Genomic DNA, 72,089 nt, shown 5'->3' with positions numbered 1-72,089 from the left:
CGCGAAGGCCCCCACCCCAGAGGCAGAGCCCCCCCCCTTCCGGCCCCCCATCCCCCCCGCCACCAGCATCATGTCATCGGCGCCAGATGACCCAGGAGCAGAGGCTTCTAATGACCCCTCAGCCGCAATCCTCCTCAGCCCCGTTCGACAGCGGGAGGAGAGTGGTGCGCAGGCATGGCATAACAGCCCGAGAGCCCTGACACGCGGCAGCCGCCGTGGGATGTCACCTGCCCCGCTAGCCGAACCGCGTAGAGCACCACGAACGGCCGCAAAGCCAGTGACTGGGAACGACCGCCGCAGAACCCCGGTGAGTGAACCAAAGGGGAGAGGGGGGGGGATGTAGCAGCCGACGGGTCAACCAAGAGCTAATCCCCAGCAACAACAACCACGTCGCCCGCCGCAGCTAAAGTGCGCGGGCGGCAGTGACGAACGCCGAGGCGGCCGGGAGGGGAGGAAGAGGGAAGCCCGCAGGGGAGCAATCCCAGGGCACCCTAAAATGGCAATAAACCATTCCCTACCTAGTGACAGATCAAGGAAGCCAGGTCCACTCCTGTCAAAACCTTCAGGAAAGAGAGGAAGACTCCTCCCTTTCCTGCCCTAATACCACAGCTAACACTGCCCTTCCCTAAGCCCTTATTGGACCCGAGTCACATGCTCCCCTAGGTCACACAACAGACTTGGATGTTTAACCCACTCCATGCCTATTGCTGACATTACGTTATTCTAAAGGCATTACGTTATTCTAAGTTAAAAGTATTAACAACTGTTTGGTAAATAGAAATATTTTTTTGAGAAATATAACCTACCCACAAATTGCTTCTACCAATTTTTACAATTACGGAGTTTCCATGGCTCTATAACAGGGGGATACATACAGGAGAATAAGACGGTAGTGGAAACATTATGCTATAAAAGGTCCCCCTCGAAAGGTTTGATCTCAACAGTATATAAATTGTTACTCAATTATGACAAACCAAGACGAACAGCACATGAAATGGCATGGGAACATGAGCTGGGAATACAGCTGGAGAATAAAGGGTGGGATAAAATTAAACAAAATATAGTATTGGTTTCTCCTTCGATTAGATATAGAGAAAATGCATACAAAATGTATACACGATGGTATATGACACCTATTAAATTGGCCCAAATGTACCCGACTATGTCGGATGAATGTTGGAGGGAGTGTGGGTTGAGAGGCTCCATGACCCATATCTTCTGGGAATGTCCTAAAATAAGGGAGATATGGTCATTTACACAAGAATTGATCAAAAAGGTATTAGGAATCCAAGTACCAGAGGAACCCAGCTATTTTTTGTTACCACAAAATATCCCGGAGATTTCAAAACAACAGCAAAAACTAATATGGTTTATATGTGGGGCGGTAAAGATAAAGATTGCTTTTCATTGGAAATCGATAAATACTCCATCTAAGCATGCGATTTTAGCATCAATATGGGACATATATCACTTAGAATATCTAGCAAGTATTGTGGAGGATACACCTGTAATATTTGGCAAAATCTGGGGACCATGGCTTGAGTATAACGGCCTCCCTCCACCATATACATATGGGCATTGAGGGGCGCAGTTACACTCTGGTTAGGATAAAAGGGAGAAAACAATGCGGAAAGGCTCTATTTTTGGGAGGCCATTGGGGTAGTATAGTTAAGGGAAAGTGGGGGGAGATATTGCTGACAATGATGATCCTGTTATAGGAAAGAGGGGGGGATAACATATCGACGCAATCCAATATTGGTTTTTTTTTTTTGTATGGTGTTAGCTGTTAGTTGGTCTGTTTTCTTTGGGATGTGAGGGCTGTCATAAATGTAATGAAATATGTATAAGAAATTACCGGGAAGGTAAAAGATGACGGCATGTAAATGTATTGTATGTATTGTGAAAAATCCTGTAATAGAAATATTTTTTGCATTTTGCACAAATTTTGTGCAAAATGCTAAAAATATTTCTATTGATGTAATGTTCCTAGTGATGTGATACGAACATTTTCATTAAACATTAAACAGAAAAGTGTAGATGGGGGACAGAAATGTGTGGATAGGGCGAAGACTCAGCAACACTGATGGGTGGAAAACAGTGGCGCAGACAGGGGTAGGTAAGAGAGAGTGATGCAGTTTTGGGGAGGGGAGACAGAGTGCAACAGGTAGGGTAAAGAGAATGGTGCATATAGAGAAAAGACAATAGCACAGATGGTGGGGAGATTTAGCGGTGTGGATGGTTGGACAGTGCTGTGTGGATGAGGGGAACAGAGCAGCACAGATGGAAAGAAACATTGGCATGGATGGGGGCAGAGCAGCATGGAGGGGTTAAGTATTTCTACCTACCCTCGGGAGTGGCAGCTAGGCCTAATCCTTGGGGGGGGGGTTGGCTAGGGCTACCCCCCCAACACCACTCCCCAGGCCATAGCCCTTACAGTGACCTCAATACTTACCTTTGTGATACTGGCAATGTCAACTAAATAAATGGGGTAAAAGTGGTGAGGATACTGGGAGAATTATGCAGAATGAAGACAGAGTGGTGCAGATGAGGGGCAAAGATGCAGATTCGTTGAAAACACTTTCATGGATGGGTAGAAAACTTGTGAATATTGGAGAGAAGACAGTCTGGCATGTATGGGAGAAGGCAGAGTGATGTTGAAGAGGGAAACACTGAGCAGCACAGAGAGAAGAAAATGGTGGTACAGACAAGGCACAGATGGGGAAAGACAGATGGTACAGATAAATTAGTACAGACTAGCACAGATGGGAGAACACAGCAGTAGGGTTTGGGGAAGACAAAGCAGCATGGAAGCGTATAGTGGAAGTAAGTGTAGATGCATAGACTGAAGATGGGGTATTATACAGTAGTTTTAGCAATTAACCAAAATGTTTGCGGGAGCTAAATGTGTATACTAAATTAGATGGATGTTTGGAGTGAGAATGATGTTGGAACAAGGTGGGAATGTTGTGGTGCCCAAAAGGGATGGGTGTGGGCACTGAGTTGGATGGGTGCACCACAAACCTGCTTAGACCATCAGTTGTATAGACTGCATGTGTGTATTCCATTGAGCACACAAATCTGTGAATTAGCAGCTCCAGCACTGTGAGAGTGCTGAATCTGCACTTACCCACAGGCTGTGATGGCGTACCATATCTGTATTGCGCAAAAAACACGTCCGTTAAGGCGTCAGCCTTAATGATCGTAATTTCATTGCTTTTTGGAGTTTAAGTGGAAAAGTTACAGCAAGTTTCTAAAATGCCAGATCATGTCCAAGAAGCTTTAATGGGACATGTGAAACCGTAAGGTTTTTTGTCTATGGAATATATATATGTATATAGATCAGGAAATATATTAATGTAATAAAAGTTATACAAGTTACAGTATAGGAAAGAGAAATTATTTTAATTCAAACAAAATGCAATCCTTATATTTGAGGATTAATCTTGCCCACAAATACAGATAAACAGGTTACTAACTGATTAGTTTCAGATTTATAATAATGAGCGTAATGTGCTTTGTGGCAGAGGATAATTATACTCCTGGGTAATTGAATGTATTATAAATAAGGAACAGGAATCACATAGCGGAGATGCTTAATAAATCCTGTATCTCCACAAGACAGACAAGAGGCTCCAAAGAATAGGACACATTTTATTATTATCATATACTGTATATATATATATATATATATATATATATATATATATATGTCTAGTGTCCGTGAGTCTCCAAAACACTGCCATCTGCTGGCAGAAAGTGAAACTTTCTCTTTCTTTTCTTTCTCACACATGCTCAAACATAGAAGGTAGCAGACCAGTTTTCAAAACTATTGCTTCGAGCGGCTTACTAGTCATTTATAATGATTATTTGATTTCATTTTATCTTTAAATTTAAGAAAAGAACAAGGTGATTTATGTAAACTGTTACCCACTTATACCAATAGCTTCAACAAGATACAGTATCCCATTTTTAATTTTTTTTTTTTTTACATCTGGATAGTGAAGGAAACGTTGTTTTTTCCTGTTTTATGAATATTGCTCCTGTGTTACAGAGGGGGTTAATGACATATCTTGGGAATTTTTGCATGAAAGTTATATTAGTATTTCTATACAAAAAATTTTTTAACCATAAAAAAAACATTTATTTCTAATTACAGGTATTTGGTTCTGGTTTGTTATTTTAGCTTAGGAAATATATTTTTGGATAAAAGTAATGCTCAAACCAGATGGTTTTTAAATTATTATTTCATTAATTATTATTAAGTCTTTATACTGTATTGCCGTTGTCTTTGTAGACCATTTAAACTAAAAGATTTAAAAAATAAATCATTAAAGAAGAATTATGTACGTGATAAATGTTCCATAGTTGAATCTTTTTTCAAAGAAAAGTTTAGCTAATTAAATAGAATTAAAGTAAAATATTAATGGATATTTGGATATATTTTAGTTCCATTAGATGTTTCATAATATATTGTATTAATACTACTGACTCTAGACTTTCCCTTCAAAGATATATGGATTAGGCATCATGCACACAATCTTTTTGTCCATTCAGTCATCCAGCTTGAGTTTGTCATATTTATATTGGTGTCATAACAATAATGGGGTTATTCTTTTTATCACTTCTCTTTCTTAATGTTTAATTTTTTTGAATTTTCAAAAAGAAATTGTAATTACATTGTGAATCATGTATTTGTTTTTATGCTGCCTTTCAGAAAATAACTTTTTCTTGAATGATGTGTCCATTAATACTCATAATATACACATATAATATAAGTCCACCTCTATCGCTCTGTAAATACAATTACCAATTACAGTACCAAGACCAGGGCAATAGTAAAAATAAAATACAATTATAAATGTAACTTTGTCAAATAAATTACTCAAAAAAACATTTGTCAGTATGTATCTATATATTTTTTCATATCAGTACATGATTCGCCATTGTTTATAAGACTTATTTTATTTCTTTGACATTGTATACACAGTTGTCAACTCTACATGGTCTATGTATGAATTTCAATATTTTATCCAATTTAACTTACAGTATTATGATTTTATTCAGATATGAGCTATAGTAAACATGTTAAAATCATGACTAAAGTTTTTTAAGACAGACTTTAAAGGTACATTTTGTGGTCCTGTCTTTACCTCTGTACACAATTCTCTTTGACACAATTTTTATAATGGTTTCATGTTGCATTTCATTTTGAGATGATCTTGGGAAGTGTCCTATATACTCTAAACTTTTTGCTTTTTCTCCAATCTAGAGAGAGACATTTATATGGACGTCACAAACAAGACCCAGGTGAAGATCTTTGTTTTCACTGGACTAACTGACAATGATAAACTTGCACCATTCCTCTTCATACTCTTCTTATACATTTATATGGTGACCATACTGGCAAATGCTGGCATGATGGTAATTATTTATAGCAGCGCATCCCTCCATACCCCGATGTACTATTTCCTGAGCTACCTCTCTCTGGTAGACATATTCTACTCCTCAGTTATAACTCCTAAGATGATGCAGGACCTAATTTCTGCATGTAAAACCATCTCATTCAGTAGCTGCGCCCTACAGTTTTATTTCCATTCTGCCTTAGGATCTACTGAGGCGCTTCTTCTCTCCAACATGACCTATGACCGGTACGCTGCTATCTGCCACCCGCTCCACTATGTATCCATAATGACTAAGAACAAATGTCTATCTCTTGTCCTCTTTGTCACCTCCAGTGGCTTCCTGCAGTCATCAGTGCAGACCAGCTGTGTGTTCAGTCTCAGGTTCTGCGGCTCAAACCTTATAGACCATTTATATTGTCACACGCCTTCACTACTCAGACTGTCCTGCTCTGACACTTTCTCCTGTGACATGGTAACTTTGTATTTTGTTGGTGCTTTTGGCACAGGTTGTTTGATGATTATCCTGGTCTCTTACATGTTTATTGTTTCTTCCATTTTACATATTAAATCTGCTGAGGGCCGCCAGAAAGCTTTCAGCACCTGCTCCTCACATCTCATGTGCATCAGCATCTTCTTTGGGGCAGTTATGTTATCTTACCTACACTCTCCTTCCAGTGACTTTGAGAAATTAGATAAAGTTGCAACTGTCCTTTATACAGTGGTGACACCAATGCTGAACCCACTAATATACAGCCTGAGGAACCAACAGGTTAAACAGATCATTAGGCAAGCAATGCACTATAACCACTGTTGATATCGCTTTTTCAAAAACTCGGGTTCATGTTGAGGCTCTCCAACTCATACTTAGCCAATAAAATACAAATATGTTAAGCCAAAAATCCTTCCAGCATTTGAGGTAAAAGGTTTTATGGTTAAGCCAGTTCCAACTTATGCCAGTTGAATTTAATGCTAAAGGTATTTCATTACACACAAATAGTGAATGTAAATGCTATGTAGAATAAGTATTGCAATGTCAAAGATGAATCAGTACTGCTAGTCACAGATAGCCAAAGAAAAGATTGTTGGTATATCAACTCAGGGGCTATCAGTCATATCCACTGCAATAAAGAGTTGTTCACCACATTAGCTGCAGGTAGCAAGCAAATTAATTAGGAATTTATTTATTTATTAACAGTTTGTTATGTAATGCAACAAAATAAATGGGGATATAGAGAGTGCACTGTGTTGATTCAACACTTTATTTAATATAAAAATTATATATAATAAAAACGATTTAATAAGTACAAAAACAAAAACAACCATACGCAGATATACAATTAAAAACAATTTTACACTAAGATATCCAGCATTGAATGGTGGGATGACAGTATAATACTATAGAGTCCCATCCGAATAATAGCAGCTCTTTGTTAATGTCTAAATTTTGACTCCAATGTCCAAGCTCATTTGGATTCAATAGCCTTTTGAACAGTGTAATAGATTTCAAACGGATATAATTACTAGTCCCGCTGAGCTCCGTGAATTGAGGAGATGGAATGGGGGAGAATAGAAGAATCCACCGATTCCCGCTGACAACCGGCGGGGCTCTGTTGTAGTGGAAGCCACCGTCGGGAGCAGGTTTCCAAGGTCAGAAATGGCTTGCGGGAGGATTCCTCTGACATCCGCTTCTACCGGCGGGGCTCAGATGTTTTGTAAGCCACCGTCGGGAGCAGATAGTCCGTCTCCCTCTACCTGAATTCTCCAGATGTCGATAGAAGAAGGGAAGGGGAGCTCACGTTATGTAATGCATACATATTTAGCAGCGGTTTACAGAGTATACAGTTGAACATTTTCATCAGTCTCTGCCCCAGTGGAGCTTACAATCTATATTCCCTACCACATGTACATGCACACACAGACATTCTAGGGATAATTTTGTTGGAAGCCAACTCACCTACCAGTATATTTTTGGATTGTTGGAGGAAACCGGAGTACCCCACGCAAACATGAGAATATACAATCTCCACACAGTTAGGGCCATAGTGGGAATCAAACTCATGACCTCAGCGATGTGAGGAAGTAATGCTCATCATTACACCATCCATGATGCCCACCGTCTGGAATGAATTGCCTACAATTACAAAAGTTGGAGCAGATGTGTTTTCATACAAATAGCCCCAATTCACCACACAGTGCACGTCTACTAGCATTTGGTGTTTTTTGTGCTGAAAATGTGTCTGTTGTAATGCAGTGCTTCTAGGATGCACCAACAAATTGTGCTGATTATTCAGATATGGAACAGTTGTACAGCATATTCTGAGTGACTGAATCTGAGGATGGGATGTAATGCAGTCTTAGATTGACGGACATGTGGATGCCGGTCAATTATGGACATTTTTATTTAATGGGGTAATCATTTACAAAGCATGGTTTGGCTTGTTAATGATTGCCTCTAAAAAAATGTCAGAGATCAGACAAAAATAGATCTAATGCTGTATTAGGCCCATTGTGTGGACATTATGACTGGATACATTTCAACACTTCCATGTTTTGCACATACAATAGACTTGGTGGAATAGAGTTTCCTAAAAAAAAGACAATTCTGGACATTTTTGGCATTTAGCAACCACATGAAAAAGATTGCTGTGACTGTAAGAAAAAATCCAATTGCCATGCCATCAACTGAAGCATGAGCTAGTGACCAGGAAGGAATTCCAATCTTCCTATACTACAAAAAGCCATCCAAGCATACATAGATGATCATGAGATAGGTTAAGTAGGGAAATGTTACTTTTATCTAGCACGTAAGAAGATATATCCCAGTTTTATGTAAGATACTGAAGAACCCATTAAAAGATTTTCACCAATGTAGTAAGTGTACTGTATACTATTAAACTAAACTACTAGAAAAGCAGCAAGAGAAGCTGAAGGAAGACATGCAATCAAGTGATTTCACAAAATATGCAAAATCTTGACATTATTGTGCCCTTTTTGCAACAATGCTAGATACTGCGTACAATTGCAACATCTTTTTCTAAGATCTAAAAAGATGCAATGAGCTCATCACATAGTATGGAACTATGACATCCCTGCTTCAGCTTCTGTTGCTACATCTACTGCTAATAGAGACCTTATAGTGATGATGATCAGTTAACTCAGCACACCAAAACAAAAAAAAGGTACTTGTGTATTATAGCGGCGCCCCCGATGTTGGTTGTACAATGTTTTTATCGAATCGCATCGCATGCCATACACCCGATGACATGCGATGCGATTTGACACGATTTTGCCCCCTATACGATGGAAAATTGTATAAGCACCGTAAAGGGTGCTTTTAAGCACCCAAATGGGTGCTTACAATGTTAAATGCACCCCCACGCCACCCCCCACACTATAAACGTGAACCCGAAGCGTAGCGAGTGCAGCGAGCCCACGAGGGGTGGCGGTACACATCCTACGACCTTTTCATACCCCCACTATCCACGTCGGCGTGGAGTTGAGAATATAAATTGTGGCGAGCACAGCGAGCCACTGAGCCCGAAGCGTGGCAAGCGAAGCGAGCCCCGCGAGGGGACGCGAATACCTTCACAGGTATCCGTGTCCCTTCGCCGGCTTCACAGGTATCCGCGTCCCCTCGCGGGGCGCGCTGCGCTCGCCTTGCTTCGGGCTCGGTAGCTCGCTGCGCTCAGCACACTTTATATTCTCTACTCCACGCCGACGCCATATACAATGTCATACAATTTTAAAATTGTATGACATTGTACAACATCGCGCGATATCGCATCACATACCATCGTATGCCTTTTGGTATGCAATGCGATGGGCGCCGCTATAATACACAAGTACCAAAAAAAATATTATATCTGTTCAGGCTTAAAATAATTGCCTATAAATATTGATCCCTCTACCATGATTCAATATAATACAGCAAGCTTCAGTGTGATGGTGACGGATTATTTTTAAGACAATGTGCAAATTAGCTGTTACAGAACTAGAGCTGGTGGGAGAGGCCCATAACAATCACCCACTGCTTCCTTAGTGTTAGTTTACACACCGGTACTTAGGTGGCTGCCAGGACTTATACAGATGGAGCCTTCTTCAATTAGCCTTTTCTGGTGAGCCATGGCTCATTATCATCTATTGTTTTCAGCTGCAGTGCAATACATAGGACAATAAAGTAGAGGATTAGCAGGGGATTAAGTCCAACGGCCCTGGCTCATTTAATCCTATTAAAGGGACAGATGAGCATGGCTCTATCTGTATCTCCAGCAATAGGGGCTCACAAAATGGGCTAAAGACCACTGGACGGGTAAACTGGAGAGACAATTGTAGTTGTATTGACTGAACACCAAGACTAAGGGGCAGATTTATTAAGCTTGGAGAAGAGATAAACTGGAGATAATGCGGAGAAAAGGTAAAAGGAGATAAAAGCACCAGCCAATCAACTCCCAACTGTCTTTTTCAAACACAGCTGATTGGCTGGTGCTTTATCTCCTTTTACCTTTTCTCCATTTTATCTCCAGTTTATCTCTTCTCCAAGCTTAATAAATCTGCCCCTCAGGATGAAATTAGTGCTGAACACTTTGAAGACTAGGAAGCAATGTTACTATGTAGGCCACAGGGTATTCTGAGAGCTCTATGTTGGTATTCAACTTGCCGTCAGGGAATGGTGGACAAAGCAGGAAAGCTCTCAGCTGCCGCTGTCTATACGCTTTGTGCAGTAGCTCTGTTGCTCAGTGGAAATAGCCTGCCACTGTTACCTACATCCTTTAGAGACCTACAGCTCCTACTGGTATCCCTGCTCACTTGCTGCCCCTCCCCTCCCAACAGCTCCAATGTTTACAGCTCGGCTGGCCAGTTCACAGGGGGAAAGCATGCACTGGAAGGAACACAGGGCCAGACCGGACACAGGGCTAGTTGCACTAAGCTTAAAAAGTGATAAAACGGAGATTGATAAACAACCAGCCAATCAGCTCCTACCTGCCAGTCACAGACTGTATTTGAAAAATGTCAGGCAGGAGCTGATTGGTTAGTTGTTTATCACTCTCCAATTTTATCACTTTTCTTAGTGCATCTGGCCAATAAGCTGTTACTGATAGCTCTTTTATATCCCCAGACACTGGCAGCGTGACCCCTCTGAGGTCAATCATGTGTCCACCAAACTCAGCACGAGGGGGTCAGTTTCCCACTGGGTGCACGAAACACTAGCCTCACGGACCATTGATTGTCAGCTCAGAGTGGCACGTGGGGCTTCTAGAGTGCTCGGTCAGCCCTGAGCACTAATGTTGATGGGTACATTTCAATTGAGTGTAACACCGTATATAGTTTATTGGATAATCTCAGTATAGCTTTACCAAATTATTACACAAATTCTACCTCACATGTAGCACTGTCAGCCTTAATCAGGGTTACATGTATATCAAGAAACAATTGCATCACAGTCATAAATATTACATTTGATTAGATACACTTTATTGTCATTGCCCATGCACAAGTAGAGGGCAACAACATTTAGTTTTGCTTCCAATAAAGACACATCATTTGACAATCTAATATTGTTATATGGGAACAATTAAAACTAAAAAAAAATTAAAATTTGCAAAATTTGTAAAATTCAACATTGAGAAAGAAACTATTCCTCATTCTACTAGTTCTGGTCCTAAGACATCTAAAGCATCTTCCAGAAGGCAACAATGTAAAAAGTTATTGTGCTGGGTGAGAGGCATTGTTTATAATACTCTGACGCAAACAGTGTTCCTCTGAACTTCCTCGATGGGCGGCACAGAAGTCCCTATAAAATGCTGAGTGGTCTTCACCACTCTCTGTATCATATTACACTCTGCAGCCAGTGGCGTCACTATAGCACCGCAGCCACCGCAACGGCGGGGAGGCGCCGGGGGTCTGCGGGCGCTATTGTTACTCCCCCCAGCAGTGTGCAGTGGGGCGCGAGCCAGGCGGCGTATAGCGCGTTGTTTCCAGGTCACTGCAGGGACCCCGGCAAGGTCATACTCATTGCCGCAGGGACCTCTCCCTGAATGCAGGTACCCCCGCACCGCACGGACCCTCCTGCCAACTTCCTGGGGGGGAGGGGTGGTGTCTTGTCTTTTAACTGGGGGGGGGCACCAAAATTGTCCTGGCACATGCTTGAAAACTGAATAAAGAAATGGACTAAACACACAACTTGTGGTTCTCCTGTATTGGGTGTTATACAAGCCTAGCAAGTGTACACTGGGAGCCCTCGGCAGCACAAGCATATTGCAAAGCCATGTTTCTAAAGATTCATGTTTATTTTCACAGTGACATTATCAAAAGCAGGGGAGCAATTACACAAGTCTAAAAATACATTTATGGAGTGATTCACATTCTCTTGGTAAGCAGTGCTGCTTATCGAGCGTTTAGAGGCCACTATACTCATGCACACCCCTTCCCCGAGCAAGCGGTTGCATTTGCATGTGAGTGTACGGGGGAAAATCATTCGATGGGTGTTGACCATTGAATTATTATCCATCCGTTCACAAATATAAATCAGTCTAGGCTAAATTTTATGTACAAGCACCTGGACAAAGGCGGGGCAGGCGGCTTACATACTGTGATGTCAGCTGCCCACCCAGAGCAGGCTGGGTGTTCACATGGGGATACCCAACATTTTTGGGGGGCACCCACTGTTTTGGTGGGAATGCCCAGGAAACGCTGGTCGTCGCCATTCTCCAGCCCCTTGCCCGCCGCCTGTCTGCGCCGCTGTGTGCGCATGCCTTGGCGAGTGTGATACTCACCAAAGATGTTGACACTGCATGTCTGCACATGCGTATTCATGCATATACGCATCGGCAGACCTGCGACATCGGTCCCCAGACCAAATTTGTCTCTTTACAAGCCAAGGTGAATCCCCCCCTTAGGAACAGGAGTTACTGTGCCCTACAGGGAGGGTCTGAGCACCAGGAGATGGCACAACTGGTACATGGCATCCTTACTGTGCCTGACCTACATGCCTTCCCATCCCTCCCCCCAGAGTGACCGGTCCCCTGCCATGATGGTGACCACTGGGAAAGCAGCGCTGGTCTGTTCTATAACGTTCGTCTGGTCACATTACTGACAGTTCACTGCGCATGCGTCATTGGTTATGGCGGTACGGGGTACCAGCACTCTATGTTTTAGCGGTACACAGTACCACCCCATACCACCACACTTGCACCACTGCTCTCCATTCTTTGTGTCACTCCTGTCTGTCTGTCTGCCCTGCCCCTTCAGAATGTAACGCTAGCCATGGTATACTGATGCACTTAACATATTTATATAAGGTATGTCTTTTTGGTAGTATGATGTGTATGAAAATAGGCGAAAAAAGGCTGAAATCTTGTAGTAATTTAGAATGTAAGAAAAAAATAAAAAAAAAATTAGTTTTAAGAATGTAACCTTTAATAAATATTAGTTCAATTATACAAATACAAATCTTATTTTTAAAAGAAATATGTATTATACAATACTTCCTTACCAAGGCCTCTATGTTTTGCTATTGAGGGGTTACATTTAATGACTTTCTGAAATCGCACCAAATCGCACTTTTTAAAATAGCATTATTTGCGTGATTTCTGCATATTTAATAAGATGTGAATTCGTGGCAAAAGAGTGCGATATGGTGCGATTTTTAGTCATGAAAATGTGTGATTTTCATACATGTGTGATTTTGTGAGGGAAAAAAAAAAACGGCATCGGGTCCTTCCTCCTAAGCATAACCAGCCCCGGGCTTGTAAACAATCATAGTAGATCAAAAAAATATCATAAAAAGGGCAAAAGTCCACGTACTTAACAAGAGCATCCAGTGAAACATGGTACATAGAGGCCACTGCAGCTGTTCTGGTGTCTCTGCACCGTCCTCAGGAGCATAAGTGATTGGCAGATGGACTGGGAATATATATCAACCACAGTCAAGGTAACGAATAATAATGCAGCTCACCTGTATATGCAAAATGTAGCCACAGGTCACAGTGAGATGCCACCTCCATGATGTATAAACGGTGTGTCTGAAGACAGACTGCAGTCAGCATTATTCTCAATGGGTACTGCAGTCCGACCACTATTTACCAATCTCTGAAGAGTGTAACTTTTTGGACCTTAAGGCTAGTCAGGGCCGGTTTAAGCCTTGGGGGTGACAAGGGGGCCCCGGTTGAAGGCGTGTATGTCTGAGTGTGTGTGTGTTGTTATATTAGATTATGCAAATATACCAGAATGACTAATTCTCCTTACCAGATCCCCCGGAGGGACAAATGCTTTCTACCTGGACTTCACTCTTAATATATATTTGACCTGTGTTAAACTATTTAATTGATAACAAAGTAATTTTAACCTAGGTGACTGCAATCATAACTTAAGAAGAAAGTCTAGGTAGAGAGTATTTTGTCCCACCAGGAGTTGGTCATGTTGGGATTTATGGATTTGTAAATTAAAGTCAAACCATTGGTGTAAATTAGCATTAAACTAGTTATTTAATAATGACCAGACACCCAGGTGTGAGGAGGAGATCCCTGTGTCACTTACAGCTCTCTCCACCTTCCTACCTCTCCTCTGGAGCTCCATCAGTAGCTCATGAAACTTGATACTAATTTGTCTCTGCCTGCACTGCGCACTGTCCTGCTCACATTCTGACTGCCTGGTTCCGCTGCTGCTGCTACATAAGAGGGACAGCTAGTGATATCACTACGCTCGGGAACGGGGGCTGAATAATCACGGTGTCACTGAGATTAATAATAAACAGACCTCTGTAATACAGTATACCATAGATAGTGACATTTGCTCAGTAAATACATCTGTACCTTTGTATTGTTATAATGAGTTTTTTTGTGGACACTGAGGAACACAGAAACAGTTTTATGGTTTCCAAAATCGACAATTTTCTCTAACTTTAGCAATTGAAGCAAATTTGCAAAAAAAAAAAAATTCAAATGTTACCAAAATCTAAACTAATATTAACTAAAGCTGGCCATACACTACTGAGATGTATTTTAGCAGTGTATGGCCATCCATCCCCGCTTGAGCTGTCCGAAACCTTTCCGGGCATCAGGAACGAATGCTATACATCGCATGCGGTCCTTTTGACATAAAATGTATTGCATGCAACCCTGTTCCCCACCATTGGGAGGGGGTCCGAGATGGAAGTTAGACCTGTTCACAGGTTCATCCTCCAGATCCCATATGAAGCACACAGGACCGCAAACCGGACATCTGATTTAGCATGATTTCTAATCCCAATCCATCGTGATAGGGTCAAATCAGCCCAAATCAGACTATTTTATGGGGGACTTAACACTTCCCAACTTCTAGATGCAGCGCACCCTTCAAATGCATCTCTGTATAGAAGTAGAACTCTTCAGGCATGGAGTGGACACCGGGAATTGGGTACATGTTGTCATAGTAGTGATGGGGGACCATGTTTCCTCCTGGATCTTGAGGAAATGGCCAGAACCAATACAGTGTCACCTTTTTGCACATCTCAATAGCCACAATGACCAGCATGAGCCCAGTGGACATACGGATTGCTGACAGTCCCCTCTTTTTCCAGTAAGAAGACAGTTGCCTGAGATAGTTTGGATGGAAGAACACAACTCTGTTCTGCATATCAAAGTCTTCTAGAGAACGATAAGCTCGGAAGGAAAGCTCTGTGTTGACCACGTAGGAGAAGGCTGGTAAGAGGATCATTGTGGAGCCATAATTCTTCTCTAGATCAATGAAGGGTTTTCGACTTTCGTAAAGACTCTCAAACCTACAAGAGAGAACAGCCCAATGAGGACTTTTTATGTGGAATAAGGGAGAGACACTTGGACTGTGCCATTGGTGGAATAGAAAGCAATGTTAGAAAAGAATAAGGCAATGGCACACATTTATTGATGGTGGTTGATTGTCTCGACATGCATCCTCCATATATCAGATCACGGGAGCTAACAGAACTCAAGAAGGTCAGATATTTCCAGATCAGAGATGTACTGTAGATGCAATGTTTTATGCAAAATTGCAATAATTGGAGAGCTAAATACTGTAGTTTCTGTTATTGCAAACTTAGAATGTGAATTTGGTATTTCCTCTCCATGGAATGTTATCCGACACATTTTTGTGTATTTGTATATAGTAACTACGGGGTGACAGTGGTTACTTGGTGGATACTATACTCGCTCAACTGCAAAATTCCTTCATTTTAAATTTATGCTTTAAACACCTATAGTGCTGCCCTTTCCTTCTCTAAACAATCTTATCACCAACCAGTCCTCCAACCCGTCATCTCTATGATACTTAAAACGCCTCATCTGTTACAAACTTTATGTTTCACTTAAGCAACTCATTGGGGTCGGATGTATCAAACGGAAAATGTGGTAAAACCCATTTTTTCAGGGTTTTTACCTCATTTTCAGTCGTATCAGCTCGCGTTTCAGAGCTTTTTCCTGTCATTACCCTATAGCAGCCTATGGGCTTCTTTCCCCATCCCCCGACATCCTGGACCAGGCCTAGTTTCCCTGCAATGCCCCCCTCACCCGCTGTCCGGACAGCCTCCTGCTGTGCTGCCCAGAACCTCCTCCCTAGCAGCAGAAGTTCCCCTTCTGGTTGCAGGGAGGAAAAGAAAGTGTCCGGAAGTGATGTGTGGTGGGACAGTACAAATTTGTTCTCAAAATGGGCAAAACCAGGTGGGGCAGATGTAACATGTATAGAGAGAGTTAGATTTGGGTGGGGTGTGTTGAAACTGAAATCTAAATTGCAGTACAAAAATAATGCACCCTGTATTTACCCTGCACAGAAACAAAATAACTCACACAAATCAAACTCTCTCTAATAAAGCTACATCTGCCCCACATGCAATGCACATGGGGCCTTATTTTAGTTCACTCTTTCTGACAAAATCCTTCTTAGATGGGCAAAACCATGTGCACTGCAGGTGGGGCAGATGTAACTTGTGCAGATAGAATTAGATTTGGGTGGGGTTTTACTTCAAAGTGAGATCTATATTGCAGTTTAAAAATAAAGCAGCCAGTATTTTCCCTTCACAGAAACAAAATAACTCACCCAAATCTAATTCTCTCTGCACATGTTACATCTGCCCCCCTGCAGTGCACATGGTTTTGTCCATCTAAGAAGGATTTTGTCAGAAAGAGTGAACTACAATAAGGCCCATGGTTTTGCCAATTTTGAGAACAAATTTGTACTGTGATCAAATCTGAATAAGGGCCTTAGGGCGGTATGTACTAAGGGGAAAATGCGGTAAAACCCCTGTTTTACTGCATTTTCCTATGAATTAAAACCGTCCCGCACCAATACCGCATAGTAGTGTATCGCCACCTTTGGGTGGCGATACCCTATAGAAGCCTATGGGCTTCTTCTTGCTGCCCGATGCCTCCGCCGCAACCCCGCTGCCTTGCCGACCCCCTCTCCCCCTCCCTCCAGCTTACCTTCTTGCAGGTCCTCCTGAACCCCGGAAGGTAAGCCCTTCCTCCCCTTAGCAAGGCAGCTGGACGTGCTTCCGGCTGCAGGGGGGAGGAGGAGGCTCCGGGGACAGCCACGCTGAACTGTCCCGGCTGCAGGGAGCAGTAGGTGGCTGGGAGGTGACGGAGACCCCCCGCACACCACAGTGCAGGTATTGCGGAAGGCCTCCATCACCGCTCCGCGATGCTAGCCGAATATGTTAGTACATATGCGCTGGCATCAAGGCGGAGGCACCGTGAAGGGCAGGGATGTATATTAATACATCCCGCCTTTAGTGTACGTATTAAAGGATAACCAGTGGTTACAGATACCACAACTTTTTTCTTTTCATAACAATATATCTATATATCTATCTATCTATCTATCTATCTATCTAATCAAACAAGTAATTCAATTTTGTTAGTACTTTTTTGTCAGGATACTGGGGTTGGCGCTGACAAGATCTGACTTCTTACCAGTGTCATTGGCCATGAGAGGAGGCAAATTAAACCTGTAAGAATTAAGAAATCAAAGAGTTTAGGGTCTGATTCAGGTTTGATCATTCGGGGATGAAATCGGGCCCATGGTGCCGGTCTGTGTATGGGTGAATATGTGCATGTGCAAATGCCTCTCAGTGAGTATCACACTCACCAGGGCCAGTGCTAGGGTGTTTGACGCCCTCCTGCAAACTAAAAATTTACGCCCTCCCATACTATACAAAGAGACAGTGCATAGCAAAGGCGCATGCTGAAAAAAAATGGTGTATAATGCCTGCAGTAGTAGTGCCACATACACATAATGTGGGCGGCAGTGCTGTATATAGACATTCTGCACTGCGTCAGAAAAGGAATTGGTGCTCCCCCCACATACATACACGCACGCACACTAAAATGAGGAACAGTGCGCGCGACAAAAATGTATTCCCATTACACATTATGCCACACATCTCTTTCTCTAATCTGGGTTTAGGTTGCTGCCCCCTATATTCAGAGGTTTTTGTGATCCTCTGGTTCTGAGGAAGCCGCCGACACACCAGAGGCGGCGAAACGCGTAAGTGAGCCTCTATTAAGTTGCTAACTACCGCTGATAACTACAACCCATTGCATATTGGGCTAACAGAGACTGTGATTGTACTGTGGACCTGAGTAACATCTGAGCCTGGGAGTGTGGAGTCCAGTTGGAAACAAGCAAAGGGGGCACTTATACCCCACACAGAGAGACTGCCTGAAAGCACACCAGGAAGGAACATCCTCAAAATTATAATTATATGGCCACAGATGAGATTGACTCTCTTAATGCGGGACTGGTAACTATTAGCCATTGCCTCATACAATTTGAAAAAGCCTTAATTACCAAAGCCTCATTGTATATTGAATATAGCCTCAAAAAAACATTTTATGTTATATGTAGTCTGTCTTGTATGTCTATTTTATTATGTTAGAAGTGCACTTCGATAAATAGTTTTTTTATGATGATATATATGGAAAATAAATATATTATATTTTGAATATACAAAAATTGTGTTTATTGCTCTGGGTGTAGCTGCGCCACCTATAAACAGAAGTTGGTGATATTCACTGATTTCTACCCCCAAAAAACATATTATACCAAACAACTTAATGCCTATTGCATATTATGACACATAAGTACCGCTTACCGATATGCTTGTTACATGATCGTTGCCAGGTTTACATGCTTGTTGACATGGGTTATGTGCTCTTGCCAGTTAAATGCTCGTTGCCATGTGGGATTGCATGCTTGTTGTCCAGTGGGGAGTTACATGCTCATTGTACAGGGCTGGTTACATGCTCATTGCCAGGGGGTTAAATGCTCGTTGTCAGGGGGGTTACATGCTTATTGTTGGGGGTTCCATGCTTGTTGTCAGGAGGGGGGTACATGCTCATTGCCAGGAGAGGGGGATACATGCTTGTTTCCCATAACAGAGGCTACAGGTGCAGAGGACCTCTAGCATCTGTCTCCTCATCCGCTAAACACACCCCGCTTATTCCAGCTAAAAAAAATGTAGGCGCCGGGGGTCAAGCGGGGCCGGAGCAAGGGAACACCCAGTGTTTTATGGGCATCGGGATGAGCTGCTGATGTCACATGATGTCACCTGCTGCCCCAAATTCGGCCATCTCCGTCAGAAATAAAAGTCAGATTTTCACCCGTGCGGCCACATGAGAGGGGAGGTGTAATCAATTCACATGGAGAGGCAAGCGGGCGTTCACTCAGGCGGCAGATGGGGCAGCATTTGCCTATTCGCTAGGCAGCAGATACACGCTTCCTAGGAAACAGGTCTGAATCATGCCCTTAGCATGCAGCGGCTGTATGAATATACTGTAAGTAGCTGCATCCACTAATCGATTTTACTTAATCGAACCAAATACATCTCCATGCACAAGTACCAGGGGTGCCTCAGATCTAGTTACTGATTTTGTGAAGGGGCCATGAATTTGCTTGCCTGTTATACACCTCACCTCCATTATTTCAGGAGTGACAAGTGCAGGCATCATCAGATGCAGATTTCCAGAACCTGGGTGTCCAGCGCAGAAGAGTTGCTTCTTTGCCGCTGTGCAGTTCTTTACAATCTGGATTGACACAGGGTTGTCCCCATGCCGGTTACATATACTGTAACAAATATTGGATTTCTGGGATTTTAGTTTCATCTCCTATGCTCGGGTCAAATGTGGCTTTTTAACTTTTGTAGCTATAAGTACTGTACTTTATCTCTCCTGCTCCTCTGATCGCAAGTGTTCAATGTTTTGAGCCACTCCTGATTGTAGCTGAAATGTCATGTGGTACCTGAGTCAATATACCAACAATGTCTTCTGCAACTGCATGCAACGCTTAAAGATGACTCATTTTGGTCATAACACTTATTTTGTTGTGTGGCATTCACATTTCTTGTTTTCAATTAGATGCTTTGTTCCCTGTCTTATGGCATACAGACTGTAACACTGGTACTTGAATTTCTTTGCATCTTTACTGTACATACAGTATAATTACTTCTCATTACTTAAAGAAGTATCCTCCCTCATTGTTTCTGCATTCACATTAAACAGCCAATCATTTCTCACCTGCTATGTACTATATGTCACTCAAGCTGTTCCGCTACAGCCCCCCATTCCTCACCTAAAGACATAATCCATCTTGTGAATTTCTTCACCGCAGGAACTATTGAGTAACATGCCCCCATTGCCAACCACAGCACATGTCTTAAACTGTTTCCCAATGTACGGAGAATTCTATGGAGGAAAATGGATATAATCACTGCAGGAAGAACTTGGTAAAGTTATTATAAGACCTTGTGCTGTTTAGGCTGCTCTTGTGGTTCTGCCCTACTCCCCTCCACCAGTCAGACAGACACACCACAGAGACAAGGTGCTGTCATTCTTCTCTGACACCAAATGACCCAAACTGTCCTACAGTACAGAACCATATGTCAAAAAGGCAATGGTACTGTATTTTCTTCTTAGATAGAACTTTCCTACTTCACAGTACAAGGGTAACAATGGTGACTGAAGAACACCATTTATAAAGCAGATCACATCAATAATTAGTATCTTGTTAAATGAAGAACATGGTGAATTGACCAATAACATTTAACAACTTTTTCTGCACAAAAAATAAAAGTAATTTATGATGAAATTATAATTATTATCATTATCATTATCAGGTACTTGTGTTTTATCACGGCGCCCACTAAGCTTTTTGCTTAGTGGGCTATTCTGCGTAGGGAAATCACATCGCATCGCATCGCATGGGCCATTGTAAGTGCCGTGCGATTCGATCCGATTTTCCTGTGTAATGTATTCAGTGCTCTTTTATTTATATTGTATAGGGTGTAAAATGCCATTAGGTATACAATAATGGCATACAATGAGGTTTTAGGCTCCCCCACACTATCCACGCCACCCCTAAGTGTGGCGAGTGCAGCGAGCCCCGCGAGGGACAGCGGAATGTGTCCTACGACCTTCTCATATCCCTACTATCCATGTCGGCGTGGAGTTGATTTTATGTAGTGTGGCGAGCCTGAAGCGTGGCGAGCGGACGCGGGATATATGTAAAGTAATCCGCGTCCCCATGCGGGGCTCGCTGCGCTCGCCACACTATATAAAAGCAACTCCACGCCGATGTGGATAGTAGGTATTAAAAGGTCGGGGGACGCGTTCCGCCGCTGCTCGCCAAGCTTCGGGGTGGCCTGGATAGTGGTGGTGGGGGGGGGGGGGGGGTGCCTAAAACCTCATTGTATACCTAATGGCATTGTACACCCTATACAATATCAATAAAAGAGCACTGAATATATTAAATAGGAAAATCGGATCACATCGCATCGCACGGCCGTTAAAATGGCCCATGCGATGCGATGTGATCCGATCTTCCTACGGTGCCGTACGTAAGAAAATTGGGCGTCATGATAATACACAATGTGGAAGTCTAGGTACACACACGCCATTTTGTGATAGTATGGCCGCCATTTTGGTTCGCAGAGTTGCGCAAATAAAGTTTCCATACCCGAGTATGTGTGACAATGTGGACCAGAAGAGTAGACATACTATCACACATAAATTCATAATAACACACTTACACGAAAGGAAATATAGTTAAAAGGTTTAGAACGCCACACATAGCTTAGTTAGCCCTGCACACATCTGTCTGTATCGTGTTTAGTATCGTTCCGCTCAGCTCATCATGCAAAGTATTCCGGTCATTGCGAATATTTCGCAATGTACACTGTCCGATAGTTATGGACATAATCCATATTCCAGAGACAGTTTCTGTTGTAAGTAGTTAACAAAGGAAACTAGCTCAAACCGGTTCTTATCCTTGCTGACGCCGAAACCACCAAACAAAGGACTCTTAAAGTTCCCTCCCCTGCACCTGGTCAGACCAGGTACAGCGTCTAACCTCCAATCACAGTGGACCGGACATATGATCTCTGGCCAATGAGAATGGCCTTTTGACCTCCCCCTTCTGACCCTATAAGATAGGCGACCCAGAGCAGCCAGGGTCTCTTCGGCACAACTACTTTCCCTGGACCTTCCTACCGGACTATCGCTCATTCCTGAACGATAGTGAGCTCTGACCGGACTGCTTTTCACATACTAGATGACCACGGTAAACGGTTGCATTTTCACGGTATTTATTCTTAAAGTATTGTTGGCTGATTGTGTCTTGTATTTGTATTCTTTCCCCTTAGCAGAGTTTGTTTAGTATTCATTGTTATTGTATTGTATCACTTGTTATACCTGTTTATTCTTATTTCTGTAACCCCCTTTTGTCCATTAGGGACTTTAATATAATCTTTTTACGGAGTTCTAACCTCCTTACTTCTATTCAGTGGTCGTGTCTAGTTATTCGCATAATAGCGATAAGGTACATTAAGGACTCTGTCCTTACATTGCGGACTCTGTCCTTTAAGGTATATTCGCACAATTGGAGACAAAGTCCTGCGAAAGGATCTCTTATTAAGGTATCGGTTCTTGGTGTATAACATACAATAGACTGTACGCTGCACTGCGCTACGTTTTGTTCGCACGCAGTTAGGTATAACGGGTAAGCAGGTTACGGACACATTACGTAACCTGCGCTTTCCACTTATTGTCTCCTTGGTCATATCATATCAACATTAACAATTGAGGGCTCGTCCGTCCGCTCCATAGTCCAGAACTCAGTACCAGGCGTGCGAATCGACCTATACCAGCAAAAGGGTGGAAGTATTTATTTGTTTCCATTGCTGGATAGGCCGATTCCACGGCGGTGCGGGGTTCGGGAAGTGCTAGCGCTGAACCCGGAGTACAATAAGTGAAAGCCACATGTTTTAAAGCATATCATACCTAAGTGTTTAGTAAACTGTACTTCTGCCTGCCACAAGTAGTTTAACGGGGTATAGTGTCTTGGGCTGCTTGTTTATTATAGTATATGTACCACGTGCGATAAGGTTCGCACACGTGGAATCTGTGTTTATTATAGTACATAGAGGATCCCCTCTGTGCAAAACTATAATTGTTTATTGTTAGCTACCGCAAAAACAGGGACTCCGCCACGTGGCGACAAGTCCTGGGCCTTTTGCAGTAACGTAAAGCGTCTATTGTGTATTACGCAAGGTGCGCGCGCACGTGCCCACATCGGGAAAGTTTCGCATCTTTGTACGTGGTTTACGGATTAAGTACGGGATTTATTTCGCACCTTGATACGTAACTCTCGGACAGAGTTAAGGGATTTATTCCACATTTAGGCGCAATTACTGCGTTTAGCGAAACCCGAGCGCAACCTTGCAAATACACTATAGAACACGTGGGTGGCCGATTCATCGGCGGCCTGTGAACAAGCGCACGTACACACGTGGCTGTTCATTGGTACTGCACACGCAGCACACATAGGAAGAAGTGAACAGTATTTAAACCACTAGCTTTATTTAAACAGTATAGTAATATACTGCGAATGAAGCGGTGATTAAGAAAAGAAAATAAGGTTTTCTTTTTGTTCATTTTCTCATAAGCAAGCAACTCAAGCATTATTTTAATAGATTCCTATAGCTTATTATAAGGGATTTATACCTGCATAAGAATCTAGTGAAACGCTACCGGCCTGGGAAAAATTTTCTGTACAGAAATATTTCAAAAATAAGCATAAGACCTAGGTGTAAATAGCGCCCAGTGTGAAAAAGAACTGAGGCGGACGGGTGTGGGACGGACACAACCCAAGCGCAGTGTAATAGGACAGGTCCAGTTAGGACAGGGTGTACGTGCCGACGTACACATAGGAACTGCCCCTTCAGTGGAATTAATTCCGCTAGGAGGGTACAAGAAGATATATCGGAACGCACTTGTTTCCGATTAGCTACTTTAGAAATCCGATTTTTGGGGGTATAGGAAAACAAGTTTGTTATACCCTGGAAAAATTGTGCCGCATCAAGCAAGTTGGCTAGAAGTTCGCTGCTAGTTGAGAGCTTGGTGATTGAGTATAATACCTCGTATCCTTCGCACCTGCTTGACTGTGGGATGTTCTAGGAAGCTGTAGAAGTGAGTGTTTGGGGAGCTCTCAGATAAGTAATAACCCACCGATATCTATTAAGCTGTGAACGTTTATTCCTGTAACTATGGGTAATAACGGGTCACGCTGTGATAACGTGCATGTTAGGGAGGAAGCAAGCCAGCCAAAAGGATCGGCTGCTTTTATTATGTGCAAGAAGCACGGTGAACTCGCAGTTGTTTACCAAAATAAATGGAGAAAAATGACACAAGGCAGCAAGTTAGAATTTCCCAGTGTTGGTAGCTTCGATCCAGAAATCTTATCGGCAGTAAAAGATGAAATATGCCTACTCTCCAGCCGTAAGGAGAGAGTGAAGCATATAGATATTCTTAAATTGTGGCAGAAGGAAGGACAGGAACAATGGGGAATCAAAGGTCTGGCAATACCGGACACAATCAGCCACAATAAAAATGCAACCGTTGCCGCAATAGAATCAGCTCCCCCACCCCCATATGTGCCGAAGGGGTTAATGACTTATAAGAAAGACATAAGTAATAATGTATCCATTGCTAACTTGTACCCTGTTTTTACCCTCTATAAGCAAGATACAGATCCACAAGGGAGATTCCTGACATCAGCCATCCCTTGCGAAGCTAGCGGAAAGGAGAGAGAGGCTGAGACAGCCCAAGCTGCTGTTGCCGTTCTGGTCGAGGAGATGGCTGATGCCAGGAACACGATTGGAGACACAGGTAAGTACACACAACACAGCACAGAGATAGTTGCTCCTGAGATGTTGTCCAATGGTGCAGGGGGGATACAGATCCGCCCTCTGCACACAGGGGAACCTCCTTGTGGACGGGGAGACGGGGATGAGGTAATGCCTGTAAAGGATAGTAACATGCACAATACATGGACACGATTGGAACGTCATTCAATCATCAAAAATTTCCCTGATCCCAGCAAAGATCTGGCAAAGTGTCAGAAATTTGTAAGGGAGCGAGGAAATTCAGATGAGCCCACCAATAAGGATTGGCGATACATGTTGAGAGCTTGCCTCCCTTCACATATAGATGTCCAGAAGTTCATTCGAGACAGTGGTGTGGAGGGCGATAAGATCTTAACTGAACAGGGCAACCAGGAAAATATACGCCTAATAAATATACAATTGGGTGTATATTTCCCAGGGACAGTTGAAAATACCCTAGGGTTCACCATCACACAGAAAGATGGTGAGTCCACCAGCGGATATTTCAACCGTGCTTTACAGGCGTTGCCAAAACACTCTGGTATCCACAGCCCCAGGGACAACATACATCTTAAGGGAGGGATTGTCTCTGTGCTGATACAAGGTCCTAGGGAAAATCTGAGAACCAACATAAAAACCATTCACCCCAACTTCAGACAGATGTCAGTACGCACTTTAAAGAAATCTGCTGTTGATCTGGACAAACAACTTATGACAGAAAGACAAAACCAAATGGTATGTTTCAAATGTGGAAACAAAGGACACATAGCCAGACATTGCAGGGTAAGTAACCATAGAAAACATAACACACATGTAAGTAACTGGGAGACACGATGAGGGAAGACAAGTAGGTCTCAACACATAGCCATAGCCCCACCTAGTAGCCAACGCTGCCCTAAGCATGACACACATATGCAAACAGGGAGTAGGACACACATACACCCCACATCCAGGTAACATAAGACAATATCTGAGGGAGGAGCCTCAGATATGGGTAAGTGGAATAGTTTAAATATAAAGGTTTTTTTTTTGTATCTAACCCGTTAACAACATTCCCTCCTGGTCTAGGTTGTGTCAAGCAATTAGTAGCAGCAATTGGGGTAACAGGAAAAATACAGCATTACCCACTGACGAAACCAGCAGATGTTACAAGCGGGCCTCTGCATACCAAACACTTTTTTGTTGGCTGCAGCGGCCCGACTAACCTCCTGGGTAGAGATTTACTATGTAAAATGGGATGTGTCATCTATTGCACCCCTGATGGGGTATTTCTGGACACTCCTAGAAATCTTACACAAGAAGTGCAAGATATGCTGGACAGTCCTCAGAGGCTAATGTTGTATTCCACTGTTATAGAGTCAAATCCATCTAAGGTAGCTAAAAACTACAGCACAAATACCGAGTTCCCTTTGAACTAAAGATGGGAAGGACACAGGATCAATGGCAACCATAGCTTCAATAGAAACCCTGTTAAAAACAGAAAGTATAGCGCCCCAAAGTACAGAATCACCATTCGAAATCTGAGGTTGAGCTGGAAAAATACCCAGTGAAATAACAAGGTTCCCAAAAGAGAACTTTTAGCTAAATACCCCTAGACACAGCCCATAGTCACAACCACACTGGGAAACAGAAAGAAAGGGAGGGCTTATGAATCTGAACAGGAGTTGAAAAGGGTAAGAACCAAATAGTTGAGAGCCAATTCCCCCATAGTGCTAAATCCTGGCGTCCTCAAAATAAAAGAAAAATGTTTCTGTTGAAAATAAATGTACACATTACTGTCATAAATATCTTCTACCCTTTTTGAGTTTATCTCTCTCTCTTTTTCCAATTTTTTCTCCTTCCCCTACCCTTCTGTTCCAGAAACCCACAAATCATAGAAAAACAGTTCGAAGAATCTGTCGCACTCCCAGCAGAGAAATACCATTGTGAATATGCGGTACCCTGTAAAGCGAGTAGTCACAATATAGATATTTTTCAGTAAATCTTGAACAAAGTCCCAATAACTTTAAGCATTACTCCTAATGTTACCCAGGGCAACCACAGCCACCATCTTGTGAAAAGCAGTCCAAGTAATGCACAAAGCATTCCCCTTCTACAAAGAATGAAAAGGGTTGTAAAACGCATTTACATATAAATAGGTGCAATCACAATACCCATGTCTTCACAGACAGATGTGGACAATAAAGAAGGAGAAACAGGCCTGATTACAGCTTTTTGCCATGGGTAAAACTGACACAAGAGACCATGTGATTTAGAATATTAGACCTGCTGAGGGGGCGGCAGATATAGTGACGTAAGAAACCTGGTGATGCCAGCCTGACCAATGTCGTACTGCAGTGTACAATTAAACCCTATTACTTAAGCACTTCATATTTGTCTACACAGTGTAGTTGCCATAGCACTACTGGTAAACTAAACTGAGAATGTGGTGTTGGGGTGTGTTTTAACTGTTTATGCTCCTCGTATAGTCTGGACACTCCTAAAATTCTGCCTAAACATGTGAAAAATATTCATCAGCCAAGTTCACTAAATGGGAACCTGCATTGATGTTACCAGTAAAAATGGGTAATATTGTAAACCCAGCAACACTCTTACCAGGTGTGCCCACTAAGGCACAAAGGGTGGAGTGGTGCTGAGGTTGCTGGAATGGTGGAATTTAGTGGGAGCCGAGACGAATATGATTGCATGACATGTTTGAATCAGACCTTTGCAGCATGCCCCCAAAGGGTGGTAACAACCCATTGGAAGAGGTAATTCATTTTTTTTTTCGTTCTTTCCACAACACCGAGAGGGAAAATTGTACACTGGCTATACCGTAATAGATGGAAAAGGCATAGTAGAGGCTGAACCCATTGGACGGCTCACTCAGCAACAGCAGTCTCATTAGTAGTACTGCGGGCTGAGAGGAAAACAGCCAATATTCATGCCGACTCCAAGTATGTTTGTTGGGGTAATACAGAAGATCGTAGGCCCTATGGCGCCTCAGATGTTCTGTTTCAGTAGCTGGCACTCCAGTGGCGCAAGCGTTGTAAGTTTAAAAGATTTCTGACAGTCACACAGCTGCCGGACAGAGTGGCTGTTATCAAGTGTAAAAACCACATCCTCAATGAGGATTCAGTGTCACTTGATAATGAACATGCTGGCAAGGCAGCTGGGTGAGCCATGCGCTCTGCGGATAATGTTTGTGGTCCCCCTATAAATGTCAGTATATTCACATAGTAATACAAGATTTGTGTCCCCTGCAGGAGAAGCAGTCTGGAAGCCGAAGGGATGTGGACAGGAATAGAAAGATGGACAAGGAAAACCAGTGACTCTGAGAACATGCCAAACTGTCAGGACAGAGATAGCCCATGGCCTGACTTGTCTTGACAGGGAAGGTATGTGAAAAAAAATTAGTCCGAAATTACTGGTGTGCCCACAGACAGGTAAGACGACAGAATCATGCCTTACTTGTCTGGAGGAAAGAAACTGCAACGGCTGTTCCCACAGAGCCATCTCCACATCCCTCCTCCAGCAGGATCCTCTGCAGGTAATACAAAAATTGGCTTTGCACAGTCCACTCTAAAAGCATATAGTTTTTATTATTATTTTTTTATGTATATATATATGTATGTGTTGACGTTTGTGTGTATAGATATGGCAGCCCAGAAGCACCCTTGAGTATGCAAATATATATATAAAAGGTTTAAGTCATGTGTGAACCTTTAGGGACTGATGGTACACCCCATAATCTCTTTTTGTAGTAGTAGAATCACTCTCAGAACTCCACCAAAATTTGTCCCCATCGAAACTTTGCTTGGCGGGCAGCCACAGGTTATGGTAATCCCACAAGAAGATCCTAGACCACAAATGCAAGTGATGTATCCACACCTGGAAAACTGCAGCAAAAGGACGTTGTTGACACCTGTTGTGAACTATCATAACCATGAACCAGGAGATGTTGTTGTTGTTTCCCCTGCTTTGCCATATACAGGTTGCTTGATAGACCTTTGAAAAAAACCACCCCAAATCTTGTTGACCAGCACTACCTCAATAACAAAGTCGCAGAGAGAGATTCGGGTACGTTCGTCCTACTGCCAAAGGAACTGAAAACCAGAAGGTCCTTACACTCGAGGGCGAAAGAAAGAAATCGCTAAGAGGCACCATTTCGGGAGGACTGGAGAGCAGCTAAGGTCAAGCAACCTGTACAAGCTACAAAAGGGACTGTGACACACCCCACTGGTAACAGGTTGAAAGGATCACTAACAAAATTTTTCCTTTCTCAGTTTTCTCTATTGTTGTGGGTCCTATTCTTGTCTCCCCCCCCACTATCCGTTCTTATCCTCAAAAGCAAGGATACCGCCGCCGCCCTGCTGCCAGGCATTGGACGGACGATACAGAGTTCTGAGAGTGTGTTACCCGTCCCAGCTTAGGTTAAGGTAGAATCTATAAACTTGACACCTTACCCAGGACCGGATGTTTAATACCATCATACTTAAAAGCATACCAAAAAGAGAGACAACAAAGAGTTCAAGGGTCTGTTGTCACAAACAATACCTACCAAAGGATGCCATATTTGTGAACGTGTATATGTTGTAACCACCCCTGTTTTTATTTTTATCCCAAAATTGTACATTATCCTTCGTGACCCTGAGTAGATTGTTCGATAAATGCGGCCCATCGTTTATCCATGATCCTGGATCGGCCGAGAGCAGATGGTTTACTCCCCTTATATGTTTATTTCATGGATCCCAATTTCTTTGTTAGGATTATGAATTTCTGTTTTGTCGTGTGAAATATTTTGTAATGTAACAGTTTTATATTTACTGTTAAAGGGTGGACTGTGGAAGTCTAGGTACACACACGCCATTTTGTGATAGTATGGCCGCCATTTTGGTTCGCAGAGTTGCGCAAATAAAGTTTCCATACCCGAGTATGTGTGACAATGTGGACCAGAAGAGTAGACATACTATCACACATAAATTCATAATAACACACTTACACGAAAGGAAATATAGTTAAAAGGTTTAGAACGCCACACATAGCTTAGTTAGCCCTGCACACATCTGTCTGTATCGTGTTTAGTATCGTTCCGCTCAGCTCATCATGCAAAGTATTCCGGTCATTGCGAATATTTCGCAATGTACACTGTCCGATAGTTATGGACATAATCCATATTCCAGAGACAGTTTCTGTTGTAAGTAGTTAACAAAGGAAACTAGCTCAAACCGGTTCTTATCCTTGCTGACGCCGAAACCACCAAACAAAGGACTCTTAAAGTTCCCTCCCCTGCACCTGGTCAGACCAGGTACAGCGTCTAACCTCCAATCACAGTGGACCGGACATATGATCTCTGGCCAATGAGAATGGCCTTTTGACCTCCCCCTTCTGACCCTATAAGATAGGCGACCCAGAGCAGCCAGGGTCTCTTCGGCACAACTACTTTCCCTGGACCTTCCTACCGGACTATCGCTCATTCCTGAACGATAGTGAGCTCTGACCGGACTGCTTTTCACATACTAGATGACCACGGTAAACGGTTGCATTTTCACGGTATTTATTCTTAAAGTATTGTTGGCTGATTGTGTCTTGTATTTGTATTCTTTCCCCTTAGCAGAGTTTGTTTAGTATTCATTGTTATTGTATTGTATCACTTGTTATACCTGTTTATTCTTATTTCTGTAACCCCCTTTTGTCCATTAGGGACTTTAATATAATCTTTTTACGGAGTTCTAACCTCCTTACTTCTATTCAGTGGTCGTGTCTAGTTATTAGCATAATAGCGATAAGGTACATTAAGGACTCTGTCCTTACATTGCGGACTCTGTCCTTTAAGGTATATTCGCACAATTGGAGACAAAGTCCTGCGAAAGGATCTCTTATTAAGGTATCGGTTCTTGGTGTATAACATACAAAAGACTGTACGCTGCACTGCGCTACGTTTTGTTCGCACGCAGTTAGGTATAACGGGTAAGCAGGTTACGGACACATTACGTAACCTGCGCTTTCCACTTATTGTCTCCTTGGTCATATCATATCAACATTAACAACAAGTACCCATTATCATAATAATAATTATACATTATGTATATGGCAGATACATTATTATTATTATTATTATTATTATTACTATTATTATATAGAACTTGGACTTCTGGCTGAGTCCAGTGTACAGTATATATGCCGACATGCCGACATACCTTTGGGAGCATTCCGTAGATGTTTTCATTGACCATGATGTGTTTTTTTTGGTCTGTTTCATATATCAGTTTGTGCCCCAGCGGAGAATTGTCCTGGGTGATGAACAATGTGTCGGAGGCGTTACAGCACGCTTCAAACTCTGATCTGTAATTACGTAACAATGAAAACGAATAGCAACATAAAACAATTGGAAAATCCAGAAAATTAGAGTTTCAGTGAAATCAAGTACTATAGGTTACCCAAATATATGGTGCAGAAGTTTTTGACAGGGGGCAAAAACTGCTATGGTGTTGTGGAACCAGGCTGCCAGGCCTCTGCTGTTACCCACTGGACGAAACGCATCGGGTTGTACAAGTAACTATCCCATGGACAGATAAGCACTTTTTAATGTTTTCTTGTCTGTGCGCTATCTACATTTTGTGGAGAAATCACTTTCCAGTAAATAATTAATTTTAAAACTTTTTAGCTTGTGGTAGTTCTACCTTGTGTGTACTGCAGTCAGTTATTCCTAATTGTGATTATGACATTTTAAAGGTTTTATTTTTTTATTTTTTATATATACGAGTGCAAAACTTATTGAGTGTCAAAGTATTCCAATAATCGGTGTCCGTGTATTGTGTTTCTTAAATATTGTTTTATAGCATGCCCTTAATGTCAGGGCATGCTTGCCATTGTGTTTCTACAAGTACCCTCATGTCAGCACCCTAGGCACTTAGGCAAATGGGGGACAGCCCAGGGTTCTGCTTTGAGAAGGGGGGTGGTGGGGCATATTTGGGGTCATCTAACTTTCCATGGTCCTCATCTCTGGGTTGACCAGTTTGGGGCTGGTTAATGTTATGGCTGGGGGACCCCACCCTGTGTCTCTCTCCTATTATATTACCACCCCCATCTGAATCAGGCTGATGCTGGTTATTGGAACATAGGCAGAACGCCTCTTTGTGTACCCCCGTTTTCCAATACCAGACATAGCTCAGCGATCCATTGCTAGTGATGGCATGCTAGGTTATGTGAGCTCCATAGATAGGAATAGGGTAGGCTAAACCTAGGATATCCTGCAACACTCAATGATAAACATTCCTTGCAATTGGATGGGAATCTGTATCCCGTAGTGAAGTACGGTACAGTGAAGAGCAATGCCATTGCACATGCTACAGTAGTTGTGTCTTTTGTAGGACATAAAATGATGCCATTACAGGATACTTACTTCTGAGAATGTTCCTTCTCATTGTATTCCCAGGGACAACTCTGCAGGTCATTAATATAGGTCAGAAAGCCCTCGGTCTCAGTACTGCAGTAATAAATGAAAGATGTTAATATTCTTGATCCCATGTCACAGTGATGTAACGATGCCACTGTAGTCCAAATGGTGGCTGAGGGGAGCTGGTGCCGCCTGTGCAGATTCCATGTAGTCTGAGTCTGCTGAAAATGCCCCTCCAAAAATAGCCGCCGCCTTGCAGGTGACAGGTGTTGGAGGTCCTGCTGGACCACTAGCATCTGTCAGGAGACAGATTCCGGACACGCTTGTGCGCAACGTAGAAACTCTTGGCCATGAGCATGTAACCCCTAGCGATGAGTATGGTGACATCTGTTGGTAGAAAAATATACTGCTTCTCAACTCCAGTCCCCAGGTAACCCCCAACAGGTCATGTTTTCATGGTTAACGTTTGTGGAAACAGATGGAACAATAATTGATCAGGGCATGCTTATTGAAATTCAGGAAACATGTCCTGTTGGGGGTACTCAAGGATTAAATATCAGAACCATGGATTCACATGATTAATTGATTATTGATTATCGAACGACTACATATGCGCATGCCAAAATAGAGATAGAAATAGTGAAAACAAACGCAATCCCCTCACAATTTGATGGAATGGAAGATGTACAAGTTCTCCCCACCAAAGCATTGATCCCTGTGGCTGGTCATCCCAGGCAAGGATCCTAGGGGAGTGGGGACCCCCCAATGAAGGGGTCCCCTCTCCAGGATACCCCCTGCCTGGGCTAAAGCCCGGGGCTGTCCCCAATGCCCCAGGGCAGTGGGCACTGGGCTGATGGTGAAATGGTTAATAACAGAATAAAATTATTGTGTAATGTTTTGGAACTATAAGTCCAAGCAAGCTTGCACCGCATGCAGTGTCTTAGAGAACCACAAGTTCCAGCAGGCAGGGTTATAAAGGGCCAGCTAGTACTTGTTTTAAAACATGACAAATACAGTAGTTAAAGAAAACACACACACCAGAATAGTATAACTTTATTTGTACTACATTCAATCACTCATACTCCCCCAACGCCTTCGGTGAAGACCGGTCCACCTGTATCTGTATGCATCCCCAGGATAAGAGCCAAGACGTTTTTTTTTACATTCTCGATCTTCACAACAGACAGTGTTCTAACTAGATATTCGTAGGCCCCATAGCAAAAGTTTGTAAGGGCCCCCTATTTAGCAACTGATAAACCAGGACCGGTTCAATGAGCCCTGGGCTGCTTATGCTCGTGGACACCTAAAAAAATCACACCCTATTATATCTCAATCATGGCCTGTAAAGCCAGTGTTACCTACATAACCTAGCGAGCCTGTTCCGTGTTAGTGCCATAGATACCCCAGCCATCTGCCCTGCAGAGCCACCACCTGTCAGCCACACAAATGTACGTCATGCAGCTAATTTGTCCCTTATTATAGTTGTCATCATTGTTTGCAGGTTCATTAACTATCAACACATGCAATCCTGTTGCTGTTGCGGTCTATTTGGAACTCTATACACAATCGCTAGTATATTTCTGTGTTGTCTATAGAAACTACGTGCTAGTTGGTGCGATGCAAAATTGAGGTTTATTTGTGTTTTTGGATGTGTTTCGCAGCTCAAATAGTACGTTCCCTCTTGTAAATCGACATTAACAATCTCTCCAAGACTGAAAAAATTGACAAACACACTCAAAATGCAAACTTGGGTCAACGCCATTCTTAGTAAATTCAACCCTTTGAGTGCACTCAAATTGTCTAGTAAAAAAAAGTTTGAAATCTGACTTTTTCCCGGAACTCGTCCAATAGCGCATTAATGTTCCATATGCAAATTGGGTGTGACTTCTCAATAGGGATGGCCAGCGTTTCCATTGCCATGGTTGCCATCGATGGCAATTCTGCAACTGGCCATCGATAGTGTTTAACTATGCAATGGATGACCATCGATATTTTTATATATCGATGGTCATCCGTTGTATTTGATTGATTGGCCTGTGGGCCAATTAAAACACAGGGGGCAGGGCTTCACGGGTGCCAGGGGGCGGGGCTATGCTATGTGTCCCGACACTTTGAAAAAAAAAAAAAAGCAAAACCTCGTTTTGCTATTCCATCGATGGAGGGAAACCATCTTGTACTCCCCATTTCATGGCAAAAGTATTCAACATCGGCCATGAACCATCGATGATTTTGAATCCTCGATGGTCGATGGCCATCCCTACTTCTCACTGTATTTTTATACCAGAAACCATTTGATTTTTTTAAGACCACCTGGATTGCATCGTATAGTACAGCGTTTTTCCACCACTCTGCCGTGTGGCACATTAGTGTGCCACGAGCAGTTCTCAAGTGTGCCGCCGGTGCCAGATATGTATTTTTAACTATACACCTTGGGGCACATCAGATTGAGAACACCTTGATTTTGGCACAATATCTCTCCTGTACTCTGTAAGCAGATAAGCCTGGCAAATACTGTACTTTACTATGTTCATAGAAAGCCAACGTGTTTTATTTTTGTGTTCTATGGTGGACAGTGCGAATGATTTTTTTTTTCATGTGGGGGCTAATGCAATATTTGTTCTTGTCGAGGCCAATGTTTTTTTTTTTTTCCTGTGGGGGCTAATGCAATATTTTGTTCTTGTCGAGGCCAATGGTTTTTTTTTTTCCTGTGGGGATCAGCGTCTGTGTGTTTTTCCATGTGGGGGTCTGCTGGTGTGCCTTGGCAATTTTAAAATACTGTTCGGTGTGCCTTGAGTTGAGCAAGGTTGAAAATCACTGATATAGTATAACAGTTGTAGGCTGGGATGTATTTGCTAACGATGTAACAAGTACAGTATTAGAGAACATTTGTAACAAATAATAGATTTTATAATTCTTTCTAATCTTTAAAATCCAAAATACACTTTGATTTTGCAGACATGCAGCACCCAATTATTTGCGGACAAGCAGCACCCAATTATTTGGCAGACAGGCAGCACACAATTTTTCGGAATACATGGAGCATCCTTATAGATCAGACATACACCACCCAAGTATAGGCAGACAGAGCACCACTGGACAGATAGAGCAGAGCAAACAGGGCTCTCTGGAGTAAGACAGCAGACACAGCAAGTACCCATCCAATGCCACCACCCACAGACATAGGGCCTTATTCTGATAGGTGCGGCCCGATCAGAATATGCGGCCGCGACCGTGCAGGCGAATCCCCGCCTTCCATACGGATCGCCACCTGCCGTCCGTACGCGGATATGTGGCGATCCGCATGAAATTGGACGGGGATACGCCTCCTCCGTCTTGGGAGCAGCCCCTGCATTCGATGGTCGCCGAACATCGAATGCAGGGCCGCACGCTCCACCAGGTCCCGCCACACAAGACCACACGGACACTTGTCCGTGTGAAATCATGTATGGGTGCGGGCAGCTGACATCCGGCGATGTCAGATGCCCGCCCCGTACCCACGCGTCACGGCCTCATTACCATGCATACGCCCCGCGTTTGCATGGGAACGCCCATGAAACGCAGGGCGTATGCATAGGGTAATGAGGCTAAGTAGCCCCTCACGCCCCTCTACGCCCCCTGTGCGGCGTATAAAGAATCTGTGCGGCGAAATCGCCTGCACATGCGCAGAGTGACCTCTGCACATGCGCAGATGATCAACATCGGCGGTCCGTCCGCATGCGGGAATATCCGCACCGATCAGAATAAGGCCCATAGAGAGCTCCATCCTGCACCCTCTGCTATGCTGCTGGAGTGAAGATGGTGCTGGGACATACAGTACAGTATATACGATCCAAAACCCATGAGAATCCGACAGCAGGATAATGATGTTTTGCCTCATTCTGGGATCTGAGTCTTTGAGGGAAAACCCAAGCCTGCCTCAGATCGGGGGCTCGGGTCCAGGATCTCAGAGATCCGAACATGCTAATCTCTAGTAAATAATACTGATGCAGAAACAATACCGCAAGTCTCTATGTTTGTCCTTTTTCCTGGGTGTGACCACAAATATATATGGTTTAATTATTTATTTATTAGTAGTTTCTTATATAGTGCACACAGATTCCGCAGCGCTGTACAGAGCATAGTTATAATCAAAATTACAGTACAAGACAGTTTAGGACAAGTACATGGTTAATATGGATAGTTGCATTAGGGGACAGGACACTGAAGCAATTATCAGGGTGGCAAAGGGCAATGTAAATGTGTGGTTTAATAAGTTGACCACCCATTTACATTACCCTATTAGTACACAATATAAAAACGAAATTAATGTGAGTTATAGTCACATAGATAACAGTGTATGGACAAAGGGCCTTATTCTAGTTCACTCTTTCTGACAAAATAGTTCTTAGATGGACAAAATCATGTGCACTGCAGGTGGGGCAGATGTAACTTGTGCAGAGAGAATTCGATTTGGGTGAGTTATTTTGTTTCTGTGCAGGGTTAATACTGGCTGATTTATTTTTACACTGCAATATAGATCCCACCCAAATCTAATTCTCTCTGCACATGTTACATCTGCCCCCCTGCAGTGCACATGGATTTGTCCATCTAAGAAGGATTTTGTCAGAAAGAGTGAACTAGAATAAGGCCCAATGTTGCTGATAAATGTGTAAAGGCTATGCCATAAAATGTAAGTAAATGGACCCTACTGGTCTATTTCCTAAATTAAAAAGCTACTCAGCTGCTGATGAGTCCATTACAGTATAGTGCAGCTACTCAGCTGCTGATGAGTCCATTACAGTATAGTGCAGCTACTCAGCTGCTGATGAGTCCATTACAGTATAGTGCAGCTACTCAGCTGCTGATGAGTCTATTACAGTATAGTGCAGCTACTCAGCCGCTGATGAGTCCATTACAGTATAGTGCAGCTACTCAGCCGCTGATGAGTCCATTACAGTATAGTGCAGCTACTCAGCTGCTGATGAGTCTATTACAGTATAGTGCAGCTACTCAGCTGCTGATGAGTCTATTACAGTATAGTGCAGCTACTCAGCTGCTGATGAGTCCATTACAGTATAGTGCAGCTACTCAGCTGCTGATGAGTCCATTACAGTATAGTGCAACTACTCAGCTGCTGATGAGTCCATTACAGTATAGTGCAGCTACTCAGCCGCTGATGAGTCTATTACAGTATAGTGCAGCTACTCAGCCGCTGATGAGTCCATTACAGTATAGTGCAGCTACTCAGCCGCTGATGAGTCTATTACAGTATAGTGCAGCTACTCAGCTTCTGATGAGTCTATTACAGTATAGTGCAGCTACTCAGCTGCTGATGAGTCTATTACAGTATAGTGCAGCTACTCAGCTGCTGATGAGTCTATTACAGTATAGTGCAGCTACTCAGCTGCTGATGAGTCTATTACAGTATAGTGCAGCTACTCAGCTGCTGATGAGTCTATTACAGTATAGTGCAGCTACTCAGCTGCTGATGAGTCTATTACAGTATAGTGCAGCTACTCAGCTTCTGATGAGTCTATTACAGTATAGTGCAGCTACTCAGCTGCTGATGAGTCTATTACAGTATAGTGCAGCTACTCAGCTGCTGATGAGTCTATTACAGTATAGTGCAGCTACTCAGCCGCTGATGAGTCTATTACAGTATAGTGCAGCTACTCAGCCGCTGATGAGTCCATTACAGTATAGTGCAGCTACTCAGCCGCTGATGAGTCTATTACAGTATAGTGCAGCTACTCAGCTTCTGATGAGTCTATTACAGTATAGTGCAGCTACTCAGCTGCTGATGAGTCTATTACAGTATAGTGCAGCTACTCAGCTGCTGATGAGTCCATTACAGTATAGTGCAGCTACTCAGCTGCTGATGAGTCTATTACAGTATAGTGCAGCTACTCAGCCGCTGATAAGTCCATTACAGTATAGTGCAGCTACTCAGCCGCTGATGAGTCCATTACAGTATAGTGCAGCTACTCAGCCGCTGATGAGTCTATTACAGTATAGTGCAGCTACTCAGCTTCTGATGAGTCTATTACAGTATAGTGCAGCTACTCAGCTGCTGATGAGTCTATTACAGTATAGTGCAGCTACTCAGCTGCTGATGAGTCCATTACAGTATAGTGCAGCTACTCAGCTGCTGATGAGTCTATTACAGTATAGTGCAGCTACTCAGCCGCTGATGAGTCTATTACAGTATAGTGCAGCTACTCAGCCGCTGATGAGTCTATTACAGTATAGTGCAGCTACTCAGCTGCTGATGAGTCTATTACAGTATAGTGCAGCTACTCAGCTGCTGATGAGTCTATTACAGTATAGTGCAGCTACTCAGCTTCTGATGAGTCTATTACAGTATAGTGCAGCTACTCAGCTGCTGATGAGTCTATTACAGTATAGTGCAGCTACTCAGCCGCTGATGAGTCCATTACAGTATAGTGCAGCTACTCAGCCGCTGATGAGTCTATTACAGTATAGTGCAGCTACTCAGCCGCTGATGAGTCCATTACAGTATAGTGCAGCTACTCAGCCGCTGATGAGTCTATTACAGTATAGTGCAGCTACTCAGCTTCTGATGAGTCTATTACAGTATAGTGCAGCTACTCAGCTGCTGATGAGTCTATTACAGTATAGTGCAGCTACTCAGCTGCTGATGAGTCCATTACAGTATAGTGCAGCTACTCAGCTGCTGATGAGTCTATTACAGTATAGTGCAGCTACTCAGCCGCTGATGAGTCCATTACAGTATAGTGCAGCTACTCAGCCGCTGATGAGTCCATTACAGTATAGTGCAGCTACTCAGCTGCTGATGAGTCCATTACAGTATAGTGCAGCTACTCAGCTGCTGATGAGTCCATTACAGTATAGTGCAGCTACTCAGCTGCTGATGAGTCCATTACAGTATAGTGCAGCTACTCAGCCGCTGATGAGTCCATTACAGTATAGTGCAGCTACTCAGCTGCTGATGAGTCCATTACAGTATAGTGCAGCTACTCAGCTGCTGATGAGTCCATTACAGTATAGTGCAGCTACTCAGCTGCTGATGAGTCCATTACAGTATAGTGCAGCTACTCAGCCGCTGATGAGTCCATTACAGTATAGTGCAGCTACTCAGCTGCTGATGAGTCTATTACAGTATAGTGCAGCTACTCAGCTGCTGATGAGTCTATTACAGTATAGTGCAGCTACTCAGCTGCTGATGAGTCTATTACAGTATAGTGCAGCTACTCAGCTTCTGATGAGTCTATTACAGTATAGTGCAGCTACTCAGCTGCTGATGAGTCCATTACAGTATAGTGCAGCTACTCAGCTGCTGATGAGTCTATTACAGTATAGTGCAGCTACTCAGCCGCTGATGAGTCTATTACAGTATAGTGCAGCTACTCAGCTGCTGATGAGTCTATTACAGTATAGTGCAGCTACTCAGCCGCTGATGAGTCTATTACAGTATAGTGCAGCTACTCAGCCGCTGATGAGTCTATTACAGTATAGTGCAGCTACTCAGCCGCTGATGAGTCTATTACAGTATAGTGCAGCTACTCAGCTGCTGATGAGTCTATTACAGTATAGTGCAGCTACTCAGCTGCTGATGAGTCTATTACAGTATAGTGCAGCTACTCAGCTTCTGATGAGTCTATTACAGTATAGTGCAGCTACTCAGCTGCTGATGAGTCTATTACAGTATAGTGCAGCTACTCAGCTTCTGATGAGTCTATTACAGTATAGTGCAGCTACTCAGCCGCTGATGAGTCTATTACAGTATAGTGCAGCTACTCAGCCGCTGATGAGTTTATTACTCTAGAATGCACCTACTCAGCCGCTGATGAGTCTATTACAGTATAGTGCAGCTACTCAGCTGCTGATGAGTCTATTACAGTATAGTGCAGCTACTCAGCCGCTGATGAGTTTATTACTCTAGAATGCACCTACTCAGCCGCTGATTAGTCTATTACAGTATAGTGCAGCTACTCAGCTGCTGATGAGTTTATTACAGTATAGTGCAGCTACTCAGCTGCTGATTAGTCTATTACAGTATAGTGCAGCTACTCAGCTTCTGATGAGTCTATTACAGTATAGTGCAGCTACTCAGCTGCTGATGAGTCTATTACAGTATAGTGCAGCTACTCAGCTTCTGATGAGTCTATTACAGTATAGTGCAGCTACTCAGCTTCTGATGAGTCTATTACAGTTTAGTGCAGCTACTCAGCCGCTGATGAGTCTATTACAGTATAGTGCAGCTACTCAGCCGCTGATGAGTTTATTACTCTAGAATGCACCTACTCAGCCGCTGATGAGTCTATTACAGTATAGTTCAGCTACTCAGCATATGCCAGGTAGAAGCAGGGTGCCTTCTGGGAAAGCTGACTGATAAGAAAGGTGGAGCACCCCAGGTGAGAACCCCAGGATCTATGCGGCTGTGCAGCTCGACTTATGCCTCTCGCATTACACCCTGGTTCCTTCTAAGATCACACAGGAATACACAATAGCAATGGTACAAAAGTATTACCTTTATTTTACACACATCAGTTATACATGGACAATCAGTAATCACAGTCTATATACAATATGTACAGTAATGCCATCAGTATTAGCAGAACCAGACCACGTTACCCCTCAGGTTAGCTTCAACTGGGCCTCTGGGCAGGACATGACAGTCCACAACTCCCAGCGCTGACGCTCATCTATCTCCTCTCTCTCTGAATGCTCCAACTTACATCTCAGGGCACCCCTCTCCCCCTCCGTCGGGGGAATCCTTAACTCTTCCAATGCTGGTCGCAGTTGTATATGAATGTAACAGGGTCTCCTATTACCTGTCCAGGGTCTGATTAAATCTCCCACTTCATCTCTTGTAGTTTTAGGCCTCTGTCAATAACTGTATCCCGTCCCCCACCAGTGACTAGGTGAGGGGATTCACACCTTTGTATGGGCAGATCTCTTCTCTGGGGAGTGATCAACAGACCTTGGTTTGGAATTAAATAACCTTATTGTTTTGGTATTGGGGGGTGGGGTGTAAATGTCAGATAGAGAGCCTGGTTCATCTCTACTCCCCCCAGCCTGTATTAATGACCCCCCCCCCCTTACTGTGGGGCAACTACTTTTCCTTTGATTCTTGTAAGAACAAGACACACTTATCAACAGAGTCTAATCTATGTTGGGTGGCTTTTACTCCTAGACAGTCCACCAGCAACCCCTCTATGTCCAGCTGTGTCACATACATCCCTCTACAAATATACAGCCATGACACGAAAATCAGGACATACTGTATACATCTGGGAGGACTTAGTCACAGGCAGGTCCAGGAACAGACTATCCAACATACTGTCAAACACACATTTATATAACACGAGCGACTATTTAACCCAATGGCACACATCGTAACCCCTAGTGGAATAACCCCTTTGGATAATTCCATATAACATCTTATTATTGTCTACCCTACAGTCCGGTTATGTCCGCTGCATACAGTAGTATGGGTATACAGTTCCGATGTAAATACAGGCCGCGCATTGTAAGTGAGAATATCCTGTTATCTCCGGCATTCTGCAATTCTCTTGCTGAAACGCAGAAACAGGCAGGAGAAAAATCTGCCACGGGACGCTGGCATTGCCACATCGCGCCACAAAATACACCACAGAATGCTGGCATGGTCATGTTCCACCACACGCCGTATCTAGATATAGCAATAGGGAACCCCAATACACAGATAAGCCTTGACGATGGCTTGGGGGCTTATTCATACATATGCATAAATATATGTAACCGAGTTCTCTGAATTCTATTATCATGTAGCGTTTGCATCTGGTTATTGGTATCATTCAGTGTGATGGGGGGAACAATGTGTTTTTTGTTAATCTGGCTACTCTGAGACTGCGATGACTGGCGCCCAGTGGAAAAGTCATGCTATGCCGAGCATCTTACGAAGAATTTTGGTCATTTTCGTTTGCTAGACGTACACACCTGTTCACACAGCGTACATATTAATTCAAAAGGTGGGATTTCCCAATAGCAAGGCGTCGTCTTCCTCATCGCTCACATTTGTTCAGCAGTGATCAGGTCTGAAATTACGCCCCATGATTACTAATGATTGTGGCAGGGCTATGATGACTAATACGTACAAGTAGGCTGTTTTGTAATTTCTTACATACTTGTAATATAATTTAGATTAGAGGCTCCTAAACTCTGTCGGCAAGGCACCAAAATGGTCTAGATCAGGCATGTCCAACCTGCGGCCCTCCAGATGTGCTAAAACTACACATCCCAGCATGCATTGCCATCATTCTAGCCTTCCCTAATAGCCAAATTGTGGCAAGGCATGCTGGGATGTGTAGTTTTAGCACATCTGGAGGGCCGCAGGTTGGACATGCCTGGTCTAGATTATAAGGATGCCCAAGTTTGGGCACATGTGACTTAATTAAGTCAATTTGGTTTAACTATCTGTGCTCACCCATGGTTTTCCCTAAAACCTGGACCATCAAGATGCCTTCAGGAACCTCTGCCATAGATAATGACTTGAGTTTTCTCTTTTTTAGAACAAATTTGACATAAAACCACAATCCTAAGTTAACACTTCCCAAGTTTTAGACGCAATGCCCCCTTCAAATGCATTTCTGTATAGAAATAGAACTCTCGGGGCATGGAATGGAAGCCTGATTTTGGGTAGATGTTGTCATAGTAGTGATGGGGGATCATGTATCCTTCTAAGTCTTGGGGGAATGGCCAGAAACCGTACAGTGTCACCTTCTTGCAGAGCTCAATAGCCACACTGGTCAGCATGAGCCCAGTGGACATACGTTTCACAGTCAGGCCCCTCTCTTTCCAGTAAGTAAACAGTTGCGTGAGATAGTCTGGATGGAAGAACACAACTCTGTTCTTCATATCAAAGTCTTCTATAGAACTTAGTACTCGGAAAGAGAGGTCCGAGTTTTTCACGTAGGAGAAGGCCGGTAAGAGGATCATTGCAGAGCCATAACTCTTCACAAGGTCAATGAAGGGTTTTCGCCTTTCGTAAAGCTTTGCAAACCTACAAGAGAAAGCAGAAATATGGCCACTTAGTTATGTGGAATAATGTGGAGACACATTAAGAAATGAGTTACACAGTGGTGTAAAAATGTTAATGGTGGTTGATGATCTAGAACTACATCCTCAATACAGCAGATCATGGAAGATAACAAAACACAAGGCGGTCAAATATTTCCAGAGCGAAAGTGCAAACTTTGTCTCATCCTGCTACCCAGTACCCCTTCCCACCCCAATGGGCCAACTTGCTTTATCCCACTGCCAGTACAGTAACTAACAATGCCCCTCAGCACAGTGTCCCCCCTTTTCCAGATTAGTGTATGCCCCTCTCACCCTCATTTCACTACTCCCTCTGCACCCCCCCCCACATGCACACACACACACACATACTGACATCGGCATCCCAATGCCTGCCCCCCCCCCCCAAACCTCAATCCTATATCTCTTATATATTTAGCCAGATCTGTCACTCATCCCCTGTAGCTAACGTTCCCGCCCAGCAGGATACACAAACCCGCCCCCCCAGGGAAAAGTGTTCTATGTGTATAACGTTCTACACATCCCACCCCCTTGACATCACCTCCCCCCGCCCAGCCAGGGCTATACCACACATGCCCACCATCCACCATTACTCCACAGCCACCATTACTCCCGCACACCCCCCCCTCTGCCAGCAACCCCCCCCCCCCTATCACCACCCAGCCTCCTGTTTTCCTGTGTCGTGACCTCCACCAGTGGGGGGCCGCTGACTTAGAAACACCCTACTATACTATTGCACACACACACCTAAACAACACGCACACACAGCCCCCCCCCACACCCACAAATGTCACTGTACCTCCACACTATCAATGTACATCTTACTCTGTAACTGCTTTTTAATTAAACAAAACAATACACACCCCCTTCCACATCATATGCTCTCTATTTAACACATTTCACCTATAACTCAAGCTGCAATACAGGGCATCGTTCATACAATTCTAACCATATTTCTCACAATACAAACGTTCACAAATTAAGGGGGCGCAGCCCCTTACGACGGTGTGAAGAGCGCCCATAGTGCACGAACAATCACCTAGTGTATTTAATATCTAACAATGTAATTGGTTAAATCAGGTATGGGGAGGGGGGCACCAACATGCCAACATACATCTTGCCTCCGGGCAACTGGGATGAATTTGCTTATTCCGGTCCGTACGCAAGGGCTTATGCGTTCGCACGGTTTGTTACTGTGCATGTGCTGGGTGCGTGCGGGAAACAAACTGTTCACAGGGTGCATGCGCCCATCCTTGCCGGCAGAGGGCGGGTGGTGTGGGGCGATGGGCTGGCCCATTATGATATGGGAACACCCAGCATTTCATGGGCGTTGCCATGAGAACACTGGGCGTTCTTACGCTAATGCGGCTGTGATGGAAATTCAAGGGGCGGGGCAGCTGACATCAAGGCCCGCCCACTTCCTCCTGAACGTGCACGCATATGTAAGGTTCCTCAGAGCAACCGTACATGCGTGCACCTTCCGCATCCTTTCATGTTCCCACTGACATGCAAATGGCGGGATCTGGTTGACTCGCAAGGATGCAAATTCGTATCTGAGTGAATCAACCAGAACAACCCCCTCACTCCACCCTCAGCCCACTCCATGTGAAGCCCCCCCCCCACACTTTTGAATGGCCTTTTCCTGCCAATCCTCCCCATGATGCTGCGGCCATCGCTGCTGCTTGTGCACCTTTTTCTTCAACACTTTTCCCTTCCGCTCCTTGTGCGAGGATTTCCGTCCTTGGAGGGTGTCAGTGATGTTTTCTGAATTTGACTGAACCAGACTGAGAGACCATTTAAAGCAGGCATGTCCAAACTGTGGCCCTCAAGTTGTTGTGAAACTACACATCCCAGCATGCCTTGCCATAGTTTTGGCATTCCCTAATAGCAAAGCTGTGGCAAGGCATGCTGGGACTTGTAGTTTCACAACAGCTGGAGGGCCATAGTTTGGACATGCCTGTTTTTAAGGCTCAGGGACCAGGGGCGGATTGGCCCACCGGGAAACCGGGCCGTTTCCCGGTGGGCCGGCACATTTTAGATCAGAAGAGGCCGACCACCCTACCTATCTGGGCTGCGGCCCGCTAAGCTGCTATCTCCGTGCTGGCCACTAGCCATGCCCCCACAGCGGCAAAAATGGGCGCGACTTCGGCACACCCCCCCCCCCCCCCTTTTTAGGGCTGCTTCAAGATATCTCCCGGGCTGGTTTTAATTCCCAATCCGCACCTGTCAGGGACCCTTTGCAGGTGTTTTGGATTAATTAGCTGATTACAGTGTGACACTTTAAGCCTACAATATTAACCCTTTCACAATATTCTAATTTTCTGAGATTTTAGAGTTGGGGTTTTCATAAGCTGTGAACACGTGAACAATAGTTATCAAAATCATAACAAATAAAGGCTTGAAATATCTCACTTTACATGTAATGAGTCTATAATATATTTGTTTCACCTTTTAAGTTAAATTACTGAAATAAATGAACTTTCGCGATATTCTAATTTTTTCGAGTTGCACCTATACATAACTTGTGCCCTCAATGTGACTCTGTAGCGCCAAACATCTATTTGTGTGACTTCTTCTATTAACATGCACCTTATTTGAAAAACAGTATAAGTATGACGCACAAGCAGATTCTGCTGATTAAAATCGTATTCTGCATGCCTACAGTATAATCTATCTGCATAAGTAATGAAATGTTAAAGTGTTTTCCTGGAAAACACTGAAATGTATTTTGTATGCAGATACAGCGACAGTTACACACTGAATATACTGTAGGCATGCTTTATATCATTGTAATCATCAGAAGCTGCTTGTATGTCCTACTTGCTCCATTTTGCAAATGGTGTAAAGCATTCACCCAGCTCTACAAAGACATACCATAACATGGAGTAACTAGAACGGCTGTTTAACACGAAAGGAGGCTAGATGTACATGGACACCTTTGTACAAGTAGTTTTGGATCTTACTTTTGTACCAGGATGCTGGGGTTGGCACTGACCAGATCTGACTTTTTGCCAGTGTCCTTGAAGAGGAGAGGAGGCAAGTTAAATCTGTAATGAGAGATCAAAGAAGTTAATAGTTACGCAAAGGGTCCGAGGACATTTAGGGCAGTATTCAATGCTCTGGATTCACCGGGTTTTCGGCGAATCGGCTGTTTTCATACTCTGCGGTGAATCTTTTCACTGGAAATCTGATTCACCCTATTCAACGATCACCGTTAGCCGAAAGCTTCTGCTACCTCTTTCCCCACCAGCCCTCCTTCTCCCAGCCTTCCACCGTCCCCCCGGCTCCCTGCGGCATTTACCGGAGGGGGGGGGTACAAATTCGCCATCAAGGACAATGAGCCCCTGACGTGTTGAATAGGGGGAGAGGGAGGGCTGGCAGCGAATCCTCCAGCCCGGCGAATGTGCAGCGAATCCTAAACAGGATTCGCTGCACATAGTGAAAATACTGGCCTTAGAAGTGGGAGGAATTGTGCTAAAACCATTGACAAAACTATAAGTGGCACATGTTCTGCTTTGTGCTTCTGTTTCATGCAATTTAATTACGCCCACAATTCCTAAGCGCAGATTTTATTGTCTAAGAATAGAGCTGGGAAAAAGTGCAATAAAGTCACATATCTGCTGGCAGTGTGTGTGTGTGTGTGTGTGTGTGTGTGTGTGTGGGGGGGGGGTACCTCTGTCTACGGTCCGCAAAATAATGCTGCTAAATGTGGAATAATGGATTAATTCATAATAATGTATTAAACATGTTGACCACATGTGCAAAAGGTTGTGTATCCTTGCGTGAAAGCGTGTGGCTTTGCAATAAGTGTGGTCTCACAGGAAGTCCCTGCTGACATCACTATGAGGGTGTGGCCTCCTGGGAATTTCCCTATTTACATCACATGGGGGGCATGCCCAGCACCACCAAAGATACGGGTCTACCCCCGGAGATTCTGTAAATACTTTTCTCTCCTTCTCAGTAACAACAACCTGGGATTGTAGAAGAATGTCACAAGAATGCACAACCCTGCTGAAAGTCGCTGTGGAGTAGACAGCATTGTGGTGCTACCCCTTGCCAGGGTGCCAGGGTGATGCTTGGGTGCGTTAACCCCCTCTGCACCCCCCTTGTGATGCCTCTAGTGTCAGTGGCTACAGCACTGCAGCCCCCTTATTACTCACCTGAACACATAATCCATCTGGTCAATTTCAGCCCCGCAAGAACTATTGCGTAAGATGCCCCCGTTACCGACCACGGCACAGGTCTCATACTGTTTACCGAGGAACGGGGAAATCTGCAGAGTAAAAAGTATATAATTATTGGTGCGGTTTCTGGAGTTATTATAAAGAGGATGATGATCACAGCTAAGCTAAGTCACTTTTACTGGTGCTGCTAGGTGGCCATTGCTTGCCAAGTGTCAGTAGCGCACGCAGGGGGGGGGGGGGTTTCTGAGTACCAAGAAACCCCTCCAGGAGTCTAAGGACCCTAGGCTGAAAGCTGAGGGTCCCCTCTTTCCATTGGTATGAGAAATTTAAAAATCGGCCCTAGGGAACCGGAGATATCTGACTTCAAAGTAGTGGTCCCCATCCAAGCCTGTTAATTGCTTTTCCAAGGCAGATATTTCAGGTTCTGTCTGGCTTAGAGTATTTCTGAGGGTATATTCCAAAAGCTGGGACTCTCCCCCTTTGGGAGACACTAGTAGCTTGTCCTTACTGTTCCCAGAACCAGAGATATCAGCCTTCCAGCAGCTGGTTACTGCTCCAGCTCCACACACCTGGTATGTAGTTTTATTTACTCATTGGCAGATTACTCTGCTTCCTGAACACTGATCCCTTAGTCCCCAATACCATTTGGTAGGTCGGGTTCTCTAGTTTTTAATTCCATTAAAATCTAAGAAATATATTTTTGGGAACTGGAGATATGTGCAGTTAAGCAAGCTGTCCTCCCACCAGACAATTATGAATAATAAGCCCACTCCACTATACTGTATATATATACTGTATATATTTATTATTATTTATATACATTTGGTCTATCTGACGTGGCATTGCTCCGCCCCTCTGGAAACCCCCTTCTGAAAATCCTGCGTTTGCCACTGAGTTTGATACATTCATCGTATCATTACAGATGGATTCTATCGCCATCCGCTGCCGTTCGCCAACCTGCAGAAGGGGTGCGGCTGCACAAGACGCTCGCGAGCCTCGTTCTGAGGGTTTCCGCCACTCGCCGCCGAGTGAAGGGGATATACATGCTATTGCATGCTGGTATTTGTGCTTCTCCAAGTACCAGCATGTGGGTTAGTCTTGTTGGAACTTTGAGTTCCACAGGTATAAAAAAATATTAATACTTTTACTTAATTGCTATGAACTCAGCATCCACCACACAGGTGTGCCATGGATAGCCCAAGGTTTCAGCTCTAGCCCTTGGGTGCCCTGGCCAGGTGTGACTGGTTGGGAGATAATGCCACGGCCACAGGGACCACTATAAATGTGACCCCATCTGTGAAGGTTCCTTAATGACTAGAGGAGTCCAGTGCTGTTTTCAAAAATATGGGGATCCCTAAATCTCCCCCCCCCAATATTTTTGGAACCAGGACTGGTCCAAGAGCCCAGTGTTGTTCTTGTTGTTCTTCCTTCTGAAGAAACCGCTATACGCCAATACTGTGGAGAAACGCGTCAAGGGGCAGAGTCAATGCATACTCCTTACTTGAACCCTATACCAGCAGCTTTCCATGATATATCCAAAAGACCGCTTTATCAGCATTCTGAGCCGGCTAATCCACGCCAGTGATCGACAGGAGACCCCCAGTGCCCTGGCATCAACAACGCTAGCCGTTCTTTCGCAGAAGAGATAAAGTTTTAAACAGGAGAGAAAAAAGGGACTGCTTTTAGGGGAGCGCACTGAAAGAATTGAATCATAAAATATAACTTTTAATATATTTATCGTTAGTAATCCCAAATTAGCTTATATGGGAATCATAGTTACAGCAAAAGATAGGGGTTAAAAATATTGACATACAAACATATACACACAATGGCCCTTATTCTGATTGGTGCGGTAATATCTGCGTGCGTTCGTGCCGCCGATGTTTTGTGTCTGCGCATGTGCAGAGGCGTCTCTGCGCATGTGCGAGCGGGGCGTACGGCCAAATCCCGCATGAAATGTGAACACTCCGAACAGGGGGTGGAGAGGGGCGTGAAGGGCTATTTGGGCTCATTACCATATGCATACGCCCCGCGTTTCATGGGCGTTCCCATGCAAACGCTGGGCGTACGTATGGTAATGCGGCCGTGACGCACGTGTAGGGGGCGGACATATGACATCGCCGGATGTCAGCTGCCCGCCCAGATCCCTGCTTTTGCACGGAAAAATGTCTGTGAGGTTGTGGGAGCTGGTGGAGCACTCGGTCCTGCATTCGATGGTCTGCGACCATCGAATGATGGGGGAGGTTCCCTGAGATGGAGGAGGCGTATTCCATGAAAAATACACGTGCGGTCCATTCGGCCAGCTTCTTAACGCGTAAGGATGGAGTTGGCGATACGTATGGAAGGCGGGGTTTCGCACGCACGGTCCTGGCCGCATATTCGGATCCGGCCGCACCGATCAGAATAAGGGCCAATGTGCTCAAAGAGAAAGAAATGAAGTGTTTTAAAATTACACTTGAATCCTGTTTGAGAAATGTTTGTTTTTATTACTGCCAGTAATGTAGTGTCACGTATAAGACAGACTTGACCTTATTTGCGTGGTTTATGCTGCTTTTAGAAAAATAAATTCCTTTATCTAGGATATCTAATGTCCTGTAGGTATACTCAATCCTATTGTGGCCACCTACTGATGGTTCATCATGTTTTATGGGACTGATCACATGGAGATATTATTGAAAAATCTGTTTTTATCTCTCTTTTTATCTTTCACCATTTATTGTAGGTAATCCTCTGGCGCCACCTACTGGTGGTTAACTATATTCTGACCGATTTCAATATATTGTCTCAGTCCCAATTTGTTGATCTGCTGATTTTATGGGGGTCACAGGGAGTGAGAAAGAGTACCTGTACTCAAGTATTTCTCAAGAGAGCAAAAAACCATTCATATGTAAAAATAAGGGATATACGTGTTGGTGTTTTGGTACATTTATTTGAATAAAACTTTTCAAAAGTACTTGTGCGCCCAGGTAGATGTATTTCCTGTGCTGTGTAGCAGGGTTTAAATTACCCCTTGCTGCTCAGTATCTGATCAACTAACACCTAATGGGTAGTTTCTACCTGGTGCATTTATTTAGATACAATTTTTCAAATGTACTTGTGCGCCCAGGTAGGTGTATTTCCTGTGCTATGTAGCAGGGTTTGAATTACCCCTTGCTGCTCAGCATCTGACACCTACTGGGTAGTTGCTACCTGCTTCACCCTAGGTGCTGTCTATTTGACACCTGGGTGGTCTGGTAGCGCACTATGGGGCAGATTTATCAAGCTTGGAGAAGAGATAAACTGGAGATAAAGTGGAGAAAAGGTAAAAGGAGATAAAGCACCAGCCAATCAACTCCCAACTGTCTTTTTCAAACACAGCTGATTGGCTGGTGCTTTATCTCCTTTTACCTTTTTCTCCGCTTTATCTCCAGTTTATCTCTTCTCCAAGCTTAATAAATCTGCCCCTTTTATACTAACATCACAATTCAATACAATTTAAGCATATTAGGCTACAAACATCTCAAACAGTAATTACAAGCCAGTGGAGCCACAACACGCCGCAGAAGAGATAAAACCAGAGCGGCCTGGGTGAGTCTACCTGCACCTTACACTACTACTCCTAGTCCCCGGCAGTTCAGTGCCGAAGGTGGACAGCTCACTCACTGCATTCAGAACATCAGCTGATCGTCAACAGCTGGCGGCAGCTGACAGTGTAGCTGGAGCAGTCCACGGACAGGATGGACTGTATTCACAAAGTCTAAAAAAAAATGGCCATTGAATATCTTTTCAGTTTCCCTGAAAAATACCATCTTCAAGTCGTTTACAGGGAGCGACTAAGTTAACTGTATTTATCAAATAAGGAGAGATTATTAGCACTGCCAATTATCGGGACTATCATCTGCTGCAATTACCCCTTATATAAGTATGCGTTGTTCTTTTTATTTGCTATTTTTGCACGTGTATTATTTACTGTAAATTTGTACCTAAGGTATAACTATTTTTTTATATATGTTTGTAACAATAAATTTATAAACGCTTTGAACTAATTCCAATTGTGTGGATACATGTGTTTATTCACATATACCAATTTGTTTATTGTTCTTGAAATACAGGGGAACCCTACACAAATTGTCCCTGTACTTTTAGTACCAGCACTGGCTAAAACAGTATGGGCTGGTTATATTTAATGGGAAGGGGTGGGGGGACCCCACGGCATTTTTAATATTTTTTAACTCTTTCTTTTACATACAAACTCACTGCACAGATCTCACTGATTCCGTGCCTGCTTCTGCAAACTCAGCGTATTTTGAGATAAATTAATGGCAGTTTTCTAATACGAATGATAGTACATTCCCGTGTTGTTCTGGTGCCCATGGTAGGTCCTGCCGAGTTTGACAGATGGTCCATTGGTTTGTACAGGCGTGTTCTGCAGTCATTTTCATTCGTATTTGAGTAATTTGTGCTGGGTTTTGTGATTTGTTATGATCAATATTCATTCTTAGAAGATTAAGAGCTTGATTTATACCTGCATCTGGAGGGGTACATCCTGCATTTTTGTGGGCACAACCATAAACCGCTTGGTGTTCCTCTTCTCCCCCCCATGCCCACCCACTTTACAGTGTGAAATTCACCAAAAGTGTTTGCTTAGGGGGTTTGCAAATGCGCAAACCCCATACATCGGACAGTAAAGCGAATTTGGCCCACAGCGAGCTGGTCTGAATGTCCCCCAAGTGAGGTCTGCATAGGCACAAATTTATATAAGAGTCTTTGGTATTGTGATTGGCTACAAAATAGCCCTGCTGCTAGGCAGATCGGTCCCCTTGAGGTGGTTGGATGTTATTTTTTATTAAGCCTATCAGGGTAGTTTGGGGAGGCAAAATTAGAGGGGCATTTATAAGCAATTTAAATATTAGCAGTTCATTTGCTCAGAAGCCCCCACCCCCCAACCCCCCTCCCTTTTTTTGTTCGCACTGATTTGGATAATTTTTAGACTTTCAATTCCAATTAATAATTGACATGAAGGCGCTCTTGACCGTCGCTAGGCTCCGAACATACGCAGCCTAGAGAACCGCTCTGAATCACACCCACAGGGCGCTGCTGAAGCAGAATATAAAATATATACTGTATGTCCTCACACATACACAATTCACATACATAAATATGAAAAATAATAAAAATCAAAACATCCCGAGGCTTAGTTTACTTTATATTAGGCGTAATATTCTGTGGAGCATCAAATGCACCCTCAAAGGAATTAAATGCTGGAGGAAAACTTCTTAAACCACTGGGATCTACCACAATGGTCTCCATTGCCTCGTATTTGGTTAAAACCAAAGAAACTCAAGCCAATGTGAGTAAGGTAAGAGCTTGGCTTCCCATGGGGCATGGAGCTTCAGCCAGGAGAGTTCTGGAAGGAACTTGGACTTTTGGGATTGTTGACCAGGAATGAATGATAATTGTGCAGTATCTATGCCGACATACCTTTGGGAGCATTCCGTAGATGTTTTCATTGACCACGATGTGTTTGTTTGGGTCTGTTTCATATATCAGTTTATGCCCCAGCGGAGAATTGTTCTGGGTGACGAGCAATGTGTCGGAGGCGTTACAGCACGCTGCAAACTCTGATCTGTAGTTACATCACAATGAAATAAATAGGACAATAACTGAACTGAAGGATCCATGCTCATTGTATAATATGTACATTTATTGCTGTTGGACAGGACACTCACCTGAGCTTGTTATGTTCCATCTCATTGTAATCCCACGGACACCTCTGCAGGTCGTCCATGTAGCTGATGAAGTCATTCCTGCCAATACTGCAGGGAGATATTAGAAGAAACCCAATGTAAATATATTTGATCACGTCATGTAATAAAATATTGAACGTTCCCTCTAGTACTTAACAATTTCTGTAGACTTCCCAGAAACTTAGATAAACCCAAACTGTCTGGTCTCAACTCCAGTCCTCATGTGACCAAAACAGGCCAGGAATTCTGTGAGGCAGCAAGCCCGAAGCAAGGGTACGTGTTACTCTAATTGGGGGTTCCATTGGGGAAAACTCATGTGGACTTTTTCACATGCCTTCCTTTATAATGTTGACATTTTAATCCTGTCAACCATTGCATGTCCTACCCCTTAAATGTCATGATTTTCGAGGAACCGTCCCACGTGGTGGTGGCGGTGGTTGGGGAGGGCAGCTGGGAGTCAACCATGCTTGCTGCTGCCCTTTTTCCAGATACAGAGGGGCTGGGGTCATGGCCAGCAACTCTAAGTGCGCTGGATATGCCCCTTCAGTGGCAAAAACGTGGCGTGGCCTCACGAAAGTTGCTCAATTTGTAGGCCACACACCATGGTTGGTTGGATGCACCATTTGGTGTCGTGGCTACACATGTTAGAAGGTATGGTATGCCGACCTTTTGGGGCCAACCTACTGACTGTCTATCTGACAATGTCTACCTAATAATCCACCCCCCTCCCCTGGATGGTGCTCTCCCACTCCCGGTGACACATTTGGAGGCGGGGAGATGGCTGATAGGATTGGAGTAAAGGAGACCTCCAAGCAGTGCTGCTGAGTTCTGGCACTGCAGCAGGTGGTGGAGAACGGTATACAGGGGAGGAAAGAGATTATCCATTAAGCTGACCGGAGTAAGACACTATACATAATGTTACATTGCAGCACCCGGATACTGTCAGTAAGAAGGAGATGGCATTATGGTGTCTCCCCTTGGCAGATGACACCTGTACCCACCTTGTGATGTCACTGCTGATGTGTCCTGCTACGGATTCGCAGCGTTTGTTACTGTGATGCGCAAGCATTGTGGAAGCACAATGCCACAAGACATAATACGGTAACTCCCGAGGGGGAGAGGGACAATATAACAGAACACACACTGGTGACATCACACTGTAACTCTGTATACAGTTTATGCAGGAGTGGAGAGGGACAATATAAAAGAACACACTGGTGACATCACACTGTAACTCTATATACAGTACATGGGAGCGGACAGGGACAATATAACAGAACACACACTAGTGACATCACACTGTAACTCTGTATACAGTACATGGGAGCGGACAGGGACAATAACACAGAACACACACTGGTGACATCACACTGTAACGCTGTATACAGTACATGGGAGGGGAGAGGGACAATATAACAGACAAACACTGGTGACATCACACTGTAACGCTGTATACAGTACCTGGGAGGGGAGAGGGACAATATAACAGACACACACTGGTGACCTCACACTGTAACTCTGTATACAGTACATGGGAGGGGAGAGGGACAATATAACAGACACACACTGGTGACATCACACTGTAACTCTGTATACAGTACATGCAGGAGCGGACAGGGACAATATAACAGAACACACACTGGTGACATCACACTGTAACTCTGTATACAGTACATGGGAGCGGACAGGGACAATATAACAGACACACACAGGTGACATCACACTGTAACGCTGTATAGAGTACATGGGAGCGGACAGGGACAATATAACAGACACACACTGGTGACATCACACTGTAACTCTGTATACAATACATGGTGAAGGGGGAGGGACAATATAACAGAACACACACTGGTGACATCACACTGTAACATTGTATACAGTACATGGGGAGAGAGGGGGACAATACAACAGACACACACTGTTGACATCATACTGTAAGACTGTATACAGTACATGGGAGGGGAGAGGGACAATATAACAGACACACACTGGTGACATCACACTGTAACTCTGTATACAGTACATGGGAGAGGGACAATATAACAGACACACACTGGTGACATCACACTGTAACTCTGTATACAGTACATGCAGGAGCGGACAGGGACAATATAACAGACACACACTGGTGACATCACACTGTAACGTTGTATACAGTACATGGTCAGATGGTCAGTGTAATTTAAATCAGAAAAACCTCCCCCCTTCTCTTTATTTGGTCAATGCCATCTCTTATATATTTGGCTACATCTGTCACTCAAAGTGTGTCTGGAGCTGTAACGCTGGGTGGAGCCTCTGACTCACATGACTGACTCACATGACAGAGAACCAGCCCAGTGAGCCCACAGTGCCAGACACCCTCTGCCTCTCCATGTTACACAGCAAAGACACAGCTACTCACCAGACACACCAGGTGAGCTCCCCACACCTCCATACCTCCCAACATGACCCTCTCCAGGAGGGACAGAATGCTCTGTTTGTGGACTTCCATCTTAATTTATGATTGTCATCACCTGTTTTAAACAGGGTAATTGATAAGAAAGGTATTTAAGCACAGGTGATGGTAATCCATAAATTAAGAAGAAAGTCCAGAAACAGAGCAATGTGTCCCTCCTGGAGAGGGTCATGTTGGGAGGTATGCACCTCCCTCCCTCCCCCCCCCCATTCACGGCATCCCCACGATTAAATGGCACATGCAAAACACTGACATGGCTATGGTCGACAATGAAAAAGGTTGACAAGATTTATTTTTCACTTTTTCAATGTTTTCATATTCATTCTCATGTGTTGACATGGACACCAATGAAGTGCCACACTTATGTCAACATTTACATGTGTTGACCTTTCTGTGTTGATTTTTTCTTGTGGCGATTCGCGGCACCCCCCGCGACCCCCCTCCCGCGATATGCAGCACACCCCCCGCAATTTGCAGCACCCCAGGTGACTCCCACGATTCACGGCCCCACCCCGTGACACCCCCCTCCTGCGATTCGCGGCACCCCGCGATCCCCCCTCCCACGATTCGCGCCAACCCCCCGGGCCCCCCCTCCCGCGGTTCACGGTGCCCCCCACGACCCCCCTACCGCGATTCCCCACCCCTGACCCCCCTCCTGTCATTGCGGCAACCCCCCGCCCCCGCGACCCACCCTCCCGCGATTCACTGCAACCCCCCGCGCCCCCCCTCCCACGATTCGCAGCACCCACACCCCCCCCCGCGACCCCCCCCCTTCCGCAATTCACGGAATCCACCCATGACCCCTCCTCTTGTGATTCGCGGACACCCCTCACCTCCTCCCTCCCCCCCCACCCCCGCGCGCGATTCACGGCAACCCCAGGATTAAATGGCACATGCAAAACACTGGCACGGCTATGGTCGACAATGAAAAAGGTTGACATGAGTTTTTGAAGATTTATTTTTCTTTTTTTGAATGTTTTCATATTCATTCTCATGTGTCGACATGGACACCGATGAAGTGCCACACTTATGTCAACATTTACATGTGTTGAACTTTCTGTGTTGATTTTTTCTTGTAGCAATTTTTTTCCATTGACAACTATGAACTATGTGCACGTCAACCTACACATCATCAACCAATTCTTTGTATAATATATAACACCTGTTCTGTTTTACTGTAGGTGTTTTAAGTCAGATCTTTTACTGCTACTATTACTAAAAAACAGGGTTGGGGGTATGGGGGAAGGTCAGTCGCACTGGATTTCTACGTTTTACACAATCATATAGTATGATTGAATGACTGATGAAGCTCCGTTTTGCGAAGTGTACACTGACCTAATTCAGTGTGTTTGACTCCCCTCTTCCCCTCCCCATTGATATTGTGATTTATTGAATTGTGTGTTCTGGCTGCCAGACGGTAGGGCTCACGTACGCCAGTTTTCACTGGGATCGTAAGCCCGCTTGAAGCAGCGGTGCTAGACGTCTGCACCGCCGCCTCTCCTATCACAGAGCAACAGTGAGACAGTCGGCGCTACCACTCACACGCCGCTGCCTACTCAGCTCTGTGCGTCTATCTGGGAACAGACGGGAGGCAGACGGCGGTGACACATACACGCCGCCTGTCCACAATTAGTCCCGCGCTGTTCCACCACTGCTGGTCAGCTCACCTCTCGGCTCACCTCCCGGCGGTAGTGGGAAGCCTGGCTCAGAAGTGGCAGTTCTGGCCAGCTTTCACTAGCCGGGTAGACGCTCAGCCCCCGTGTACATTTACAGCAAGGGTGAAAATATTTGTGCATATTGCTATGTGTACCACTTAGGTGATCATTGGTGCCTATTCTCCCCTGGCAGGATCAGGGAGAGTTATTTATACCACGTCCCCAGTTACCCTGCTCCGGGGAAATCAGCAGCACCACCTTCACATTAGAGCTGAGCTCACATTTCAATAAGAGTTAGCAGTGAACAAGCCAGCTGAACACCTATCAGTGGCTGACAGATATTTGGAACCATTGTGTTCGATATATACATTTTTTGAAGTGTCCAATTTGTCTGCCAGCAGTGCCATAGGAGCACACACATATATTTACAAGGGGCCACTTGGGGAATTGGGCCACACTGTACAAGGATAAACATTTATCCTTTTTTATTACACTGTCCGTGTCTCATGTTTGTTATCTGTTTGTCAATATTTCGCACCTCTGTGTTTTTTATGAAGATGAAATAAAAGTTACTTTTTAAATTTTAAATATTTCTGTATCTCCAGGTGCACCACATAGCGACATTTCTTTTCCTTTCCTTGAATAAAAACTGCTACTATTACTGTTTATGTAAATGCATTCTGAATGACAGCAACATCCTACCATCCTTCTACAAGAATATATAACCAACTAGATGATTCATCGCGCCCCGTGCCCCCCCCCCTCCCGCAATTCACGGACCCCCCGCACACCCCCCCTCCCGCGATTCGCAACCCCCCTCGCGCAATTCACGCCCCCTCCCACGCTTTGCGGACCCCCGCCCTCTCCCGCGATTCGCCGACACCTGCGCCCCCCTCCCTTGATTCACAGCACCCCCCGCGCCCCTCCCTCGATTCACGGCACCCCTAAGCCCCTCTTTAGTCCCCCGTATACTCACACACCCCTATCACTACCCAGCTTCCTGCTCTACTGAACCGTAACTTCCACCACTGGGTAATCGCTGACGCTGTTTTGCCCACATGCCCCTATCATGCCTCATAGCCCAGCCTCCTGCTCTCATGCACCCGAACTCCCACCCAGTAGGAGGAGACACTGACTAAGGGCCACCATCCTGTACTCCTGTACTGCCACGCTGGACCCTCACCCACTGGCAGAAGCTGCACAGTATCTCCCACCCTCCTCTTTAGTCCCCCTTATGCCCACACACCCCTATCACTACCCAGCCTCCTGTTTTCCTGTGTCGTGTCCTCCGCCAGTGGGGAGCCGCTGACTCAGAAACACCCTACTATACTATTGCACACACACACCTAAACAACATGCACACACAGCCCCCCCCACACCCACAAATGTCACTGTACCCTCCACACTATCAATGTACATCTTACTCTGTAACCGCTTTTTAATTAAACAAAACAATACACACCCCCTTCCACATCATATGCTCTCTATTTAACACATTTCACCTATAACTCAAGTTGCAATACAGGCCATCTTTCATACAATTCTAACCATCTTTCTCATATACAAATGTTCACAAATTAAGGGGGCGCAGCCCCTTACGACAGTGTGAAGAGTGCGATGAATCACCTAGTTTTCTGTATATTCATTTTTAAATGCGTGTGCAACTACTTCATAAAATGACAAGCTATATCTATGTATTCAGCACCAATACAAGGAATGCCAATCAGCACCATACAAAGCCCATACAAACGAATGTTGTTAATTTAAAAATATGGCAAATAAAAATTTTAACAGTCAATTGTGTATGTGAGAAGCCTGGGAGGCGGGGGGGGGGGGGGCTGGGGGGACAGGGGCGGTATCCTTTAGGTTTGCCTAGGGCACCTAGATGCCTTGCACTGGCCCTGGCTGTATACAGTACATGGGAGGGGAGAGGGACAATATAACAGAACACACACTGGAGACATCACACTTAACTCTGTATTCAGTACATGGGAGGGGAGAGGGACAATATAACAGACAAACACTGGTGACATCACACTGTAACTCTGTATACAGTACATGGGACGGGAGAGGGACAATACAGTATAACAGAACACACACTGGTGACATCACACTGTAACGCTGTATACAGTACATGGGAGTGGAGAGGGACAATATAACAGACACACACTGGTGACATCACACTGTAACTCTGTATACAGTACATGGGAGGGGAGAGGGACAATATAACAAAACACACACTGGTGACATCACACTGTAACTGTATACAGTACACATGGAGGGAGGGGGACAATATAACAGAACACACACTGGTGACATCACACTGTAACTCTGTATACAGTACATGGGAGAGGACAGGGACAATATAACAGACACACTGGTGACATCACACTGTAACTCTGTACACAGTACATGGGGAGGGTACAGGGACAATATAACAGCACACACACTGGTGACATCACACTGTAACTCTGTATACAGTACATGGGAGAGGACAGGGACAATATAACAGACACACTGGTGACATCACACTGTAACTCTGTATACAGTACATGCAGGAGCGGACAGGGACAATATAACAGAACACACACTGGTGACATCACACTGTAACTCTGTATACAGTACATGGGAGCGGACAGGGAAAATATAACAGACACACACTGGTGACATCACACTGTAACTCTGTATACAGTAGATGGGAGGGGACAGGGACAATATAACATAACACACACTGGTGACATCACACTGTAACTCTGTATACAGTAGATGGGCGGGGAGAGGGACAATATAATAGAACACACACTAGTGACATCACACTGCAACTGTATACAGTACACGTGGAGGGAGGGGGACAATATAACAGTACACACACTGGTGACATCACACTGCAACTCTGTATACAGTACATGGGGAGGGGACAGGGACAATATAACAGACACACACTGGTGACATCACACTGTAACTCTGTATACAGTACATGGGAGCGGACAGGGACAATATAACAGAACACACACTGGTGACATCACACTGCAACTGTATACAGTACACGTGGAGGGAGGGGGACAATATAACAGTACACACACTGGTGACATCACACTGCAACTCTGTATACAGTACATGGGAGCGGACAGGGGCAATATAACAGACACTGGTGACATCACACTGTAACTCTGTATACAGTACATGGGGAGGGGACAGGGACAATATAACAGACACACACTGGTGACATCACACTGTAACTCTGTATACAGTACATGGGAGCGGACAGGGAAAATATAACAGACACACACTGGTGACATCACACTGTAACTCTGTATACAGTAGATGGGAGGGGAGAGGGACAATATAACAGAACACACACTGGTGACATCACACTGTAACTCTGTATACAGTAGATGGGAGGGGACAGGGACAATATAACAGAACACACACTGGTGACATCACACTGTAACTCTGTATACAGTAGATGGGAGGGGAGAGGGACAATATAACAGAACACACACTGGTGACATCACACTGTAACGCTGTATACAGTACATGGGAGGGGAGAGGGACAATATAACAGACACACACTGGTGACATCACACTGTAACTCTGTATACAGTACATGCAGGAGCGGACAGGGACAATATAACAGAACACACACTGGTGACATCACACTGTAACTCTGTATACAGTAGATGGGAGGGGGACAATATAACAGTACACACACTGGTGACATCACACTGTAACTCTGTATACAGTAGATGGGAGGGGGACAATATAACAGTACACACACTGGTGACATCACACTGTATACATTACTCACCTCCGCAGGGATGTCTGCAACATATTTTGTCTCAGTATCTCACATTGCGTTTCTCTCCTAAATACAATCGAAGAATAAATCCATTATATGAAATAACACCTCTGCTCCTGTCTACCCCCCCCCCCCTCCGCACTGCAGGATTCTATCTTAGTGTGCAGCATTTGATATTTAAACAAACTGCCTCCCAGCAATACCGAGCTGCTTGATAATAGTTGTGCCTATAATCAGCTTGGCAAATTCCCTTATTAACGCCAACGTTTGACTACACAACTAACAGTGTACAATTCATATAAACCCACGGAGCAGTATTCAACGGGCTACCTGTGATTATTACTATTTTGCTACAATTGCAATCTATGTCTGTTTTGTTTTTATTAAATTGTATCTATATATGCTACCCTTTATACATTGTATAACTATACAGTGTGTCCAGTGTACATTCTATTCAGCAAGGAAATGACACATGTCCACCTAGCAGCGGATGGTGTTAATTTGTTCTAAATCCTTTGTGTGGGTACCAGCAGACCCTCCAACACCTGCAGCAGCAGCCAATTCATTATTTATAACCACTTGTTTTTTAAATCCTTATTCCAACAATATTTAAGCGCCGGATTTTGCAGTTTGGTTGGTGGTTTTTAGCTACCCCCATCCTGCATACCCTTGTTCTATAGCTTCATAGTAAGCAAACTAATCTGACAGTGATACAGTGTAACAGGACCCTCATAGATACGGTGATCAGGGCTGTGCTCATTACATTGTAGGAAGCCTACGCGCAAACACGCAGCAAGAATGTCTAATTTGGGCCCTTTGACCGTGTCAGCATAATGTTAGTATTTTGACCATCGGGACTTTGACTGTAGGTAAATGGACTACACCCTCTTTATCCGGCCCTGCACATGCAGCAAGTAACGGCACTGAGAGACATCCTGAGTACATGTCCTATTACAGAGGCTTTGGGACTCCCGCACAGGAGGTGGCTTGCCGTTGCAGGTGAGCTCTCTCTAGTTTAACAGTAATTAGCTGCATGTGGTGACATACAGTGCCGGGTCTCACCAGACCACCCCCACTGGGAAGCGGGACACGCGAGCATCCCACATGCACGCGCGTCCCAGTTTCCCATCGGCAGGGGACGGGAGCCCTGCCCGTCTCCGCTTCAGGGAGATGGGCGGGGTTGGGGCAGGGGGGAGCGGGGAGGTGGGGGAATGCTTTGGGGACCGGCGGCGAGGTGGTGGGGACCCGGGGGGCTCCATTGTAAGGGGACGTACACGCATCTCGTGCACGCGCGTCCCCTTCTGAAAGCTGGCGGGGATGGTGGCTGGTGAATCTACCGCCATCCCCTGCCTGAATGAGGGACGCTCCATCTTTAGATATTTATATAGTGTTTATTGCAGACGTTGCTTTGTTGTGTCCTAACCTTATTTGTGCTAACAGCAGATTTTCAATTCATTTATGATTTGTCCAACCAGGATAACGCATCACCCACTTGGGGGCTTATTACGCCACAGGGTCCGCTCTGCCAAAGGTGCAACACTGCATTTATTTAAAAACGGCAATCATTTACAAGATGAAACAACCTTTGCCTTGTAGATGATTGCTGCTTTAAAGAAAAATCTTGGATCATCCGGCATCCAGCGCCTCTTCTTACAGGTGGATGTAGCCCCACCGGCCTGCCGGAACGGTATTTGCCGAGACAAGCTTGTGCATCCATAGCCGTGAAAGGGGCGTGCGAGCATCTCATGCGCACACGTCCCGTTCCCAGCAAGCTTCGGCGAACGTCGTGCCGAGATGGGACGCAGGCGTGCCGGATCTTTTAAATATATAGCAAACAAACAAAATATAAATAAATGATTTAATGCAGAACACTAGATTTTGGAATTACAATATAGCTCACAGAAAATGCCTAGGTCGATCGTCTTTAGGTCACCGGCAGGGGGATGACACGCATGAGGTCAACACTTAAAAAGGGATGCAGTCAAAATCCCGACAGGGTCAAAATCCCGACAGGGTCAAAATACCGACATGGACAAAATCCCGACATTTAAAATCCCGACAGGGTCAAAATCCCGACATTTAAAATCCCGACAGGGTCAAAATCCCGACATATAGAATGTACAAGTGAAACAGTCTACATGCCTTTCGGTCGACAGGTGCGAGGTCGACATGGGTTTTTTCACTGTTTCTTGAGCCGACATGTGCCGACAGGCGGTATTTCATGCCCTACCATCCACTAGGGCGTGGTGGGAGAATAAAATAGTGTGCCGAGCTCAGCGAGGCACCGTGCCTGAAGCATTGCGAGCGAAGCGAGGAGCAGCGGTTCACTTGCAACTGTGTCCATGTTGACTGTGTCGACATTCGGGCCAAAAAAACAGTGAAAAAAACCATGTCGACTTCGCACCTGTCGACTGAAAGGCATGTAGACTGCTTCACCTGTACATTCTATATGTCGGGATTTTGACCCTGTCGGGATTTTAAATGTCTGTATTTTGACCCTTTTCAGGATTTTAAATGTCGGGATTTTGTCCATGTTGGTATTTTGACCCATTCGGGATTTTGACCCTGTCGGGATTTTGACCGTCGGGATTTCATACCGAATCCCTTAAAAAGGTGTGTTTTTTCTTTTTTGTGTCGACACCTGAACATGTGTTGACATATTGCTTGTGTCGACATAGTGTCAATTTCGAACTTAGGCATGTTGATCTTTTGGTGTGGGGTAGATTTGGGGATATATTAACTAATACTACTTTCAGACCGCAAATGCCGTGTCGCACACGGGATTAGGACACGGGTCCCATCCCCAGAGCAACATGGCAATGCGGTCTGAAAGTTCCGACACCGACACGGCATATTGCCGTGTCGGTGACGTCACATGGGGCGGTGCTGGGTGGCGGCGCGTCATCGGGGGCTCGGGAGGAGGCAGTACTTGGAGCGGACAGTGCTGCCTCCTCCATACTGTGAACGGGACACGGGTCGCTCGACCCAGGCACCCGTTCACACTGCAGTTGACACGGGTCATAGCCGTGTTCAACCCTGGTCAATACCAGGGTTGAACACCCGTGTTGCTCAACCCGTGGTGCCCTTTTCAGACCGCACCGTGACCCGTGTTTAGGCCCCGCGAACACGGCAATAAGCCGTGTTCGGAGTGCGGTCTGAAAGCGGTATAAAATAGAAGTTCTGCCAATCAGATTATATCTATTATCTTCTAGAACGTGCTAAATAAACAAGAAGTACTGTACAACCTGATTGATTCAGATTCAAGCTATTATCTTGTAAAAGGTGCTAGATAGATTATATATAATCTAAGAACTGTAGTCTAAGATCTGTATGCCCATACAGATGGAGCCGCTTGCCGCATGTCCCCTTTCGACGGTCCCCGCATCCTCCCTGCACACCCCCCCCAACCGCGCCCATCTCCCTGAAGCAGAGACGGGCAAGGTTCACGTCACCCGCCACCCGAATAAACTGGGGCGCGCGCACGTGTTTGTTAGATGCTTGCGTGTCCCAGTCAGATGGCGCGCCTCTCCGCCGGCGATCACCACGACTTATGGGTGAAGCAGACCACCATTGCTTTACGATGAAGTAATACATTACCACTGAATGAGGACCTGCGCCCGGCTCTTCAGCTTGGTGTAGAACCCATGGAGGACCATCGCACTCAGTATCCAGAACCACCAGCCGCGCCGCATCCTCCAGGTAAAATCCTATGCACAGATCCGGACACTTCCAGCAGACTATATGGAGCATTCTTCTCTTAGATGCTTCATGCTCACAGTTTAGACCATGGTTCAGGGCGAGTCTGACTATCTCGTTCAGTCGTCAGCAGGTGCAATATAATCTGATATCATGCAATCCTGATAAGAAGTGCCATGTGCTAGCATCTAGTACGCTGCATCCGTGAGAACACAAGGATGCTGGTTAATAAGTACGTCAGGATGGCTCTCTGATCACCCCTAATGTGTCAACTGCGGGAAACAGGAAAATACATTTATGCAAATAAGAATATATAGCAATGCATAATAAATACTTGTAATGTCATTGCCTGGATTATATTGCATTTGGAACCTATGCAATAAATTCCAAATGCAATTGAACCCTGTTTAAATTCTCACTTCTACGATCATCTCTTGGTGAAAAAACGATATTTAAATGTATTGTCCTTTTTGTGTTTTAAACTAAAAAAATTAGACAGGCGAAGTGGTTTTCTGCTATCAAATTCTATGCTTCTGCTAATAATAAAACATTCTCACCCTCAGCTCACACTGCAGGGCATTTGCAGACACTGAAATAAGAAGACTACTCTTATATTATATTATATGTTCTGTTATAATAACCATTCTCACCCTCAGCTCGCACTACAGAGCATTAGCAGCCACTGAGATAAGAAGACTACTCTTATATTATATTACTAGCTGACCCGCCCGGCGTTGCCCGGGAAAACCTTGGGGTTTTTTTAATTCCAAAATTGCTGAAAAATGTCATCTTACAGTATGCTGTGCCAAAGACCTAAGATTGTAATTTGTTAAAGATTCCTCCATAATGTTAGAATGTGTTTGCATTGATACTCAATGATGGCAATGAAATCAGGTGTGGTGTTGTTGTTTGAAACACAAAGCTCCTGAGTTGATAACTTGTATGTGTTGATGAATTCCACATCCACTCCTGATATTTAGCACCTACTGTATGACATACCCTCCAACATCTGAGGGTCAGAAATCAGTACAAAATCAGAAAGGGACGTGGCCACACCTCCATTTCTATACCCAATGGTACAGTTTCTAGGGTGTGTAATTACAGGCGCTGAGTGTGTGGAGACCGGGGTGGACATTACTTTCCGCGCCATCATAATTAAAAATTCACCTCTCCCTGCCACTGCCTCTCCCCTCACTGATCCTGCCTGCAGCAGTCTCTGAGGTCTGGGGATCTGTAAAGCACATGCACCGGGCATCTCTACCAAACAGTGGGGCAGCCCCTGAGTGTGGGAGCAGGTCCGCGGGCCTGGCCACATGACGTCATGACGCGACACATGCTACCCGCACCACTGCAATGCACCACTGGGAATGGGTGCAATGGGCCTAATTCTTCCCTACACCCGCCGGGCCAATCCACCGATCCAGCCATCGCAATCATAAATGGGTGCATTGATAAGATTTGGAGTGTAAGTAGTTGAAGAATAAGACTGAGATAAAGATTTGCCATGTTAAAGTGAAAAAAAGTGAAAAAAATATAAGTGTACATAGAAGTATAATCAAGAAATGAAAGTAGGATTAAAAAATAAGTTCTGAAGCGAAGAAATTGTTCGCAATATGGTTACCACATGTGAGATCATTGCCAGAAACTACTAATACTGCTCTCAGAAAAGCGGTCCAATTAACATCTTGGTACAATTTAGAAACCTTACAAAACAATACTCCCCCCTTTTTGATATGATCCATTATTCACATGTCAGATAATATGCTCTTGAGTACTGAGTCTTACTACATCTATGTCACAGATAACATGTGTGAAATATAATGTACGTTATGAGTGTCTATTATTGTTATGACAAAGGACTTAACCACATCCTTGATGTTCGAAATCAACTTTTATTATTGTTCATTGCATGTCAAATTTATGATAAGTGAAACTATATGCTTTTTCTTGTAATGCACAGTTCTTCAATAAAATATAAAAAAAATAAATAAGTTCTGATTCAAACTGATAATTGTTTGGATGGCGGTGGGTTGCAAAACAAATCTATAGGTGGGGGGGGGGGGTATGGATATTGTGGGCATAATTGGTGTTTGGTACACATACAGGGGGTCCTCAATTGATGGGATTTTCACTACAGTGTCACGGTCACAGTGTCACCATGGTGGGATTCCCAATTGGGATCCAGGTTGTCTTTTAGGGACCCTTTACAATCCCGTAGGTCTCTTCTCCTTAAGCCTACGGTCTCCCTTAATGATAGTCAATCACTGAGGGAGACCGTAGGCTCCATGAGAAGAGAAAATGGGATTGTAAAGGGGTCCCTAAAAGACCACCTGAACCCCAATTGGAAATCCCCCTATGGTGACACTGTAGTGAAAATTTCTCATCAACTGGGGACCCCCTGTATGTGTACCAAACGCCAATTATGCCCAAAATTTCCATACCCCCCTCCACCTATAGATTTGTTTCACAACCCACCCCCATCCAAACAATTATCAGCTTGAATCAGAATTAATTTTTTAATCCTACTTTCATTTCTTGATTGTACTGTACTTCTATGTACACATATTTTTTTCATGATTTATTGAGTAAATTGTACACTATAACATGACAAATCTTCATCTCAGTCTTATTCTTCAACTTCTTACACTCATAACATTCAAACAAATACATGCAGCACTCATGTCCATCGACCAAACATTATCTGTGAACCAAATGAGTCTGGGAAACCCTTAAGACAGAGCAGTGCCTGATATCCAACTGACTAACAGGGTGAGTGCAGTGTACCCACTTTGTATTGATCAATGGGTGCATTGGCCAGGACAAAGATTTCTCAGTGTAACTGGCCGGGGAGCGCAGAGACGGATATGGGAAAATTAAAAAACGGTACATTAGGTACAGTTTTTATTTGCCGATACAGACTGTTTTTTTTTTTTTTTTCAAATCAATTTTTATTGAATTTTTTTTGTCAATAAACAATACAGTAGTCAACAAAGGAGAACATATAAAAGTACCATTCGTATCTTGTAAGATAAGCTAATTCTAGCAAATAGAGTCATGGCGTAGAGTAGCTGATACCAGCAAACAGTCATATCTCGACATGAGAGTGAATACTACCTAAGATATGAATTGAAATAGGAGTAAATGTACTCAATTGAACAGCATTAATGGTACCAAACCATAGCCTGAATGGAACTATCAAAACACGTAATAGTGATAAGATTAAATACTGTAACAAGATTAAATGCTGCAACAAATTTTCCGGAGGTTGGAGGAGGGAAGGCAAGGGGTGGGGGGGGAAGGGGGAGGTGAGCTGAGAGGTATATTAGAGGATGGGTGGAAAAGGAGAGGGAAGTAAGGTAGTAGGAGAATAGAGGGATTAGGCATCATTTCTAATCGTAATTAGAGAGAGAAATTAGGTTGGTCTATTCTGAGCAGACATAAATGGACAGAGGTACGGAAAGAGTTATCCAGGAAATTTACTAGTTTTAGTACCAGTGCAATATGGGACTATCGGAGAAGAAAGAAAGAAGTAAGAGGAAGAAGAAATCTCATTCCCTTCCACACACGTCGAACTACTTCACATATAAAACATTAGATACACATAGTAAATAACACTACTATCTATAAAGTACTTTCCTATCACAAAAAGCTCAAATCATCCTGGGTTTGAACCATGACATGTTCCTGAATGGTTTTAGCAGGTCTTCTTTAGTGTTGAGGGGAAGAGAAGAGATGTACGGTTTCCATATATCATAAAATGTACAAAACCTCTCTTCATTGTGGGCATCCATTATAGATCTTAAAGTCTTTCTAAGTAGAACAAATGAAGGAGTTTTTGCTTAAGTTCATTAAGATTGGGGGGGAACTTTGGAAGTCCAATGTATCAGATTGAGCTTCGTGGATATAGTTAGTATCTTAACCAGTAGAGGGAAAGATGACGTGAAGCACTGCGATGAGTTCCAAGAGCCAAAGTGAAGGAAAATACATGCAAGGAGATTCGGTGCTAGGTGGGTGAGGAATAGAGAGTTGATGAACGAAGAAACTTTGTACCAGAATCGTTTTATGTTCCCACAGTCCCAAATGCAATGCTGGAATGAAGCTGAAGAGTAATGGCATTTTTGGCACACACCTGTCTCCTCCTTAACCCAGTGTTTCCTTTGTGCAGGTGAAATGTAAGCTCTGTGGAGGAAACGGAGATGGACTTCCTGCAAATAGGCCGAATGAAGGTGTTTAAACGCTGCGGAATAAGATTTGTGTAGATTCGTGACTTCCACGATAGTTGGTATGAATTTAGTGATGGTGGACCAATTCGTAGAGGAATTAACTGCAAGCAGTTGGTAGTATAAGTCTTTCGTATGATAAGGTTTGGTATTAAGTTGTCGGAGTAATGTGTTAAGAATATCAGGTGAGTTCGGAATATAACAAGACCTCTTCAAAGACAAAATATAATGACGGAGTTGTAGGTACATAAAAAAGTGTTGTGAAGGTATAACATATCTTTCCTGAAGAGCAGACAATGGACACATCTGACCCCCAAGATCAAAGACCTTGGAGATATTCGAAAGGCCTTTTTCTTTCCAGCAATAGAAGAGGGCGTTGTCTAGTGATGGTGGGAAAGCAGGATTGCCCCAAATTGGGACATATGGAGAACTCTGGTGGTCTCTAAGTAATTTTTTGTTTAAGGTCAACCAGGCCAAATATGTGTCATGGAATATGATATTATGAAATTTACCTGGCAGAATATCAGTGACTTTAGAGTGAAGTAAGCCAGCTGGAGAAAATGGATGTACTAGTGCTTGGTCAATTTGAGGGCATGTGTATTTTGTGGAACCTAGGAGCCAATCCGTACTATAACGAAAAAGCACTGATATAGTATAAAGTTCTAGGCTAGGTAACTGCATACCTCCCATGGATCTAGGGAGTTGTAACTTTGAAATGGGAAATCTCGCCTTTTTCCCTAACCATATAAATTTTGAGATAGTTTTGTCAAAGAGAGCAAAATCTGCTTTGGAGATGCTAATAGGTAGCATTTGAATTAAGTAGAATATTTTGGGGAACAATATATTTTTAACCACAGCTATACGTCCTAGAATGGACAGTGGAAGATTAATCCAGTTGTTTACAGAGGCCGTAATCTTTGTCAGTACTGGTAAGAAATTGATTTTATAGAGATCTGAGAGTTGGGACGGTATATATATGCCTAGGTATTTGATGTTGTCTGACGCTATTTTGAAAGAGGATAGTGTAGGAGAGCTAAGTAGGGAATTAGGAAGCGTAGTTAAGGGTAGTAGTTCCAACTTATCAACATTTATTTTGTATCCTGACAATTTTCCAAATTTATGAATCAAGTCCATGATCACAGGAATACTGGTGGCCGGGTCTGAAATGAAGAGCAGCATATCATCTGCAAAGAGTGATACTTTAAGAATAACATCCCTTATACCGATCCCCAGGATGGAGGGGTGATGCCGAATTGCCATTGCCAGGGGCTCAATGGCTATAGCAAACAAAATTGGAGAGAGAGGGCATCCCTGTCTCGTTCCCCTTGCGATTGGAAAGGGATTGGATAAATGGCCATTGCAGTAAACCTGTGATGAGGAGTCTTTGTATAGGGTTCTAATGACAAAGATGAATTGAGGTGGGAATCCAAATTTTTGGAGGGTGCAAAATAAATGTGGCTAAAGTATCATATCAAACGCCTTCTCTGCATCTAAGGCTAAAATAACATTACTAGTGGAAGGAGAGGAAGAGGCAATGTGTTGTATTACAGAAAGGACTCTACGCACATTTGTAACTGAATGGCGACCTGTGATGAACCCTGTTCGATCAGGATGGATAATTATCGAGAGAATTTGTTTGACACGTTCTGACAAAATTTTTGTAAGAATTTTATAGTCTAAGTTTAATAAGGATATTGGGTGATACGAGCTTGGGGATGAGAGATCTCTGCCAGGTTTAGGGATCAGTTTGATAATGGCCGAATTAAAATGAAGTGGAATTAAGTGATGGGACATTATGAGATTAAATGCAGCTGCTAGATATTTGGCTATATAAGGAAGTAGAATTTTAAAACATTCAATCGTGTATCCATCTGGGCCCGGGGCTTTTAAGGGTTGCATGCGTTTGATAGCTAAAGTGACTTCTTCAGGTGATATCGGATCCAGTAACGAGGTGACATATATTGGGGGAACCTGCAGGTAAGTTAAGTTCAAGATTATCTCTGCGGGAATGGGAAGAGGGGATGTGTCAGTTGCGTTAGTCTCTTGGGAATCATCTTGTATACCTAGATCGGGGGCAGAGTATAAAGTTTCATAAAATGAAGACATTATTTCTGCTATTTGTTTAGAATCATTGGTGATGACTCCATCATTGTTTTTTAGAGGGTGAACCAACATCGGGGGACGAGAGCCTCTAAGTTGGCTTGTCAATAACTTCCCAGTTTTATTACTAAATTTGTGAAATCGATAGTCTACTGCAAATAAGTGTTTATCACTTAAAGTCTAAACCAGGTTATCGAATTCAGTCTTCGTTGTAAGGTATAACATGGGGTCCTGTTTAAAGTGATATATAACTGAGCGTGAGATCGTTTTGAGGATGATGCGTAAGAGATTATAAACCCTCTTAGAACAGCCTTCGCAGTTTGCCAAAACAGTACCGGGTCTGAATTAGAGTGGTGTTGATTATTTAGTTCATATTCTTGCCAGGCTGCGTTTAGTTTAGCACAGAATTGGGAGGATTTGGCTAGGTGGGCAGGAAAATGCCATAATTTGGTGGTCAATGGGTTAGATAATTGCGTATATAAGGAAAACCAGACTAGAGCGTGATCGGATATTGCTATAGTTTCAATTTCAGTGTCCTCAACCCTTGAGAGTAGATGATTAGAGATTAAAATATAGTCTATTCTGGATAGTGTGGAGTGGGCCGCTGAGAGACAGGTATAGTCCCTGTCAGTGGGATAGAGAGTTCGCCATATGTCAACCATTTGCAATTGAGACGCTAAAGCGGGTACACCAAGTGTGGGTAAGGTGATAGATCTCTTAGGAGGTTGTGATCGGTCACGAAATATGGAGGATATTATATTAACCCCTTCCCGACATTTGACGTATATATACGTCATGGCCGGGATGTACTTCCCGACACATGACGTATATATACGTCATGACTTTAAACTGTCCCCGCGTCTATAGACGCGGTGACAGTTTAAACATGTCTGCTGTCCCTGACAGCAGACATGTCCCAGCACGTCCAGGGGGGGCGGCGATGCCTCCCCCCCGTCGGCGATCGCTGTGATTGGCTGTTCAATGTGAACAGCCAATCGCAGCGTTTTCCTGTGTTACCGGCGAATATGACGCTCGGTAACACAGGTGTCAATCACCGCCGGGTGGGAGGGGGCTCGAGGGGGTCACCGGTGATGACCACACCTCACCCCACCTGCCCCCAAGGCTGTGATTGGTCCGTCGGACCGACGGACCAATCACAGCCATAGCGCGTTATTTAAACTAACGGTGACTGCGCTGCAGACGCCATTCCGGTCTGGAATTGCGTGCAGAGCGGTCACCGGCCAATCTGTCGTGATATACATACCTGAT

At 44.1% G+C, this 72,089-nt stretch overlaps 3 protein-coding genes across 3 annotated transcripts; 1 reads left to right on the top strand and 2 right to left on the bottom strand.

Annotated features, from left to right (window-relative positions):
- Window positions 1-5,283: 5,283 nt before the first annotated feature.
- On the top strand, window positions 5,284-6,216 carry LOC146073478 (olfactory receptor 5B12-like). The gene has a single exon (XM_083180660.1). The coding sequence runs from the start codon at window positions 5,284-5,286 to the stop codon at window positions 6,214-6,216; it is 933 nt and encodes a 310-aa protein (XP_083036786.1).
- Window positions 6,217-14,699: 8,483 nt separating this feature from the next.
- LOC146073477 (alpha-2,8-sialyltransferase 8F-like) lies at window positions 14,700-32,671 on the bottom strand. The gene is made up of 6 exons (XM_083180659.1): window positions 32,607-32,671; window positions 31,949-32,032; window positions 30,744-30,888; window positions 19,977-20,089; window positions 17,272-17,355; window positions 14,700-15,159 (listed from the first exon to the last, which is right to left on the bottom strand). The coding sequence occupies exons 1-6, from the start codon at window positions 32,669-32,671 to the stop codon at window positions 14,700-14,702; spliced, it is 951 nt and encodes a 316-aa protein (XP_083036785.1).
- A 9,816-nt stretch (window positions 32,672-42,487) lies between these two features.
- On the bottom strand, window positions 42,488-64,460 carry LOC146073476 (alpha-2,8-sialyltransferase 8F-like). Its single transcript, XM_083180658.1, has 6 exons — window positions 64,402-64,460; window positions 52,875-52,961; window positions 52,627-52,771; window positions 47,143-47,255; window positions 45,946-46,029; window positions 42,488-42,947 (listed from the first exon to the last, which is right to left on the bottom strand). The coding sequence occupies exons 1-6, from the start codon at window positions 64,458-64,460 to the stop codon at window positions 42,488-42,490; spliced, it is 948 nt and encodes a 315-aa protein (XP_083036784.1).
- Between the last annotated feature and the right edge of the window lie 7,629 nt (window positions 64,461-72,089).

The sequence above is a fragment of the Crinia signifera genome, chromosome 4 (genome assembly GCF_055691185.1).
Source record: "Crinia signifera chromosome 4, ASM5569118v1, whole genome shotgun sequence".
In the NCBI taxonomy this organism is placed as follows: domain Eukaryota; kingdom Metazoa; phylum Chordata; class Amphibia; order Anura; family Myobatrachidae; genus Crinia; species Crinia signifera.
This window is presented reverse-complemented; position numbering and strand designations above follow the sequence as displayed.

Coding starts and splice junctions, on each gene's coding strand:
- LOC146073476 (XM_083180658.1), bottom strand. CDS start 64,460: ATGGTCCTCCATGGGTTCTACACCAAGCTGAAGAGCCGGGCGCAGGTC. Junction 52,772..52,874: donor ATGGAACATAACAAGCTCAG/GTGAGTGTCCTG, acceptor ATGTAACTACAG/ATCAGAGTTTGCAGCGTGCT. Junction 47,256..52,626: donor TCTACGGAATGCTCCCAAAG/GTATGTCGGCAT, acceptor TTTACTCTGCAG/ATTTCCCCGTTCCTCGGTAA.
- LOC146073477 (XM_083180659.1), bottom strand. CDS start 32,671: ATGACCAGCCACAGGGATCAATGCTTTGGTGGGGAGAACTTGTACATC. Junction 30,889..31,948: donor GAGAAGGAACATTCTCAGAA/GTAAGTATCCTG, acceptor ACGTAATTACAG/ATCAGAGTTTGAAGCGTGCT. Junction 20,090..30,743: donor TCTACGGAATGCTCCCAAAG/GTATGTCGGCAT, acceptor TTTCCTCCATAG/AATTCTCCGTACATTGGGAA.
- LOC146073478 (XM_083180660.1), top strand. CDS start 5,284: ATGGACGTCACAAACAAGACCCAGGTGAAGATCTTTGTTTTCACTGGA.